At 41.3% G+C, this 72,089-nt stretch overlaps 2 protein-coding genes across 4 annotated transcripts in view; both read left to right on the top strand.

Moving 5' to 3' along the window:
• Positions 1 to 1,771, top strand: part of LOC127661608 (NEDD4-binding protein 1-like) — a 25,106-nt gene extending 23,335 nt beyond the window's left edge. The window contains exon 7 of the mRNA XM_052152377.1: positions 1 to 1,771. This exon is cut by the window's left edge and continues 1,620 nt beyond it. The gene's annotated coding sequence lies outside the window, so the exon portion shown is untranslated.
• A 27,259-nt stretch (positions 1,772 to 29,030) lies between these two features.
• On the top strand, positions 29,031 to 69,130 carry LOC127661617 (E3 ubiquitin-protein ligase Siah1). Of its 3 annotated transcripts, XM_052152405.1 has the most exons (4): positions 47,437 to 48,214; positions 50,350 to 50,452; positions 51,198 to 51,254; positions 67,037 to 69,129. In XM_052152405.1, exons 3-4 carry the CDS (start codon positions 51,245 to 51,247, stop codon positions 67,885 to 67,887), a joined length of 861 nt encoding a protein of 286 aa, XP_052008365.1. In that variant the 5' UTR covers positions 47,437 to 48,214; positions 50,350 to 50,452; positions 51,198 to 51,244; the 3' UTR covers positions 67,888 to 69,129. The 3 variants fall into 3 exon arrangements, with proteins under 3 accessions (XP_052008364.1, XP_052008365.1, XP_052008363.1); XM_052152404.1 differs by lacking the exons at positions 47,437 to 48,214; positions 50,350 to 50,452 and adding an exon at positions 29,031 to 29,183; XM_052152403.1 differs by lacking the exon at positions 50,350 to 50,452 and having other exon boundaries at positions 67,037 to 69,130.
• The last annotated feature ends 2,959 nt before the right edge of the window (positions 69,131 to 72,089 follow it).

Here is a 72,089-nt window from a genome sequence, read left to right as displayed (position 1 = left end):
CTGCGCATATTATCACGTGACTTGAGCGCGTTATCACAGAGACCTATTGCGTTTGGAGGCTTCACACTATTTTTCTAAGCATCCACGCACAACTCACCACATGCCCCACCAAGAGCGAGAACCACATTATAGCGATCACAATCAGGTTAATCCTACATGACTCTACCCACCCTAGCAACCAAGCCAATTGGTTGCTTAGGAAGCCTGACTGGAGTCATCAGATTGCATATATAATAGTCACCAAGTTTTGAAACACTCAGATTAAGGAAGCCATTTTTATTTAAAAAATGAAATGGGTAAAAAATGACCAAACAGCCTAGTAGGTTTAAACATGCACTCACTAACTACACTCTCTAAGCGCTTCCTCTTGGGGGAATCCCAGATGCCATTTTGGAAGTCCATTCCACTTAGTTAAAGGGATAGTTCACCCAAAATTGACTCCTCATTTACTCAGCTTCATACCATTCTATATGTGTATGAATTGGGGGGTTTTTTCTGCATTTTCTAAAAATCTTAATTTGAGTTCAGCAGAAGAAAGTCATAAATATCAGGTATGAGGTTGAATAAATGATGAGAGAATTTCTTTTTTGGGGGTGAACTATCCCTTTAAACGAAAATTCGGGTTCAATCAAAGTTAAACTCAATCTGGGGCATTTGTGTCATTATGTTGATTACCACAAAAATTCATTATGACCTTTTTTTTTTTTTTTTTTTACAAAGCAAAAATTCTGGGTTCCTGTGAGGCACATACAATGGAAGTGAATGGGGGCCAATCTGTAAATGTTAAAATACTCACCGTTTCAAAAGTATAGCCACAAGACATAAACAATATGCATTTTAACATGATTTTAGTGTGATAAAATCGCTTAAAACCTTTGTCAAGCCATGACTGTAATGTCAACAAACCCTAATAACAGCTGTAAAAATGACAATTTAAACAGCTTTAAAGCTAAACAAAAATGCATGATTTTTAACATAAGATTTAATATAAGTGCTTTTATAAAATTACCAGCTTCATATTTCTGCCTTTAAGACAACCAAAGATTGGCCTCATTCAGTCCCATTGTAAGTGCCTCACTGTAACATATCTTTTTAGATTTTTTCATTTTTGTGAAAATCTAAATTATGTCACAAATGCTGTCGATTAATTTTAATTTGTACTGAACCCGGAATATTCCTTTAAACCTTATTGCACAAGCGGGTTTACTCGCGCAGTGTAATTAATAAGTTAGTTCACTGAGAGAAGTGCATGTTTACTTTGTGACGTGAGAGACAATGGTAAGCTATTTTTAGGAAGCCATGGTGACCACCTATGTGTCCCAGGAAATTATGTATCAGTTCAGGTTAAATGGCTTCAAAAGTTTTCAGATTACTCAGCGACCTGAATCTACCATTACCTGTTGTGCAATCAACCTTTGTCCCAATTGTGACCATCAGAGGGCACTGTGGGTTTTTTGGCTCTCTAATGAACAGCATTATGAAATGAGGAAAGAATTACAGTGTACAGTTGAATAATGCCACGTCATTTTAAAACGACAAAAGCATTTTATAATATTGACACTACGGTGAAAATATAGTACAATACTTTTAACTGTCATTGTTGCCATGTCATCTTTTCGCTGTTTCTGAAATATGTGTAGTGTTGGGTTTTGTGAATTGGTATTCAATTTTGGGAATGAACCCATAGAAGCATCAAAGTCTCGGCAGACACTGTGGGTATCTCACAGTATGGCTGCTGAAAGCTTTGCTTTTTTTTTTTTTTTTTTAAGACATTGTTAATAAAGGTAATTTATGTGTTTATTACGACTTCTCAGTTCTTTTCTTGTTTTTTAACATACAAAAGTAGCGGGTTGTATTAGTATTCGCATTTTAATTGTGGCAGGACGCACTCTTTAAACTGGATTTCGTTGATTATTCTATTGAGAGTGGAAGTTTTACTGCATGTGAACGTCAATGACAGTAGGGGGCGACATCAGAGTTTTTTTAAAGGACTGAACTCACAGAAATCCAGTGTCCTTCCAAACCATGTACATTCAGATGCTTGTGAACTAAAGTTTCGTTTGTTACTAATCCTCAGAACTGATTAAGAATGGAAAAGAGTCTTAGGAAATAGTTTTGGCAGTGTGACAAGAGGGGTGTCCCTGTCTTCCTCTGTGATGTCACTTGTGGCTCAGGTTCTCTTAAAGGGGACCTATTATGCAAAATTCAATTTTGCATGGTGTTTGAACATAAATGTGTGTTGGCAGTGTGTGTACGCAATCACCCTATAATGATAAAAATCCACTCAGTCCTTTTTTTTTTCACATTAATCAAAAGCACTGTCTCAGAACAAGCTTTTTTTTATTTAAAATGTTTTTTTCTATTAATGCTCAAAACTGTAAATAAGTAATAACAGTCAACAACAAAACACATACCAAAAAAAGAGAATACAAAACTTACATAATATAAATTGGAACATACTGACAAATTATGAGAATTACATGACACTGAACAAATGAAAATAATTGCAAACAGATAATGTTTTAAATGATTTTTTGTTCTCAGACAATTTAATTGAAATTAGGTATTTTTCAAGTTCTTTCATAAAAACAAGAAAGAGAGGTTTAGCATTTAGATATTTAGATTTATGACTGGAACTTGGTGAGTAACAAGATCAGATTAATTACATAAACTACCTTTACATTAAAATGACATTTTTAGATTGATAATTTTCAACTAGTATCACATCCTTCCAATACAACACACATTCATTATCAATTTAATTCCTAATAAATCCTAAAACATCTTGCCAGAACATTTTAGTAAAGGGACAATGCCAAAAAAGATGAACTACAGTTTCTTCAGAGTTGACATAGAAAGAGCAACTGGAGGAAAGATCCTTTTTGAAAAATTTTAAGTAGTAGTTTGCAGGGTAGCATTTATTAATTATTTGTAAAAAAAAAAAAATCTTTGACTTTTTTGGTAAAATAAAAGTCTCAGAGTCTCAGAACAAGCCGTTCGCAGATTCTGTACAAAGTGACATCACTTTGTACAGGCCCTGCCCACAACTGTTGACTGTTGAATGGTTTCCATTTAAAGACACACACACAATAACAGCTCGTTTTTATTCCCACCAAAAATTTATCTGTAGGGTATTTTGAGCTGAAACTTCACAGACACATTCTGGGGACACCAAATATTTACATTACATCTTGTGAAAAGGGGCATAATAAGTGCCCTTTAAGTTACACAAGATGAGACTAACTCAATATGCAAATCCAGCATGTCTGTAGTTTGAACCAAGTTTTACTGGTCAACTGCATGCTGTTACAATGGTACAAGTTTGGAAACTATTTTCTCTATGCAAAAATAATGCTGCTTTCAGATATCATATGCTTTCAGATCTGTGTGAAAGCTTAAAACAAGGCCATTTTACAGTGTAAAGTTTTCTCAGGATCTGCATAGAAAATGAACTATCAATAATTCATTGAATCATACTAGTGATTATAAATTGTATATTTTCTTCCTAATTGTTCTAGTTTCATTTGTTAATTTATCACACTCTGTATCTTCTTGTAGCTGCAGATATATTGAGTAAAAATGTTACTTCATTTGAGCATATATGCTTAGGTCGTAATCAGTTAAGTATATGAGAATTATTCAAACATTTGTATTGTTAAGCCATGAGTGAAAAAAAAAGTCACTGAAAATGGGGGCTTTCGGACTGAGAAAGTATAAAGAAAATCTGAAATCATCAGTTCAGTCTCCCATCTGTTTCCACATCTGTCCCTTTTTCTGCCGAACATGGTGAGAGAAAACTTTCTTTGTTCGGTCATAGGTAGGCGGTTCAAATACCATCAGCATTCCAGAAAAGCTCAAAATTCTCAGAAACACAGAATTTCTCCTCCCACCAAATTTCCCCACTTGCTTGCTTCCCTAAACTTACTAATATTGCCACAGTCCTCCATCTCTCTCTCTCTCTCTCCCTCTAGTTGGACTAGCTTATATAACTAGTCAAAGTAATCCCTATACCAGCCCTTCCCCACCCTCCTGTACCCATCAGCTTAAACCCATCCAACAACACTCATATCTGCTGGGATAACCAGTAAGGAAGATATATATACCCTTTTCATCTTTAACCGTAAACATGCTAAAGGAAAGATATTTATTTTACACAAAGGAAGCAGGACTGACTGAACAGAAGCCCAGAATCAATGTAGCAAGTCATTCAAAATTCGCAAAAGTATGCATGGAAACATTTTGTTCCAGTAGACCTCATTGAATAGGGGCATTGTTAGCACAGATTAACATTAGCAGGGAGGCTGAAAAGATTTAGGGAATGTAGATAATATTAGTTCCAGAGGAAAACATCATAGTCCAGATAGTTTGTGGCGATGGACTCTGTCCAAAGTATGCAAATAGAAGCAGACCAACATCAAATGTTGATTGACTACAGAGGCAGGTTTCAGCTTTGGTATAGTCGATACTTGAGCATTGTTTTGATTGAAGAGTTGCAAAAACATATAAACATTTTCATTGTCCAGAGTAACTGAAAGGGATAGTTTACCAAAAAATGGAAACAATCGTAATTTACTCTTGTATATGTTGTTACAAACCCATGTGAATCTCTTTCTTCGGTGTAACACAAAAGCAGATGTGTGGCAAAATGTTTGGATGTCATAAATATTCAAATTCTTTGTATCTTTTTTCTATACACAAAAGGTGAAAGGTAAACGAGACTGAAAATTCTGCCTAACATCTCTTTTTAGGTTTCACGGAAGAAAAAAGTAATAAGGTTTTGGAACAACATAAGAATTATCTCACATGTATCTCATGTACGATCACAGAAATAAATGCAATAATTGTTCTATAATGTAAAGAAGAAATGGCTGCATTATGGAGTTTGCTGACAGGACAGTTTAAGGTTGCAGTCATGTAGACAGTGATGTAGTGAGATCTGGAGTATTTTAATACTCTGTTCTGCTCATAGGCAGAGAGAAAAATAGACTATGTATGACTTAAATGCTGTTTTTTATCCTTGTGTGGCACACTGGTTGCTCCAGTGTCTAAGGGAGGGGCCTCTCCCATTCCATCTGCTGCAGACCTGTAAACAATGATGTAATTTCCTCTCAGTGACCAATTTGGCAAATATGGAGGCTTAAAAGAACACAGGGCTAATGTACAATGAAAGTGTACTAAATTGATTACTGTTTGTGACGAAGAGGAGGGCGTGGCCGGGCCGTGAGGGTGCACGGCCGGCGCTGAGTCCCCTATTCAGTGTGTCTATGTGTTTTATGTTATGTTTCAGTTATTTTATGTCATTACAAATTTTTTGACTGTTCAGTTGGTTCTCGCTTTCTCCTTGCCCATCCTTACCCATTGCACTGTTCCATTTTGCTTTCTTTTTTAATTACTTTTGACTAATCAAAGTCTGTTAATATTTGTCCATGATGTGCTAGACAGAAAACGAAGATCTAACTAAATGGCCCATAATTAGTCATAATTCATATACAGCTATAGTTGTGGCTCATGTTTCATCCTTATTGACACACTTCCAGAGGTTTGTCTGGTCTACAGTCATACAAAATGATTTCACTTTGTAATTGGCAGCTCGTGCTAGCTAGTGCTATTTCTCTGAGACAAACAAGAGTATTGGCTATATTTGCCAGGATCTCACCGACACGTTTTAGACAATTAAGCTAAATATAGTTGTTACCACTTGCTGAGGCAGATGAGACTGCTAATGTGTTTAATGGTAATGTTATGTCGTGTTATGTTTTGTCATGGTATGTCTTGTCCCTGTTCTTTCTCTTTACTCTGTCGCCCTCTGCTGCCCTCTTTCGTTACCTCTCCTTTCCCTCTTCTCTCCTTCTCCAGCTGTTCCCTATCTTCCCTGAATACTCCGCTATTCTCTTCCCACCTGTTCCCGTTTTCCTCTGATTGTCTTCTCTACTTCTTTCTCTGTTTTCGCTGCTTCCTTTGTCGAATTCTCACTTGAGTTTCTCTCTCCTAGGAATACATGCTCTGTCCGGTTTGTCGCTGTCCAGTCCTGTCCTGTAGGCATCCGCCTCACATAACTACCTGTTCACTCCTAACACCCGTTATTTGTATTCTGTCCAGCTCGCCTGGCGCTGCGAGAGAAGCGGACTACCACTATTGCTTCCTCGACCCTTGTCAACCCTGGGGGAGACCTACAGCCAGTTGCCGCTCACTGCTACCCTCGGCTGCTACATTGTTTAGCCTCTCAGCGTATTAAGAAGTTTTCTGTTTTTGCATCGCCCACTCTGCGGGTTGTTTATGTTCACTTTTATTCTCTCAAGGAGAGATTTATGTTTTTCATTATTGGCAACTTGAACCTACATTAAAAGACTCCTTTTGTTAATTCGCTTTTGGGTCCTCACTTACCCACAACAGAAGAATTCGACCAAGATGGACCCAGCGACTCCTGATCCATTCCACTCGGCTGTCGAGTTCCAGGGAGCTATGTTGGGCAGACACGAAGAGGAGCTCTCTGCTGCGCGTCATGCCGTCGAAGCCCTGGCTGTTCAGGTCACCGATCTCACCAAGCAGATACACCTTCTTCGCCTCGACTCAGCCACCGTTTCACGACCCTCCGGCTCACCTGAACCCAGGATTAATAACCCCCCTTGCTTCGCTGGTGAGCCTACTGAATGCCGCGCGTTCCTCACTCAGTGTGACGTTGTGTTTTCTCTTCAGCCCTCTACTTACTCCCAGTGCAGAGCACGCATCGCCTATGTGATATCTCTCCTCTCCGGACGGGCTCGCGAGTGGGGAACAGCTATCTGGGAGGCGGAGGCTGAATGCACCAACCGTTATTCGGACTTTAAGGAGGAGATGATAAGGGTCTTCGACCGCTCTGTTTTCGGTGAGGAAGCTTCACGGGTCTTGTCTTCACTTCGTCAGGGTATGCGATCCGTCACCGATTACTCCATTGAGTTTCGCACCCTTGCTGTCTCCTGTGATTGGAACGAGCCGGCCTTATTCGCTCGTTTTTTGGAGGGACTCTGCGCAGAGGTTAAGGATGAGATTCTCTCCCGAGAGGTTCCCTCGAGTGTTGACTCTGTGATAGAGCTCGCCATCCGGATTGAGAGAAGGCTCGACCTGCTTCACCGGACTCGTGGAAAGGACTTCGCTTTTACCACTATTTCCCCCTTCTCAGTGCTACCATCCTCCTCCGGCACCGTGGCTTCCGAGCCCATGCAGCTGGGGGGCATCCGCATATCCGCTAAGGAGAGGGAGCGAAGAATTATCAAGCGCCTCTGTCTCTACTGCGGTTCTGCTGTCCACTTTGTTTCCTCTTGCCCGGTAAAAGCCAGTGCTCACCAGTAAAGGGAGAGCTACTGGTGAGCGCTACTACTATGGTCTCTCCTTACAGGTCTTGCACTACCCTACCTGTCCATCTCCGTTGGCCCGGCGCTTCTGCCTCCTGTAGCGCTTTGATTGACTCTGGGGCCGAGGGCTGCTTTATGGACGAGACTTGGGCACGAGAGTATGATATCCCTCTATAGAGGTTAGATGAGCCCACGGCCCTGTTTGCCTTAGACGGTAGTCCCCTTCCCAGGGTTCAGCGTGAAACGCTACCTTTAACTCTCACTGTTTCTGGTAATCATAACGAGACTATTTCTTTTTTTATTTTTCAGTCCCCTTTCACCCCTATAGTTTTAGGCCATCCCTGGCTAGTTCTGCATAACCCCACTATTAATTGGTCTAGAAATACCATCCTTTCTTGGAACGTGTCGTGTCATGTGAATTGTTTAATGTCTGCTGTTCCCCCCCTTTCCTCTGTCTCTTCTTCACAGGAGGATCCTGGTGATTTGACGGGAGTGCCGGGGGAGTATCACGATCTGCGGGCGGTGTTCTGTCGGTCCCGGACCACTTCTCTTCCGCCGCACCGTTCGTATGACTGTAAGATTGAGCTTTTTCCGGGTACCACTCCGCCTCGGGGTAGACTTTACTCGCTGTCGGCTCCTGAACATAAGGCCCTAGAGGATTATTTATCTGTTTCTCTCGCTGCCGGTACTATCGTTCCCTCCTCCTCGCCCGCCGGAGCAGGTTTTTTTTTTGTTCAGAAGAAGGACGGATCCTTGCGCCCCTGCGTTGATTATCGAGGGCTGAATGACATAACAGTTAAGAATCGTTATCCGCTTCCTCTTATGTCATCTGCCTTCGAGATCCTGCAGGGAGCCAAGTTTTTTACTAAGTTGGACCTTCGTAACGCTTACCATCTCGTTCGCGATTAGGGAGGGGACGAGTGGAAAGCGGCTTTTAACACTCCGCTAGGACACTTTGAATATCGGGTTCTCCCGTTCGGCCTCGTTAACGCCCCGGCTGTCTTTCAGGCGCTAATTAATGACATCCTGAGAGAAATGTTGAACATCTTTGTTTTCGTTTACCTCGACGATATCCTGATTTTTTCGCCGTCACTTCAAGTTCACGTCCAGCATGTTTGCCGCGTTCTTCAGCGCCTGTTAGAGAACCGCCTTTACGTGAAGACTGAGAAGTGTACTTTTCATGCCTCCTCTGTTACTTTTCTCGGCTCTATCATTTCTGAAGAGGGTATCAGAATGGACCCCGCTAAGGTCCAAGCGGTTATTAATTGGACCGTACCCAAATCACGCGTCGAGCTGCAGCGCTTTCTCGGTTTCGCTAATTTCTATTGACGTTTCATCCGTAATTTCAGTCAAGTGGCCTCCCCCCTGACTGCCCTTACGTCTGTCAAGACGCGTTTTGAATGGTCCGTTTCCGCCCAGAGGGCTTTTGATCTTCTCAAGAACCGTTTTACGTCCGCGCCCATCCTCGTTACTCCCGACGTCTCTAGACAGTTCATCGTCGAGGTTGATGCGTCCGAGGTAGGCGTGGGAGCCATCCTTTCTCAGCGCTCCTCCACTGACAACAGGGTCCACCCTTGCGCGTACTTTTCTCATCGCTTATCGCCGTCTGAAAGTAACTATGATGTGGGAGACCGCGAGCTGCTCGCCATCCGCTTAGCTCTAGGCGAGTGGCGCCAGTGGTTGGAGGGCGCTACCGTTCCGTTTGTCGTTTGGACCGACCATAGAAACCTTGAGTATATTCGTTCCGCCAAGCGTCTTAACGCCCGTCAGTCCCATTGGGCCCTGTTTTTCGCCCGTTTTGAATTTATTGTTTCTTACCGCCCTAGCTCCAAGAACACCAAGCCTGATGCGTTATTGCGCCTCTTTAATTCCTCAGAAGTCCCCGCGGATCCCGAGGGGATTCTCCCTGAGGGACGCATCCTCGGATCGGCTGTCTGGGGTATTGAGAGGCAGGTTAAACAAGCACTCGCCCGCGCCCCCGCGCCACACACCTGCCCCAAACACCTTCTTTTTGTCCCTGTCCCCACTCGCCTGGCCGTTCTTCAGTGGGCCCACTCAGCCAAGGTGGCTGGTCACCCTGGCGTTCAGGACACGCTTGCTTCCATTCGCCAGCGTTTTTGGTGGCCCTCTCGGGAATGTGACACGCGTCGTTTCGTGGCTGCTTGCTCCGTTTGCGCGCAGACTAAGTCTGGGAACTCTCCTCCTTCTGGACTTCTCAGACCGCTCCCCATCCCCTCTCGACCTTGGTCGCACATCGCCTTAGACTTTGTTACCGGGCTCCTTCGTCGGGCGGGTAAGACCGTTATTCTCACGGTCATTGACCGGTTTTCTAAAGCGGCTCATTTTATTCCCTCGCCAAACTTCCCTCTGCTAAGGAGACGAGCGCAAATCATCGTCGAGAATATTTTCAGAATTCATGGCCTCCCATCCGACATCGTCTCCGACAGAGGTCCGCAATTCACGTCTCAGTTTTGGAAGGAGTTTTGTCGTTTGATTGGTGCTTCCGTCAGTCTCTCGTCCGGCTTCCACCCTCAATCTAACGGTCAAGCCGAACGGGGCAATCAGACTGTTGGTCGCATTTTGCGCAGTCTTTCGTTCCGCAATCCCGCGTCCTGGGCCGAGAACCTCCCCTGGGCGGAGTACGCCCACAACTCGTTGCCTTCGTCCGCCACCGGTTTGTCTCCCTTTCAGTGTAGCCTCGGGTACCAACCCCCGCTCTTCTCGTCCCAACTCGCCGATTCCTGCGTTCCGTCCGCCCAAGCTTTTGTCCAACGTTGCGAGCGCACTTGGAGGGGTGTGCGGTCTGCCCTTTGCTGCTATAGAGATCAGACCGTGAGAGCTGCCAACAAGCGTAGAACTAAGAGCCCTCGATATTGCCGCGGCCAGAAGGTATGGCTCTCCACTCTCAACCTTCCCCTCAAATCCGCCTCATCGGTCCGTTCCGTATCTCTCAAATCATCAGCCACGTAGCGGTACGACTCCTCCTTCCCCGCCACCTCCGACGCATTCACCCGGTCTTCCATGTCTCTTGCATTAAACCCGCTATGCGTTCTTCCACTCGTCCTGTTTCCCCCCCTATTCTGGTTGAGGGCGCTCCAATCTACAGGGTCCGCAGGATCCTGGATATGCGTTCTCGGGGTCGTGGGCATCAGTATCTGGTTGACTGGGAGGGATACGGTCCCGAGGAGAGAAGTTGGGTTCCCTCTCGGGACGTGCTGGACCGCTCGCTCATCGATGATTTCCTCCGGAGCCGCCAGGGTTCTTCCTCGGGAGCACCTGGAGGCGCTCGTTGAGGGGGGGGTACTGTTATGTCGTGTTATGTTTTGTCATGGTATGTCTTGTCCCTGTTCTTTCTCTTTACTCTGTCGCCCTCTGCTGCCCTCTTTCGTTACCTCTCCTTTCCCTCTTCTCTCCTTCTCCAGCTGTTCCCTATCTTCCCTGAATACTCCGCTATTCTCTTCCCACCTGTTCCCGTTTTCCTCTGATTGTCTTCTCTACTTCTTTCTCTGTTTTCGCTGCTTCCTTTGTCGAATTCTCACTTGAGTTTCTCTCTCCTAGGAATACATGCTCTGTCCGGTTTGTCGCTGTCCTGTCCTGTAGGCATCCGCCTCACATAACTACCTGTTCACTCCTAACACCCGTTATTTGTATTCTGTCCAGCTCGCCTGGCGCATGCAGAGAAGCGGACTACCACTATTGCTTCCTCGACCCTTGTCAACCCTGGGGAGACCTACAGCCAGTTGCCGCTCACTGCTACCCTCGGCTGCTACATTGTTTCCGCCTCTCAGCGTATTAAGAAGTTTTCTGTTTTTTGCATCGCCCACTCTGCGGGTTGTTTATGTTCACTTTTATTTTCTCAAGGAGAGATTTATGTTTTTCATAATTGGCAACTTGAACCTACATTAAAAGACTCCTTTTGTTAATTCGCTTTTGGGTCCTCACTTACCCACACAACAGGTAATGTCTCACAGATGCATGGGAAAAAATATGTGTTGTTTTCCTATCGTCTGTAACTATGGAACAAACAGAATCTAAAGTTAGAGTTAATGTAAAGTTGTATGTACATATCCATGGTTGGGAGGGTCATTTTGAAGTGTATTACATTACAGATTACATGCTATAAAATGTAATTTGTAATGTATTCCGTTAGATTACTCAAGATCAGTAACGTATTCTAAATACTTTGGATTACTTCTTCAGCACTGTTAGATTTTTTTCACTTGTTTTGACTATAAAAACTCCATTCATATGCATACATATCTTATGCAGTGTTGTTTCTAAAACAAGGTAAATCAAACTGATTGTTTTTAAGGATTTTTTTATATTTTTACAGGAAAACAATACAAAAATTATTATCAAGAATAAAATTTTTGCCCTAATATCAAATGCCTTACTGAAAAAAAAACATTATGATCCAACGTGAATTTTCTTGATAAAAAACATGATCGTGCATGTGTAAAACGTGCATGTAAAATGGCTAGACAAAGCATTTTAGCTTAACGTAAAGCAGACAATTTACCCAAGGTTTATTTCTATTTCTTCTGCTCCAAATTTACTTCAGACTTACTTCTCTGTCTGCTCGTATGAATGTAACACATCATAAGAAAGTGTTTCACCACTGTCGCATCATTTATATGTATAAATGTTTTCCATATGAAAGGACTAAATATTAAATGAAACAAATATCAATAGAAAGCAAAGTAAACTCTTCAGTAATCAAAATACTTTTTGAATGTAACTGTATTACTATTGATTTAAATTGTAACTTTAGTGGAATACAGTATTTAATACAGTACAAAACATATTTTGTAATTTAAATACGTAATCCCTTTACATGTATTTAGTTACTCCCCAATCCTGGTTACAACATATACTAATACAGTTATACAATCAAAAGTTTTATTAGTTAACATGTATACACTATGAACTAACATGAAATAACAATGAACAATTGTATTTAGAACTAACATTATGATTAATAAATGCTATAAAAAATATATTGTTCGTTGTTTGTTCATGAAACCTAATGCATTAACTAATGTTAAAGAAATTAAACATTTTTATAAAGTATTACCATAATGACATTAAAATTATATTAATTGTGAATTGCTAACATTTCTTTATATTGAAAACAGTTATGAATAGTTCTGTTGTCAATATCAAAAGGTCAATGTGACATACTGGTAACCAGTAAAAATGACGCATTACATCACGTGTACTCAGATTTGTATTTCCATGTTTATTTGTCGATTTATATCTGTTAGCAGCCTCTTTTCTTTTTTTTTCTTTTTTTATTTCAACAAAGAAAATATACAAAGATTTGTACATGAATATACACTTCTTAACCAATAGAAGTTAACAAACATAAGAAAATGAAAAAAAAAAATAATAATAATAGGTTATGCCAGGGGTAAAATTACAATAATTTGTAGTAACACAAAGCTACATAGGTCTTTCTTGCTTTTTTGTTCTTAATTTGATCTAATGTATTACCATACTGTTTAATCTCTTTTATAAAGTGTTCAAAGCTTGGCTTAGCTTTAGTCCATTTTTTCACATGAATGTGATATTTTCCTAGTAAAATAAAAAGTTGTATAAGGAAGCACATCGTACTTTTGGAATCAACATTTTCCTGCACAAAAAAAAAAATACTACATCATACAGATTAATTTGTAAACATGTTTCAAACAACCTAGAAACGAAATTTGAAACATCCAACCAAAACATTTTTGAATATATACAATCAAAAAAAAGATGCGTTACAGATTCTTTGGCATTACCACAAAATTCACATACGTTTTCAATATTCAAATGAAATTAGCAGCCTCTTTATCCTCTCTTCCTGCTCACTGTGCAGCGAGTCAGAATAACTACCGTATTGACTCTAGAAAATCGGCAACTTCAATTCATACACGTGTAATTCTTACACATTTTAAAAAACAAAACAGAATATTCATGTAAATTACATCATGTCTGAATGTTTAAATTTATGAATGCTAAATAACCAAAATTCAATAATGCAAATAACCCTCCCATGATTAAAGGGCTGAGAAAGCACTGATTTATTAGAGTAGCAGTGTATGTGTCAGCCTTAATCTAGATCAGCCATAAATCTAGGCATGATCCGTTGATCGCTGATCACGGATTTAGACGAAGATCGGCCGATTTCGATTGGTAGCCGATCGATTGGTGCACCACTAGTCTTTACATTATTCTAAAGAATTTTGAAGCAATTCATGTACACAAGAGGGGCTATTTCAAAGTCTATTAAAAGTGCCATATTTCCTCTTGCCAGTTGGTGGCACTATGACCGTGACCCATAATAGCCGCAAAAATGTGATCAGCCACCATTACAAAATCATACAATGCACATAGAAGATATGAGGAAATTCCTGTTCGACATTTTTGCCCTTAATGTATTGCCTCGTCATGGCAACACCATTTAATATATCAAAAATCTGTTTAAGATTTAGCATCTTCAATTTCTTGACTTAAGTTTGCCTAAATTTGGTGACAGTCACGTGAATCTCCTAGGAGGAGTATTCAAAAGTTCAGGCCCCGCAATTGAAAAAAATTCACATTCAATCCAAAATCCGACTTCCTGTTGGATGGAGCAAATTAGTGTAATTTTGAAAGTTGTCCAGCTTGATATGAACAATATATGTAGCAAGTTTGGTGACTGTAGAAGAAACTGACCCCACCACTTGTCAAAAGGTGGCACTACAGAGCTCCCCAGCCATGCCATGTTAACTTTCTTTTTCCCATGCCTAATGGCCGACAACTCTGACGAGTGTGCAAAATATCATGAAAATGCAAGCATGCCAATTACCTCAAAATCTTGTAAATATACATAAAAAGGAATAATGGCATTTTTTGCAGTGCCATGACAACACTATTTAAAATATCAAGAATCCCCTCAGAATTCTAAATCTGCACTGTTTTGACATTATTCAAAAAAAATTAAGCAATTCAGGTAAACATAGGAGGGATATTTCAAAATCTGTTAAAAGTGTCACACATCCTTCTATCAGTTGGTGGCGCTATGACCGTGACCCACAATGTGTGATCAGTCCCAAAGGCCAAACATACAGCTCAATTTTGATGTAAATCACACGATGCATGCAGAAGACACTTATTTTATCACATTGCCATGGCAACACTGATCAATATATCACAAATCTGTTTGCAATTTAGCATCATCAATGTCTTGACGGGATGTCCCCTACAATTGGTACCTGTAATATGAAATCCCTAGGAGGAGGATTACAAATTCCAGAGCATGAATTTTTCAAACAATCTAAAATGGCTTATTTCCTGTTGGGCGAAGCTTATGACTGTCGGCGTGAAAGTTGTCCAGCTTGATGAGATCTATATGTGTACAAAGTAGAGATCGACCGATACCGATTATTGTTATGTTGAAACGTCCGATAACCGATATGTAGAATCATTTTATCAGATTTCTTTTGGTTAGTTTGGGGGTTCTCTTACGAGAGGTTCTCTCGTATTGCGTAAGCTAGCTTACGCTACGGGAAAGATTAATCTTTTCTGAGATATTGAAGCCAAAAAAATTATCCTTAATTTTTGTATCCATTGTCAACGCAGTGCAACAGCTGCAGACCTTGAGCGGGCTAGCTAGCGAGCTCATAGGTTGCTCTGTGGCAACTGCTGCAGCCTATAGACGAGCTTGGGCGAACTTGCATCCAATGAGAGGCGTCCGCGCACTCACTGCATCAAAGCCCGCAAAAATGGGCGTGACTAGAGTGCATATAAGCGTAGTTCGTAGGCTGGAACCCTGATTTTCATCTCTTCAGCGAAGCTCTTCGCATCGCTGACCTGGAAGCCGCGTCGCCGTTCGAGGGGCATCAAGCAAGCGTGGACAGCGCTAGAAGAAGCCGGCCGTCTCAGCCACCTTCAGCCATCCTGCGAGCTACGCCATCCGACGACGTATCCTTTTATTCAGCAAGCTAGTTCTCACTGAACTATTCACAAAAGAGTACTGGCGTCTTTTTCAAGATGCCTCGCTCCACTTGCGCCTCATGTCGCGCCCTTCTCAGCACAGGAGACCGCCACATCATCTGCGCTCTCTGCCTGGGACTGGGGCACGCAGAGCTCGCCCTCACTGAGGGCGGATGCGATTTCTGCGAGGAGCTACCGATGTCGACCCTGCGGGCTCGACTCGAAGAGCTCAAAGCAGAAACCGCCGCTCGCCTTACCTTCAGCCGCGCAGGAAGAAGCGCCGCTCACAAAGGCTGCCGGAAACTGTGGTTGAAGCGACTGCCTCGCCGAGCCTCTCCCTCGAGCATCGTTTTCACCCTCCCGCCCCGGGATGCGCAGTTGCCGCCGAGCGGCCGCACTGCTGCCATCTCGGATGACGAGGCGGAGGTTAAGGGCCGCTGTTCCATCATGGCTTCGGACAGCGAGGAGTGGTCAGGCTCCCAAGCCTCCTCCTCGGCCCAGGAATCCAGCAGGACCCGCGCCGAGTCGAGGGGAGTTAACACGCCTCCTCACACAGGCCGTCGACCGCCTCGGGCTCGAGTGGTCACCGCCCCCTGAGCAGGCACCCAACAGACTCGACGGCTGCTTTCTTCAAAGCCATCGCCGTTCTACACCCGCGGCCCGGGCCGCTCCCTTCCTGCCGGAATTACATACGGAGCTTGCAAAGTTGTGGAACGCTCCTTTTTCAGCCAGGACCCGTTCCCACGTCTCCACCTCTCTCGCGTCGGTGGACGGCGCCACTGAGAGAGGCTACTCCTCCATCCCCCCGGTCGAGGACTCGGTAGCAGCACACCTTTGTCCGCCCTCCGCGAGATGGCGTTCCAAGCCTGTGCTCCCGTCTAAGGCCTGCAGAGCGACTTCCGCCTATGTTGGCCGCGCCTATTCCGCCGCCGGCCAAGCCGCATCTGCTCTGCACTCAATGGCCGTTTTACAGATCCTACAAGCAGACCTTCTTCGGGAGTGGGATGAGAAAGGCAGGCACCCAGAGGCTGTTACTGATCTACTGGCGCGACAGACCTCGCCCTTCGCGCTACCAAAGCTGCAGCCCAAGCTCTAGGGAAGTGCATGGCCTCGCTGACTGTGACCGAGAGACACTTATGGCTAACACTAGCCGACATGTGAGAAGCAGAGCGCTCCACGTCTCTCAACGCACCGCTCTCTCCGACCGGTCTCTTCGGCTCCGCGGTGAGTGGCATTGTTGACCGCTTCTCAGAAGTCCAGAAAGCCACCCAAGCCATGAACCTCTTCCTGCCGCGTCGCGCTAGCTCCTCTGCAGGCCGCTCACGTGATCAGCCTCCTGCACGAGCCTCTTCACAGCGCCCAGTTCAACAAACTCAGACTTCTCAGCGTCGACAGGGCGGCCGCCCTCGATCAGCGCTCAGACAGCCGCCGCAGACCGCCGCCCCTGCAGGCCTCGATTTAAGGTAACGCTGAAACCAGAGCAACCGAAGTCTTCCTAACTTTGTTGAACAAACGACGGCTCAGTCCCGCCGCGGCGGACCACCGTCAAAGCTTTGCCCCTGTCAGTCCCCTTCTCTCAGGCTACTACAGTGGTGAATTTAGCAGCCAACAAGCCGGTAACACTGCCTGCTTGCCTGCACTCAAACGCCGTTTTCACGGCGACTCAAATAAATCTTGTAAAGAGCAAACATGTCTTATGTGTAGAAAAAGTGCCCACAACCCAGTGTTCAGCCCCTACACACGAGCATAACACATCCCGTGCCCCTATCAGAGCACGCTCTCATAAAGCGGTTACTGAACCGCTCGAGCGTCAGAGTCAATGAAGGCGCCCACAAATGCGTCATGCGCGCCCATTCTCTGCCCGCTCTGTCACACGACCAGCCCTATGTGTAGAAAATGTGCCCACAATCCAGTGTTCACTTCTGCACACAAGCACTGCATGTCTCGTGTCCCCACCAGAGCACGCTCACATAAAGCGATTCACGAACCGCTCGAGCGTCAGAGTCAATGAAGGCGCCCACAAATGCGTCGCGGCGCACCCATTCTCTGCCCGCTCTGTTACACGGCCAGCAACCATTCCTCTGTGTGTAAGTCCCGTGCCCATGACTATGCTTAGCATCACGTAACAGATGTGACTCTTTCCCCATTCATTCCAATCGGAAGTCACTCACAAAACAGCCTGTTCATGCTGTCTCGCGAGCAATCATGCATGAACACACTAAACGTGCTCACACATTTTGTTCAGCTCTGTGTGCGGCAATCAGAGCCGAATTGGCCATTCACCCTCTAGCGTTACGCTTCAAAGCGTGGGAAGCTATTCCAGGGATATCCAAGTGGGTGTTAAGCACAATACAACAGGGCTATTTGCTACAGTTCGATCGCCGCCCCTCGCTTCAGAGCGGCTCGAAACCACTGTGAACACGGAAGCAGCGTGCATGCTTCGTTCAGAAATAGCAAGCCTTCTGTGCAAAAGGGCCATAGAAAAATTGCCACCCTCTCTGAGCTGAGTCGGGCTTTACAGCCGTTATTTTCTTGTTCCCAAGAAAGACGGCGGCCTCAGACCCATATTAGATCTCAGGGTTTTGAACAAGGTGCTTGCAAAAAGACCGTTCAAAATGCTTACAATCAGGAAACTCCTCGTGCATGTGCGCCAGGGGACTGGTTTATTTCTCTCGATCTGAAAGATGCATACTTTCAGATTCAGATAAATCCCCGTCACAGGCCATTCTTGAGATTCGCCGTCGACGGCCAGGTTTATCAATACACCGTCCTTCCGTTCGGCCTGTCCTTAGTACCCGTACTTTCACGAAGTGCATGGATGCGGCGCTCGCACCCCTGCGGAGTCAGGGTTTGCGAATTCTGAACTATTTGGACGACTGGCTGATTATGGCTCAGTCACATATGGAGCTTCTGTCTCACAGAGCAGTTCTCCTCAGCCATCTGAACAGTTTGGGTCTTGCAGTCAATTGGACCAAGAGCTCACTACAGCCCAGTCAGACCATTTCCTTCCTGGGAATAGAACTAGACTCCGTGGCAATGACGGCTCGCTTATCTACACAGCGCGCACGCCGTGTTCAGCGACTAGCCGCATCTTTTCAGATGAACAGCCTCACGCCTCTGAAGAAATTCCAGAGAGTGCTAGGTTACATGGCCTCAGCCGCAGCAGTACTTCAGCTGGGTTTACTGCACATGCGCCCGCTTCAGCATTGGCTAAACACCCGGCGTCTCGCCGGGCTTGGGCCACGAGCCGCCAGCCCATCAAGGTGACTCAGACCTGCATATCAGCTCTGCAGCCCTGGACAGTGGCCAAATGGTATCAGCGGGGAGTGACAATGGGAGCTGTATCTCGCCGAAAAGTCATCTCGACAGACGCGTCCAACACGGGTTGGGGTGCGGTCTGCGAGGGCTCTCCGGTTTTCGGCCTATGGTCAGTTCAGGAAAAGCTCCTTCACATAAATTGTCTGGAAATGATAGTGGTCGAGTACGCGCTTGTGCGCTTTCTCCCGGTCATTCAGGGTCACCACGTCCTGGTCCGTTCGGACAACAGATCTGTGGTATCCTACCTAAACCGTCAGGGTGGTGTCAGATCCAGGAACCTCTTCCATCTGACAAAACGCATACTGAGTTGGTCCCAGTGCCACCTGAGCTCGCTGAGGGCGACACACGTGCCAGGCCACCTGAACGACGCCCGGACAGACTGTCCAGAGACAATATTCCCCCAGGGGAATGGTCCCTGCACGCTCAAACAGTCCAGACGTTATGGCACCTATTCGGCAGAGCAGAGATAGACCTCTTTGCGTCCAAAGAGAACTCTCACTGCCCAATATTTTTCTCAAAAAGCGAGGACGCGCTGGCCCAGGACTGGCCCAGACGCCCGCTTTACGCCTTCCCTCCCATCTCGCTATTGCCACAGGTAATGCAGAGGATCAGGGAAACGCGTCACTCGGTGCTCCTCATAGCCCCGCATTGGGAGAATCAGACATGGTTCCCGGAGCTTACGCAGCTGTCACTGACAGCGCCGTGGCCCATCCCAGTGAAAGCAGATCTCCTCTCTCAAGCTCGCGGCACAATCTGGCATCCCCACCCAGAGCGCTGGGCGCTGCATGTGTGGGTGATCAACGACTACTCATCGCTCTGCCAGAAGGAGTAATAAACACCATCATACACGCTAGAGCCCCTTCCACGAGAAGACTCTATGTGTCAAAATGGTCTGTGTTCTCAAAATGGTGCACCGACAGAGACCTGGACCCGCGGACATGTGGGGTGTCGTCGCTGCTCGTATTTCTACAAGAGCTGCTGGATAAGGGCAGATCCCCATCCACGCTCAAAGTGTATGTGGCGGCCGTTGCGGCGTTCGCTGAACCCCTGCACGGCCAGTCATGGGGTAAAACGAGCTGGTCATCCGGCTTCCTCAGGGGAGCTAGAAGGATGAACCCCCAGCGCCCCATCGGTTCCTATCTGGGATCTTTCTATAGTTCTCGAAACTATGAAAGCCCCCCTTTCGAACCACTTCAATCCATGGATTTGAAATACCTTTCACTCAAAACCATTTTTCTGACTGCCCTGTCATCAGTCAAACGTGTGGGAGACCTTCACGCGCTGTCTGTCAGCGCTGCGTGTCTTGAGTTTGGACCAAGTGACTCCAAGGTCATTTTAAAGCCTAGACACGGCTATGTTCCCAAGGTGATCGGTACTCCTTTCAGAGCACAGGTCATTTCCCTATCAGCGCTGCCAGCACCCGATAGCGAACGCGACGCCAATCTCCTTTGCCCGGTCAGAGCACTGAGATTGTATACTGCGCGCTCCGCTGCTTTCAGACGCTCCGAGCAGCTTTTCGTTTCGTTCGGAGGGCGCACCAAAGGTCTCGCCGCCTCGAAACAGACACTATGTAGATGGATAGTGGACACTATTGCTGCTGCATACGCGTCAAAAGACCTGCCATGCCCGTTGGGCATTAGGGCTCACTCCACTAGAGGCATGGCATCCTCGTGGGCATGGTCCAGCGGGATTTCCATTCACGACATATGTGTGGCAGCGGGATGGACTTCCCCCTCCACCTTTGTCAGATTTTACAATATGGAAGTGCCCGCTCTGCAGGCAAAACTACTAGCAGTTTAATACGCTACAGCTCCCCTGGTGAGCTGCACTGATGGGACACATTCCACACAGACCGGCACCGCCGCTCTGTCGTTCCCTTCCCACTATGTGCTTATGTATTACACAATCAATGACCCGCATTCTTGCCGGCCAAATATTAAGGGCAAACTCATAAGGGCTCCCCCGGGTCCCCCCTTAATTCCCTGGGGCTCATACAGTGGATGCTTGGCGCGCACGCCGTTGACAATGGGTTCCCGTAGCGTAAGCTAGCTTACGCAATACGAGAGAACCTCTCGTAAGAGAACGTATCGGTTACCTAGCGTAACCTCGGTTCTCTCTAGATGAGGGAACGAGTATTGCGTAGCCGGCCGTGCTTCAGCGCCACGGCGACATTTCAGCTTCAGTCAATGAAAACCAGGGTTCCAGCCTACGAACTACGCTTATATGCACTCTAGTCACGCCCATTTTGGCGGGCTTTGATGCAGTGAGCGCGGACGCCTCTCATTGGATGCAAGTTCGCCCAAGCTCGTCTATAGGCTGCAGCAGTTGCCACAGAGCAACCTATGAGCTCGCTAGCTAGCCCGCTCAAGGTCTGCAGCTGCCGCACTGCATTGACAATGGATACAAAAATTAAGGATAATTTTTTGGCTTCAATATCTCAGAAAAGATGAATCTTTCCCGTAGCGTAAGCTAGCTTACGCAATACTCGTTCCCTCATCTAGAGAGAACCGAGGTTACGTTAGGTAACCGATACGTTTTATTGACACAGTGATAACAAACAACATGGTGGACCTTAAACTACTTTATTAATAACACAGTTTAATTTTTTCACTCACTCCTCCTATACTATTAAATAAAACAACTTTTATTTCTAAAACAAATATTAACAAAGGGAGGAGTCTGAATTTCTGAAATAGTGCAAAATAATAAGAATAATTTATTATTATTATTAATATTATTAGTATTAATTTAACAAATAACAAAATGTATACAATTTCAACCATTTTAAAAAAGTTTTACATACAAGCATACATTTAATTGTCCTTTTTAAATTACAGTTTTAAAAGGTTTAGGGATTGTTATTAGGCTACAGCCAAATAGTTTGCTGGAATAAGTAGGCTTACATTCTTACATTCTGAGAAAAGAGAAAAATTGTGAATACATCAAAGCAATTACAGAGTCTATCTGAAATGCATCGGAATAAATAATAACGTTTCTGTCAGTCTAGTTAATATTGATAATGAAATACCTAACCTACTGACAGAGTGGTATTTACCATGTTATTACAATGAGCAGCATGTCTGCAACCTGTCTGGTAGCAAGTGATGTCCTTGCTTTGCAGGCCCTGCTGGTGTCTCGGAGGCCCAAGGCGGAGGCTTAAAGCTAGAAAGGGCCCTGCACACACCATACCATGGATGCTCAGTTACAATTATGCAAGCCATAGAAATCAACAGACTGTTCTAGATATTCAGAATATTCACTACACCAGGCTATTCATCTTCTTTCTTGCGGGGGCCAGATTATCCAGATGAAAACTTGGTGGGGGCCAAAAATGTTTCCCTATTTATCTTAGCTAACACTTTCATCACAAGTAACATGTTCACCCTTCAACAAAACACCCTTAATTCTGTCCATTTATTCATATTAAAATGGGTATACTGTATACTGAATTATAATTGTTTAAGGTCTGGCCATAAATTCCTTTATAAGATCTGGCTGAATAGCAAACATGACTTATACTCTTTACTAACAAATAATTTATTATCACCTTTACTTTGAAACAACTACAACAACAGCATAATAATCATTTTAACATTTTAGGGCTATGGTTTAAAAATTCACAAAAGTTTACAAAATTTAAACTGAGAAACATTTAGGCCTGCAAAAGCCCACTCACAATATCAACCCACATATGAAAACAATGGTCATATAAACTGCCATGTTACTTAGCGGCATCTTGCTAACAAAAGAAATTCGGAATTATGACATTTGCAAAATCAGTTTTCTATCGCTCATTTGCACGTCATGTCAATGATATCATGTCACCGTGTGGGACGGTGGGTCAATTAACCTTGTCGAAGCGGGCGCCCTGATGTTTTTTTTGTGAGCTAGGCAGGCAACTACCAGGGAAGTTCTCCCACTCAGAAGTACGAGATGGGGAGTGGGGTGGGGGTAGTTCAGGTCTAACCACTGGAAGCCCGAGGTAGGGGGAGTGGGGCATCTATCAAATAGCACACCTCTAACTTTGTACAGCACTAATGAAAATAAGTCACACTACAAAACGTTACAAAATAAAACCCAATTCATTCATAATACTGTGAATATTTCACAGACATATTGCTGCATTTTTTTCTGGTTTGTGTGAAATCGTTAAGAATAATATAAAATCGGACATTCTGCACACCCCCAAGGTGAATTGGTTTAGTCTTGATTGGTTGACAGTGGTTATTATTTATGCTCGAGAGCCAAATAAACACAAATGGATAAGAAAAGGTCTAAGCCATCAGGTGCCCAGTTTAGGAAAAATCGGGTTCGCTTCTTTATAAGAATACTGACGTGGAAGCGGCAGCGGAAATGGTAGCCCTTGTGTCAAGCCCTCCTCGTGTGAAGACCTACTTGGATAAAGACCAGCGAGTCTACCTGTGCGAGTCCACCGAGCAAGGACATGGAGACTGCCCTGCTGTCTGTCACAGAGTCGCTGAGACAGGTGAAAGCTGAATCCAAATCATCTGTTCTGATTCTGCTAGACCTTTCTGCAGCCTTTGACACAGTCAACCATCAGATCCTTCTCCCCACCCTCTCTACTCTGGGCATCAGAGGAACTGTGCTGGACTGGTTGACCTCCTATCTCTCAGGTAGGTCCTTCAAGGTAGCCTGGAGAGGGGAGGTATCCAAGCCACATCAGTTACTTACTGGGGTACCTCAGGGATCAGTGCTTGGGCCACTTCTCTTCTTCATATACACAACATCACAGGGACCCATCATTCAGTCACATGGTTTCTCTTACCACAACTACGCTGACGACACGCAACTCTACTTGTTTTTTCAGCCCAACGACACCACAGTGACAGCTTGAATCGCTGCCTGTCTGGCAGACATCTCGGCCTGGATGAAGGAACACCACCTGCATCTCAACCCATCCAAGACCGAACTCCTTGTCTTTCCAGCCAATCCTGCTGTTGAACACAACATCACCGTGCAGCTGGGTTCAACAACAGTATCGCCTTCCAAAACGGTCAGAAATCTAGGGATAACCATCGATAACAAGCTAAATTTCACAGACCACATCTCAAAGACTGCAAGATCATGTAGATTTACACTCTACAATATCAGGAAAATAAGACCTTTCCTCTCTGAACATGCCACACAACTGCTTGTTCAGTCACTTGTCATAACTAGACAGGACTACTGTAACGCTCTCATTGCAGGCCTTCCTGCATGTGCTATTAGACCTCTCCAAATGATCCAGAATGCAGCAGCACGTCTGGTCTTTAATGAACCTAAGAGAGCACATGTTACACCACTCTTTGTCTCTCTCCACTGGCTGCCGGTTGATACATGTATTAAATTCAAGGCTCTGATGCTGGCATACAAAACAGTCACTGGGTCTGCTCCAGCATCCCTAAAATCATTTATGCAGATCTACACTCCTGCCAGAAGCCTGCGGTCGGCTAAGGAACGTCGCCTTGTTGTACCAACACAAAGAGGCACCAAAACACTTTCCCGGACTCTCAGTTCATCATACCACGTTGATGGAATGATCTTCCAAACTCCATCCGTGAAGCTAACTCACTCTCTGTCTTCAAAAAATGGCTAAAATCACATCTTTTCCAAGAGCAATTATCCAGTCACTAAAAAAAATTATAATAATTCTTGTTGCACTTAAATCTGTTTTGAATGCTATTCTGCTGCTAGTAAAACTTTGTTGTATGGCACTTTTCGTACCACTGTCTCACTAAGATGATTCGCTTATGTTTTCCTCTTTTGTAAGTTGCTTTGGATAAAAGCGTCTGCCAAATGAATAAATGTAAATGTAAATAGGTGTGTAATTCTATTTGTGTCTTTGTGTGATAGATTTGTGCAATTTAGTTTTATTTGTGTTTTTTGTTAGCAATTGGGTAATAATTTGATTCTCTTTTTTATTTTTAGCTATTTGTCTTTGTTACTTCTTTTTGATATTTATTAGTCTTATTTTGTATATATTTCAATATGTATATAGTTGTAAATGTTTTGATAATTTGTGTTGTTCCAAATGTCTGAATAAAAATGAGTTAGTGCAGAATGGTACTTTTTCCGGGGTGGGGGGGCATACAAGCTAGATCCACCACTGATAGACAGTGTAGGAGCCACATTTTTGTGCTGGTTATCATTGGCAAAAGAAGAACAAACTGAGTTGGGGCTGTTCGTGATGGAGAGGGCTGACTCACAGATGTTTAGAACCTAATTTAATCAGGATATTTGCAGGTTCAGTGTCACATATCACTGTTTATACGAGCACTACCGACCCTGAACTTATGAGACACGATTGTTTGACACGATTGTTATAGTGAATAAAAGCAAACTATTCAGCACATTTTCTTAACAGATTTCTCTTTTGTTGCAAAATGGGCATATGTGCAGACAACATTTCTGTAACAACAGTGGTGATATTTTTTTACATCTGTAGATTTGACAACACTCCACACAACTAAGAAATTTTATATAAATACATATGGTTGAAAAATACGATATCAAATGCTCAACTAAACTGTGTGATCCATGTTTCGCAAAGTAGTGTAACTAAACAATCGCCAGAAAAGTTTAAACACGCGCTCCGGTCTGGGCTGTTGCATGCGCTGTTTAACGTTGTTAAACTCTACGCTGATTGCTGAGGCTCGCGCCTGCGAACGCTGAGTTTTGCACAGAGATCGCTCTGGATTTTCAAGTCAAGTGGTTTTTATTGTCGTTTCAACCATATACAGTTAGTACAGTACACAGCAAAACGAGACAACGTTCCTCCAGGACCATGGTGCTACATAAAAACAACAAAGGACCAACATAGGACCACATGAGACTACACAACGAAATAAAATACCTATATAAACTACCTATATATACCTATATAAAGTGCACGTGCAAACATGTGCAAAAAGTACAGGACAGTACAACAAATTACTGACAATGAACAGGACAATAGACAGTGCAGCGCCGACCAGTACTCAGTAGTGCAAAAAGATGACAGTTTCTAAAAATGTAAACATAACATACTATGAGATAGTGTTGTATGCACATAGCAGTTATTGAGGTAGCAGACAGTTATAAAGTGACAGTTATTAAAGTGCAACTCAGGACACGTGTGTGTGTCAAACCAGTCTCTGAGTATTGAGAAGTCTGATGGCTTGGGGGAAGAAGCTGTTACACAGTCTGGCCGTGAGGGCCCGAATGCTTCGGTACCTCTTGCCAGACGGGAGGAGGGTAAAGAGTTTGTGTGAGGGGTGTGTGGGGTCGTCCACAATGCTGGTTGCTTTATGGATACAGTGTTTTTTGAAAATGTCTTTGATGGAGGGAAGAGAGACCCCAATGATCATCTCAGCTGTCCTCACTATCCTCTGCAGGGCTTTGCGGTCCGAAACGGTGCAAGTCCCAAACCAGGCAGTGGTGCAGCTGCTCAGGATGCTCTCAATAGTCCCTCTATAGAATGTAGTGAGGATAGGGGTTGGGAGATGTGCTTTTCTCAGCCTTCGAAGAAAGTAGAGACGCTGCTGGGCTTTCTTGGTGATAGAGCTGGTGTTGAGGGACCAGGTGAGGTTCTCCGCCAGGTGAACACCAAGAAATGTGGTGCTCTTGACGATCTCCACAGAGGAGCCGTCGATGTTCAGCGGAGTGTGTTCACCTTGTGCTCTCCTAAAGTCAACAACCATCTCTTTTGTTTTGTCGACATTCAGGGACAGGTTGTTGGCTCTACACCAGTTCGTCAGCCGCTGCACCTCCTCTCTGTATGCTGACTCGTTGTTCTTGCTGATGAGACCCACCACGGTCGTGGTCATCGGCGAACTTGATGATGTGATTCGAGCTGTGCATTGCTGCACAGTCGTGAGTCAGCAGAGTGAACAGCAGTGGACTGAGCACACAGCCCTGGGGGCCCCAGTGCTCAGTGTGGTGGTGGTGGAGATGCTGTTCCCGATCCGGACTGACTGAGGTCTCCCAGTCAGGCAGTCCAGGATCCAGTTGCAGAGGGAGGTGTCCAGGCCCAGCAGGTTCAGCTTTCCAATCAGGTGCTGGGGAATGATTGTGTTGAATGCTGAGCTGAAATCTATGAACAGCATTCGAACGTATGAGTCCTTATTGTCTAGGTGGGTGAGGGCCAGATGGAGGGTTGTGGTGATGGCATCGTCCGTTGAACGGTTTGAACGATATGCAAACTGCAGTGGGTCTAGTGAGGGGGGCAGCTGGGTCTTAATCTGCCTCATGACGAGCCTCTCGAAGCACTTCATGATGATGGGTGTAAGTGCGACGGGACGGTAGTCGTTGAGGCAGGACACTGAAGACTTCTTTGGCATGGGGATGATGGTGGTGGCCTTGAAGCACGTTGGAACAACGGCGCTGCTCAGAGAGATGTTGAAGATGTCGGTAAGAACATCTGCTAGCTGGTCTGCACATCCTCTGAGCACTCTGCCAGGAATGTTGTCTGGTCCAGCAGCCTTCCGTGGGTTGACTCTACATAGAGTTTTCCTCACATCTGCCGTGGTAAGACAGAGCACCTGGTCGTTGGGAGGAGGGGTGGACTTCCTCGCCATCACGCCGTTCTGCACTTCAAACCGAGCGTAGAAGTCGTTCAGCGCATCTGGAAGGGAGGCATCTTTGTCACAGGCAACTGATGTTGTCCTGTAGTTGGTGATGGCCTGGATGCCCTGCCACATGCGCCGCGTGTCACCGCTGTCCTGGAAGTGACTGTGGATTCTCTGGGCGTAGCGCGCTTTGCCTCTCTGATTGCCCGTGACAGTTTGGCCCTAGCTGTTCTTAGGGCTGCCTTATCGCCTGCTCTGAAGGCGGAGTCTCGGGACCTCAGCAGCGTGCACACCTCCGCAGTCATCCACGGCTTCTGGTTGGAGTGTGTGGTGATGGTCTTGGAGAAAGTGACATCATCAATGCACTTGCTGATGTAGCTGGTCACTGATGCTGTGTATTCCTCCAAGTTGGTAGAATCGCCATATGTTGCAGCCTCCCTGAACATGTGCCAGTCAGTACACTCAAAACAGTCCTGAAGAGCAGAGATGGCTCCTGCTGGCCAGGTTTTCACCTGCTTCTGAAGCGGTTTTGTGCGTCTGACGAGCGGTCTGTATGCTGGAATTAACATAACAGAGATGTGGTCTGAGTAGCCGAGGTGGGGGCGGGGCTCCGCCCGTACGCGCCTGGGATGTTTGTGTAAACAAGATCAAGCGTGTTCAGCCCCTCTCGTTGCAAAGTCCACATACTGATGGAATTTAGGGAGCACTGTCTTGAGATTTGCATGGTTGAAATCTCCGGCGACAATAAACAGTCCGTCGGGGTGAGCGTTCTGCAGTTCGCTCATAGCCCCATACAGTTCACAGAGCGCTTCCTTAGCGTTAGCGCTGGGGAATGTAAACTCGGTTATGCAAACAGTGGTGAATTCCGTGGTAGATAAAAGGTCTGCATCTAACAGTCACAAGCTCCAACAGCGATGAACAGTAACTAGAGACTAGCATAGAGTTATTGCACCATTCCGTGTTGATGTAAACACACAAGCCACCACCGCGAGTCTTACCGCAGAGAGCTGTATTTCTGTCGGCACGAAACGAGGCGAGCCCGTCTAGCTGAATGGCGGCATCCGGAACTCTGTCGCTGAGCCACGTCTCCGTGAAAACAAAGACGCAGCAGTCTCTAAACTCACGCTGCGTAGCCCGCTGGAGTCGGATATAGTCCAGTTTATTGTCCAGGGAGCAAACATTTGAGAGCAGGATAGATGGGAGAGCCGGCCGGCTAGGGTTTGTTTTAGCCTAGCATGGACCCCGCCCTCTTTCCGCGCTTCCACTTTCTGCGACACCGCTTACGACGTCCTCTCCCCCGGCCACCGGCATCAGGCGACGCCGAGGGCTGGAGGCCTGGTCTCCACAGCAAGCCGAGTACGCGTAGCGCCTCCTGCAGGTCATCATGCAGCTTGGTTTTTGCATGAGTCTTATATTTGAGTAGTGTCTGGCGATGGTAGACACGAACACTGGTTGCTCCGATGTCCATGTGTTGCAAAAGTCGGGCTTTTTTAACAAAAATAGCACCATTGTGGATCCGGAGTGGCCGCTGCGTGCTACCGCGCCGCCATCTTGGATCAACCAACCATTTTCAGATTTCGAAACAATTTGATCAAAAATCCGTCGGAGGACCAGTCATAGATGATTGGCGGGCAGGATTTTGCCACCAGTTGACTAACCCTGTACTACACCATAAGCCATAATCTCCCCAATTTATGTTGCCTCCTCACAGTCAGAAGATCGTTACAAGAAGGTTGTTTCATTTTTGTCTGCTGACACAACGTTGGTCCCCTTCCCGCGTTCACGTGGCATAGGTTTCATGGAGGCGCGTTCACGTAGCCCCCACAGCGCCGCTCTCGTGCAAAAATAAATTTCGACAGCCTCAGTCAGCGCGCGACACCGAGACTGCCGGGCGACCGCAGCGTCTCCTTTTAAACGAAAGTGGAAACAAATATTCAAGCGATTAACGGACGTATAACTCAACGAGGACCGACGTGTGCTGGACTATTCTTTTGATTGTTCATTTTGGCCGCATTAGGATATTTCTCGAGAGGTAAGCGGTGGATTTAAATCCCCCATTCGAGGATAATGGCTCTGTTGTTGATTTTACTGGGCTAAGCGGACAGCGGTTAGCCGAACATGCTATCCAACCTTTTACTGTGTTTCTCATTAAAACACCTCTTATATGGACTTATTGTTCTACAAATACACTACAATTGCTGGTGTGATTCATATCAAGTCACGACGTGTTTATTAATTATCTTAAACGCTTAATTTTTTACATTTAGCCGTTATTAGCCTTGCTTTGCTAGCCCTCTCTGGGTGCTAACTGAGACTAATGGTAAACCAGCGTGGAGTTTGTGTGTAATGTGACTATAGTGGTATATTTCCCTCTTTATAATCGGGTGCATGCAGCATGCTGGTTGTGGGTTGTTTATATCTTGACTGTGAGGTTGCGGCCTCGTTAATTCACATTAAATCAAATGAGACAGTTTTAATCAGTACTGACCATATAGATGGCTGTGGATTGACATTATTCATCACTTGTGAGAAATTGCAGTGCAAAAGCAGTCAGACTCAATGTACACGTGCGAGACAGAAGGGGCTAGGTCAGCGTGTAATAGATTAACCTTTTTAATAACTGTTACTTTCAATATAAATCGTGATGATGATTGCACGTTGTGTAAATGAGTGGTTGTAAACATTACTTCCAAGTATTCAATAGTAAAGAAACCCTCGTATTTAAATATTAAAGCTGCACTACGTAACTTTGTGCTCTCTATCGACATATGTGTTTGAAACTAAAAATTGCAAGCAATTTGAAGAAGAATGCATTACGTAAGTCGTGTCTTCTGGTGGATCCTAATTTGAGATTATAGTCGAAGTCAGAAGTTTACACCTTAGCAAAGTACGTTTTTCACAATTCCTGACATTAACACATAGGAAACATTCACTGTCTTAGGTCAGTTAGGATCACTATATTTTAAGAACTACTCGCTTGACGCTGACTACCACCCCTGGAATCGTGAGTTCGAATCCAGGGTGTTCTGCGTGACTCCAGCCAGGTCTCCTAAGCAACCAAATTGGCCCGGTTGCTAGGGAGGGTATAGTCACATGGGGTAACCTCCTTGTGGTCGTGATTAGGGGTTCTCGCTTTCAATGGGGCACGTGGTAAGTTGTACGTGGATCGCGGAGAATAGCATGAACTTCCACATGCGGAGTGTCTGCGGTGTCATGCACAACGAGCCATGTGATAAGCTGCGCTGATTGACAGTCTCCAAAGCGGAGGAAAGTCTCAATTGCCTCCTCGTCTGAGACTGTCAATCAGCGCATCTTATCACATGGTTTGTTGTGCATGACACCGCAGAGACTCCGCATGTGGAGGATCGTGCTATTTAACACCCGGATCAGAAAAGGGGATAAAACATTTAGAAAAAAAAATTACATTGTCAGAATAATAGTAGAGAGAATTATTTAAGCTTTTACTACTTTCATCTTTACACTTTGTTAGTATTTGGTAGCATTGCCTTTAAATGGTTTAACAGGGGTCAAACCTCTTGGGTAGCCTTCTACAAGCTTCTCACAATAAGTTGCTGCAATTTTGACCCATCCCTCCAGACAGAACTGGTGTAACAAGAGTCAGATTTGTAGGCCTTCTTGCTCGCACACATGTTAAGTTCTGCCCACAAATTTTATATAATCATATTGAGGTCAGGGCTTTGTGATGGCCACTCCAATACCTTGACTTTGTTGTCTTTAAGCCATTTTGCCACAACTTTGGAGGTATGCTTGGGGTCATTGTCCATTTGGAAGACCCATTTGCGACCAAGCTTTAGCTTCCTGGCTGATGTCTTGAGATGTTGCTTCAAAATATCCACATAATTTTCCTTCCTCATGATGCCATCTATTTTGTGAAGTGCACCAGTCCTTCCTGCAGCAAAGCACACACACAACGAACATGATACTGCCATCCCCATGCTTCATGGTTGGGATTGTGTTCTTTTGGCTTGCAAGCCTCACCCTTTCTCCTCCAAACATAATGATGGTCATTATGGCCAAATAGTTACATTTTTGTTTCATTAGACCAGAGGACATTTCTCCAAAAAGTAAGCTCTTTGTTATGATAATGTAGGACTCATTTTACTGTGGATATAGATACTTGTTTACCTGTTTCGTCCGGCATATTCACAAGGTCTTTTGTAAGGCTGGGCAATATGGCCAAAATTGTTATCACGATAATCTTTTTCATATTGTTCGATATCGATATTTACAGGGCTTAAAGTATTCCGGCCGGGGGCCGGATTTCCGGCTTGAGGGCAGGTCCGGCCTCCGGCGCAGGTAAAATTTATTAATCAGGCTGCAAATTACAGTCGGACGCACTTTCGGCGCGGACGCGCTTGGAAAAAACGAGTGCTCCGCTTCCATTATGAGCGCGCATACCGCGCGGCTGCATTTGAAACTGGGAACTTGAATGCGGTTTAATATTTTCGAGTCAGTTGATTTCACCTACCAATCATATGAGAGGAGCGCAGCTCTAACTAACGTCACAAGCCTATCAGAAGCAGAGCAGGGCGGGTCCTGGCAACAGTGTGATTGAGATCCATACCTCATGTTAGCGTCGTCGGTGAAAGCATGGAGCGCAGAACTCCAGAAACAACATTAGGTGACTTAATGTCATCATGGATGAAAAGAAAGGAGATGTGAGTTGGTTGATTTCAGTAAATTAGCTCAGGTCAGCATAATCATATTTTCTGTCTACACCTTTTGATGTTAGCCTTACGTTGACTGAGCTAACATTAACATACACTGCTGCTAGGTAACTTCAGACTGTTAGTTAAATATTTAATGTAGAACATTCTGTGTAGCTTACTAAAAAAAACATTATGTGTAGGCCTACCATGAAAACGAGTCCACTTTAAACCGCTTTATTTTCTGTCAGCAATGTATGACAAGTAACGTTGCAGTGTGTACGCACCTTTAGTGCTGTCAACGTTAACGTATGCGATTTCTTTTTTTTTTTTTTTTGTCCAGCTTTAATGTTTTAAAATATTTAACACAATTAACGCTGCATCCGTTCTTTGTCATTCTTTAGCTCTTATTAGTTATTAGTTTGTCCACCAAATGCTTTAAACCATTAATGTGCGACAAGACAAAAGAGAACGCACTTCAGTAAATGTCCTCCTCACACACACACACACACACACACACACACACACACACACACACGAGGCACAAAAAGTCGCGAACCAGTATCGAATTCTCTTTCGGCTTGAACGAACAATAACACACACATTTATGCCAAAATGTCCGTTTTGTCGAGTATCCTCACAAGAATCAATCATTATTAACTTTAAATGAGTTAAATAAAATCTTAAATGGAAGTAAAGAGTAGTGAGAGAATGAGACGCGTGAGATCCTGTCACCAGCTGTAGATCTTAAAGTGACAGTAGCCACTAATTCTGTCTGTCAGTAAAGTTAACCAAAGAACAAAGGGAACAGAGAAAACTACTAACTACTCTTTGACTAAAGAACGCTTGTAGCTTTAATAAGGATTAATCAAATTTAATTTATAATTTATGCATTGCGGACTATTTTATAATCCTAAAATTTAGTATACTAAATAAAATATCAGTGATGCTGGCCTTCATTAATAAAAAGATGCCATTAAGATACAGCCGTAATACTTAAAAATAAATGGTTCCATTTGAAGATAAGTCCGTCTCTGCAAAACAACCCCCCCCCCCAAAAAAAGTTCAGGCTCAGCAATTTTTTTCACTTTAAGCCCTGTATTTATCACTATATACATTTACACATTGCACTTTCTTTTTTTTTTTTTTTTTATTTGATGGAGAAAAAGAAAAAATGTATTCTAAACGGTCATAATAGTGTCTACAAAACTGCACAGGGGGTCCAGAGATAGCCAAAGCAGTGGGGTCTGTGGGATCTTTTACCAAATTATAAAAAATATTTTAAATGTTTATCAATTGAAAATTAATGTTAAAAGATGTTAAAACATCCGTTTGTTCTGAAGCATAGTGACATCAGTCCAGTATTTGTTGGAATATTTGTACATTAAAATGAAATCTTTTTATATTTCTTTAGATTCAGATACCCAAATATGGGGCATAGAAGCCCTCGTGACTGTGGAATGATGCTGAATGTGGGTTCAGGGGTGTCCCGAGAGGAAAATTTAGAAAACGTTTTTAAAAAACATTTGTATATTTTCATTAAAGTGAGAGACTAATTTTAGTCTTTCCTTATCCATTCCAGACATCTAATTAATTTTTCACAAAATTAGAACTGAAATCGATTAGTTTATTATTAAAGGCTCTTAACATGCTGATTAATAAAGATACATTTAGAAGGAAAAAACATTATGTTCTAAAAGGTGCTTTGAAACCATGTTAACTCATGCAACGCTTCATGTCTATACGCATGCAGGGAAAAGAGGCAACACATGCGGAGCAGGACAGGGCAGACATTATGCATGTTTGGTGCTAGAGAACAGTATTCAAGATAACAGCGCAGAAAGATCAGAGCTGTTGTCCACATCACTGCTGTTCTGTCATGCTCTTCACTAGAGATGATGAGAGGGCGCAACCGTTGTCATGAAGTCTTGCGGATAGAATCAATCAATCACCGGTCCGATGTAGCCTAATCATTAGCAAGTTCATCCTGTCTGACCCTACATTACCACTGGTGCGTTGTGAGCAACGCTGAGGTTTTCAATTCATTACTATGAAAGCAGAGCGTCATGCTCGCAAGGTGGATCGTAGGATTGGCAGCGGTGCGGAGCAAGCTCTCTCCTAGCGCTATAAGCGCCTTTAAGAGGATTTCGTTTGCCCGAGTGGAAACGCAGCCTGAGAAAGCCGAACTGCTTGTGTTTTAGTGACATGCAGTAAATATTGAACTTTTAATTTTAGAATATTGAATTTGGTGTTGTGAATTTGTTCTTCATCTTGAAAACTTGAAGCCATATTTTTTTAAATGGGATATTTACGGTGTAAGAATTCAGAAACAAAAGTTTGCCGTTTGAAAATAAATATTTATAAAATTGTGCCACACATAGGCTCGTGCGCGAACACACACATTCACTTGCACTCTTGCACACACGTACACACATTTTTATTCCTATGCACGAAAAGCAGCACATCCTCCGTTGCTAGTTCTAACTTGACATTTTCAAATAAGCAATGAAGGCTTGAGCTGTATCAAAGTTCGTTACACTTGATCAATATAACAGTTTCTATATTATCTGAAATATTTTTGGGAAAAACCCTTGTGCTCTCCATCTCTCACACTCATGGACACACAGACATTATACACTTAGCGCGCACACTTAAGGCCCAAACATACTCATTATGTCAGCACACTCCTGCATCTCAGTGGGGATGAAAAATGTATTACGGTTTACAATGAGAATATGGCGACACGCATCTTAGTGATTTTGAAGCGATGTTATTTCTGACAAGAAAAAAGGTAATCTCAGATTCTGAATTTCTCTTTTTTGATCCCTCAAATACAAACTTGCGCACTAAAACACAAACACACTCTAACTTGTTACTCCAGTATGTCCTCGAGTGAAGCAGCGAAAGCCTCCATCGCTAGTTCTAACGTGAGGTTTTCGAATTGGCAAGGAAGAATTTAGCTGTATTAAAGACACTGAATCTGTGGCCGAAGAAATTAGTTCCCCTCATAAGAGCGTTTTAGGGACTAAACCCAGAACATTTCTGGAGATTAAACCCTGAGCAAGGTCTTCAGGTGTGGTAACTGTGGTATTCTCGAATAATTGCCTCGGGCCGTTAAATTGTTTAAAAATGATGCACACCCTGTGCGCAACGGTAACTCAGCATCGTGTCATGACTGCATTTCCCCTTCGGGTGTGCATTATTTTTTCAACAATTCAACGGTTCGTCGTCAATTATTCTTTACATAAGAGATAAAACATACATCGCAAACGTGTCATAGTATCTTCACTGGACAGTGTAGAGACGCGTGATCAGTTAACACACGAGTAATGTTTGATTCATAAAAGCATGGCAAGCTATATGAGCTTCAACAACCCTACCAGAAAACATATCCAAGACTTATAGCAGGTAAACAACTTCACCAAACGTAAAACGGATATACATCCATCTAGACTGCAACGATGCTGTCCTGAACTGAGTGTTACTGAGCTGTACAGCGTAGGTAGTTTCTCCAGCCAGAACATGAGACAGCCGGTGGTAATTTCCTGTGAGTGCGGATGAACGTCATGAGCCAGCGATTTCACTCCAAATCGGACCGGTTTGGAATCGTAAAAGACGTGAGGCTGACCGGCCGGTCACCGATCCGGCTGAGCATGCGGAAAATCGGCTAATTCCGGTCCCTGGCTGGTCGATCGGTGCATCTCTAATTTTTAGAGACTTACCGTAGTAAATCGTGGTAAGGTGAAGACATTGTTTTGAACACTGTTTATGTACTCTATCAATAATGACAATTTGTTCATTTTAAACAACAAAATCTTATATAGTGTAGCTTTAAGGAAAATGATCATAAAGCTAGCTATCAACCAACACTTCATGTGATATGAAATACATTATCAGATTTGCATATGGATGTGATTGCTTTGAAATCTAAAGATTAATGTCAAATGTCTGTGTCTTTGCTAGACACAGGATTTATTTTTAAGCTTACTTGCTTTCAGACGACTTTAACTTGTGTGATCATCACTCCGTTGTGTTTACAAAGCGGCTGCGATTTGAGACGGAGATGTTCGTGTCATCATTGTTGCAGGCTAGCTTGGGACTGGAATGTGCTGTAAGGTTTTTGTATCTTAAGATCTATTCGAACATCTCCCCTATCGTTTACAGTAATTGAGGTTAAGTTGCAATTGGTAGGGTAAAGTCTGTTCACTTCTGTAACTAATCTATTCCACATCTTTAGGGCATACATGATCATTCATGGTTGGAAGTGCTGCTATGTTGGGAAACTGAACATTGGACTAATAAAATGTGTGAATCTTGAGACCTCAGTCTTGCCTGCAGCCCAGATTTGTCAGTGATTTTGAGTAATTTTTTGTGTACGTTTTATTTTCTTGACTGGTCATCTATAGGGTTAGCTGCACGTACTTGGTCAGTCAAACTTTGTTGCCTCCCACAAAAATGACATCTGTCTTTTAAAGTTGGACTGTACAGCTCTGGGGTAATGGTGAGGTAACCTTATTCCGTTTACAGCAAGTGTGCCGCACAAGCCCTCAAAAGTGAAGCCAAAACGTCTCGATCGCCCCCGGTGACTGGTCCTAGTATAGGTCATAAACCTCCCCATGTTATTCAACGGGACATGAGACCAACTAAACAATTAAATTACACTTCACATATTTTTCCAAAGATTGTTTCTGTCATTTACTGTAGTTTCTATCACGTTGATGTAATTTCAAGTGTTTGTTTTCAAAATAAGTTTGTTTTTAGTTAGTTATTTGATGCTATAAAAACAGTGCTGTGACATCATGATTGACAGGTTCTCTGAGCGAAATAGTCACTGAAGCACCAACAGACTTTTTTCGGGATATTCGGAGGACTGAGGAGATTGGAGCTTTAAATTTAATATAAAAATTTCTATAATTATTTCACACCGTCAAAAGTGCAGGGGCGTGTGCTTGCGATTGATTCAGCGAGAGTGAGGGCGGGACCTTGATTTATTTATTTTTTTTTACTTCCTGTTCACTACTGCGCAAGTCTGGTCCCGAAATCGCAACTGCGCAGACTCAAGTCCCAAGATGTCAGCGCCATATCGGGACACTGGCGGCTTCAGTTCTCACCAATGGGAAAAGAGCGAAGGGGCGTCGTCCATCTTTTTTTTTACAGTCTATGGTTTACAATAGCTGAAACAGGAGTATTGAGCAGGGATAGAAACCATTTCACTCTCTAGCCCATTACATCCTGCTCCCTACCAATTTTTCTCACAAAAACACTGCTTTTCTCTCCACCTTCTTGTGCACCAGAATGTCTACTAGATAATCGCTACACAGTCATAATTCTGGTCGACCATCCGTCTCTGTGAAGCAGACAAGAAACCTTATTGTTTATATTGTGTGTAAGCTTGTGGGTGTATTTAGACTATACATTCCGTCCTTCAGTATTTTTCTCTGACAACGCTGCAGATATTTTTGCATTTCTAGATTAGCATGTTGTGGATTTAGATGTTGCAGTTGCTGCTTCTAATGGTCTAATTGTCATTTGTTAATATTGGGCTAACTTGTTTTTGCGGATTAGGCCTTTGCAATGTTCAAAAGGAATTTTGAACAATTCTTACAGAACTGCTTCAGATTACAAATATTTTTAGGATGTCTTGTGTGAACTGCTTCTTTTAATGTCATTTCACAGCATCTCTACTGAGATAAAGGCAGAGGACTGGAACCTGTGGCTCAGTGTTAAAAATCAAGTAGCTCGCCAAGTGTCTCGCCATTCACCAATGCATTATCGTTTAAAACTTTCTAGAGAGAATTTTCCAACAGAAAGTTTGGGTGCAATTGCAAAGCTTGAAGTCAACAACACTCCTTTCTCCTGAATTTGTCGTACAGCCTACTACTGGTGAACAAGGTTTGAAATGAACACCCTCCAAATGCAGATTTTTCATGCAGAGTACCAGTATTTTGCTGATGTACCAGCCACTGTGGAAGGCGATCAGTAAGACTTCTCTGAGTGATATATTACAAGAAATTAGACAAAGATATGTGTTTGACGAAACATGATTATATTTTGAAGAACAAATGAAAGAAAAGCAGCCGATGCACATCTGATTTGATATGGGTGCGCAGTGAGCCCTGCTTTTCAAGAGTGCAATTAAATTGCTTCTAGTCACACACATGCACAGATTTCTGGGCCTCATTTCCCAATAACTATTGATCTTCGCGGTTAAGACCATTTTCTACGAGCAATGTTATCCCTGTAGTAGACTCATGAACAGAGATGGTAGGGTTCTTTTTTTACCTCATTTAGCATTCTGTAGTTTGCCCTTTTTTGAGTCATCTTGGCTGGACAGCCACTTCTAGGGAGAGTACCCACAGTACCAAATTGTCTCCATTTATAGGCAATTTGTATAACTGTGGACAGATGAATATCTACGCTCTTCGAGATAACTTTGTATCCCTTTCTAGCTTTATGCAAAGCAAAAATTCTTGATCGTTGGACTTCTGAGATCAAATTTTTTGCAAAGCACAGTCCAAGTCAGCAAATACTCCTTGTGAATGGGTAACTCAATGTTTGAGTGCTTTTTATAAGTCAAAGTAGCTTTAACCCACACCCCCAATCTCAGTTCATTAATTGGAAGCCAGGTTTGCCAACTTCTGACTCTAATTAGCTTTTATCAACATCATTAGCCTAGGGATTCACATAGTGTTTGAACAAAACAATTTGTGCGTTATTAGTTTAAACCAGGGGTCGGTAACCTTTTTGACGTGCCTTTTTTTTATTTTCCTGGTCAATGAAAAAACATGCAAATGTATGCGATTTTCCGTAGTACGAGGCCACTTGTGAACACTTTTTTTTTATTATTATTTTTTTTTTTTTTTTTTTATTTAATCGTTTATTTTTCATTGCAAATTATATTATCAGTGTAACCATTTGAGTGCAAAACCTGATGATAATTCACCTGCAGGATCATGATTTTTTTCACAGATTTTCTTGTTAAAGTGCTTTAATGAAAGAACCTGTAATTTTGTACAAAATGAGTATATATTGTTTGACTTTTTTTGCACCTGTATTCCAATCTACATCTTCATGTAATCCTTACTCGTGATCACACAGCATGTTTTCATCAGCTGAATGGGAGGCTTAACATTATTAAAGTGTGACTACACTTGTGCTGCACATGCAGGCCAATCGGGCATCACAAGCTGATGAACTATTTAGCCCTTTCCGGTGAATTACACCAGCAAAATATTTTACCTCCCAGTATTTCCAGGTTTAATTTATATTTTGAATAGACCACACAATGTGGGTTTGTTTTCTTTTAATCGTTTAATGTAATTTTAGTTTGACTGGTTTAAGGAAGGTGTAACTTTATGCTGGGTTGGAAATCTCAAGTATTAATATTGGTGTTTTCCTTATTACATCACGTTTTGAAAGCAAAAAGAAACAAATAAAACACTGAATGTAGGCTGCCATCTGCACAGCATGACTGAAGCAAAGCAGGCACGTTTACATGATTAACTGAACGTGAAACGCTGCCGGCTCGTGATGTGCGAATGGCTTGCACACGCTTCACAGCGTATGATGCAGTCTCATCACATTTTAACTTTTTGTTTAGCCTCCCATTCAGCTCATGAAAACACGCTGCGTGATCATGAGGAAGGATTACATCAAGATGTAGATTGGATTGCAGGGGCAGAATTTATATATGTATATATATATATATATATATATATAACAAATAGTCTACTCCTCTCTTGCCGTTGCTGGCATGCCAGTGATTACCCCTCCGCGTGCCATAGAGCCCTGGTTTAAACATTGTTCAATATTATAACTTGGATGAAGATCAAACCAGATTTGTAGACAAATTTATACACCAATGCAGGTAAGTCCAAAGGGTTCACATGATTTTTCTTGCCACTGTTATAGCATTCTTGCAAAATAGACATCTCTCTTGGTAGACAGTTGTGGCTTGTGTATCTTTTCCTGTTTGTCACGCATCAGACCATGTGGGCGTTGTTTATGAGCACCTATACACTTTGACTGTGCATTTTGAAAATTCAAGAGCTTTTATGCACAAAGACTTCATGCCCTGTTGGCACTCCACATACATAAATAGAAAATCTCACACTAATTAAAAAAATGCCACGTTGTTATGATCATGTCTAGATCCATCCTGCTTACTGACAGCATATATCTGTTAATGGTTATTGCTGCAGGTTACCTTAGCAGCCCAGCCCAGTGCTCTCTGCATATAGAGTTGTGGTATAGAGCTCTAATGGACTGTCCATTTGAAAAGATGTCTTGGAGATGAGCAGGAGTTGAGGGGGCCTGGGTAGCTCAGCAGGTAAAGACGCTGACTACCACGAAAGGAGTCAAGTTCAAATCTAGCACGTGCTGAGTGACTCCAGTCAGGCTTCCTAAGCAACCAATTGGTTTGGTTGCTAGGGTGGGTAGTCACGTTGGGTTAACCTCTTCGTGTGGTTCTCGCTCTCAGTGGGGCGTGTGGTGAGTTGTGTGTCAATGCCTCAGAGAACACGCGCTATGTCTCCTCGGTAACGCACTCAAGCCACGTGATAAAATCATGGATTGACTGTCTCAGACGTGGAGGCAACTGAGATTCGTCCTCCGCCACCTGGATAAAAAAAAAGAGATGAGCAGGAGATAATGTATGGGAATAGAATTGCTAATGAAGATGGAAAAGCATCCGTTTCCCATTTGAAGTTATGCCTCCTACAAGTCGGACTTTCAAAGACGTCGGGTCCATGGTACTATTCATATTACACAACTGTCTGTCTTGTCATAGAAGTCGTAGTGTTTTCAAATTACACGAGGAATCGGCGACATGTGTGAACACATTACAAGACATTTCACTGTTGACGAGTCCCTGACAGCTCTGCCTGGACTCCAAATTACGTTGCCCAACAGGGTACACACGAGAAGCGATACGAGATACAAATGCATGATCGCATGTTATGCATTTCAGAATATGATGTGTACACTCACCTAAAGGATTATTAGGAACACCTGTTCAATTTCTCATTAATGCAATTATCTAATCAACCAGTCACATGGCAGTTGCTTCAATGCATTTAGGGGTGTGGTCCTGATCAAGACAATCTCCTGAACTCCAAACTGAATGTCAGAATGGGAAAGGAAGGTGATTTAAGCAATTTTGAGCGTGGCATGGTTGTTGGTGCCAGACGGGCCGGTCTGAGTATTTCACAATCTGCTCAGTTACTGGGATTTTCACGCACAACCATTTCTAGGGTTTACAAAGAATGGTGTGAAAAGGAAAATATCCAGTATGCGGCAAGTCCTGTGGGCGAAAATGCCTTGTTGATGCTAGAGGTCAGAGGAGAATGGGCCGACTGATTCAAGCTGATAGAAGAGCAACTTTGCCTGAAATAACCACTCGTTACAACCGAGATATGCAGCAAAGCATTTGTGAAGCCACAACACGCACAACCTTGAGGCGGATGGGCTACAACAGCAGAAGACCCCACCGGGTACCACTCATCTCCACTACAAATAGGAAAAAGAGGCTACAATTTGCAAGAGCTCACCAAAATTGGACAGTTGAAGACTGGAAAAATGTTGCCTGGTCTGATGAGTCTCGATTTCTGTTGAGACATTCAGATGGTAGAGTCAGAATGTGGCGTAAACAGAATGAGAACATGGATCCATCATGCCTTGTTACCACTGTGCAGGCTGGTGGTGGTGGTGTAATGGTGTGGGGGATGTTTTCTTGGCACACTTTAGGCCCCTTAGTGCCAATTGGGCATCGCTTAAATGCCACGGCCTACCTGAGCATTGTTTCTGACCATGTCCATCCCTTTATGGCCACCATGTACCCATCCTCTGATGGCTACTTCCAGCAGGATAATGCACCATGTCACAAAGCTCGAATCATTTCAAATTGGTTTCTTGAACATGACAATGAGTTCACTGTACTAAAATGGCCCCCACAGTCACCAGATCTCAACCCAATAGAGCATCTTTGGGATGTGGTGGAACAGGAGCTTCGTGCCCTGGATGTGCATCCCACAAATCTCCAACTGCAAGATGCTATCCTATCAATATGGGCCAACATTTCTAAAGAATGCTTTCAGCACCTTGTTGAATCAATGCCACGTAGAATTGAGGCAGTTCTGAAGGCGAAAGTGGGTCAAACACAGTATTAGTATGGTGTTCCTAATAATCCTTTAGGTGAGTGTACATAGAGGTTTACCTGACTGTCCAAGAGAATTGGCAATTTCTCCAACTCTTCTCTTTGTCCACCAAGTTGTGGTACAGTTCAAATGAATCATCAAATCTCCATTGCTTCGGTCCAATGTGACTCAATACCGCAGCCTGTTGCTGGTACATCAGGACTCGTACTGAAACTTCCCGTGCCCCGTTTCTTGCTCTCTCATTGACTGTAGGTCAACGCTGCAGTTGTATTTAGTCAAAACATATTTCACATTGCGTGATTTGGAACCACTGACAGGTCCAGATATTTAACATTCTAAATATCTCGCTGACATTGGCGACATGTCAGCGATCCTCTCAGATTGCATCTTTGATAATTCATACATTTCGATCGTCGTTCACGGGAGCAAGCTCCGCTTTGCCTATGACTTCATGCTTTTGTCGGCGATCACCACAAAACTGTCGGCAAGTGAAAATCGGGCTTAAAATCGTGTAGTGTAAACTCTGAACTAGAGGCTAAATTCAAGCCGATGATTGAAGCTGGTCATGCAGATGTTGTCGGTTTGGCAGTGTGTTGACTATGATGTGTAATTTTAATTATAATGCTTTTTTAAATGGGATTGTGAAGGATAAAACTTTTGAGAATACTGTCTGCCAGTGATGGATTAAATTCTCCCTGCTGTATTCCTTTTAGTTTGTTGATAGTGTTGGTATTCACAGCGAATTATAATTTCTTGAAATAACTTTAATGTGCATTGTATGTTATTTAAGGCTGCTATAGTCCTGGGCTGTCAGTGCATACGTTTTTAGTTCAAGATGTGTGCATATGCTTATGCTGCTTGTGGCGCTGCTACCAAGGTGTGTTCTCATGTGATGATCTTAGATTTCCATTGGAAACCTGTTTTGCATCGCTGCAATGGTGGAAAAGAGGTCTGCTGTTTACTCTACCCAGAACTCCATGACCAGCATGTAAATATTTTGCCTGGGCCCTCATTTAGAATGGAAATGCTGGGCAGGATCTCGACCCTGCCCTCATCCATCTAGTTTATGAGCGATTCCCTGCATTGATTGCAGCTTTGTACTAGTGCTGCATGATTTGGTCATATTGCGATTTTATTGCAATTGTGATTTGGACTGCGATTATGATAAACTAATAGGCCTAAATTATTCTTTTTAACCAAAATTTGGTAATGTTTTGCCCATGTCCTTTTCCACCGGCAAGGCTCAGCTGCACGTTGTGGCCACATTACCACCTCGGGTGAGCATTATTTATAAACAAATGTTTTGTCTTTACCCTTACGAAGCAGCTGGGATGAAATGTAATAAAATGTCAACAATGAAGCCACAACAATCAACAATAAATGATGTATTTGGCTGGGTAACAAAATACCCGATTGGTAGCCCATGATGGATAGAATGCACAGATGAAGTAGGTTATTTGCCAAAGAGATGTTGCCATTCACAACTGTTGAAATGCCCTTCACAACATTTTAAAAGCCATCTTTTAAAAAGTTGAACACCACATATTTTAATTGAAATTTTCAGTTTCATTAAAATTTTTAGTTAAAATAAAGTTCAAAGTTTGAAATCAATCTACCTTGTCATTGTGTAGACTATTGCTTAACGAAAAATACCCCATAGTGCCATTTAGCATCCAACCAGAGGTAATACCGGTGTGAGTCAGTTTGAATGTGAACACAGCACCGGTGTGAAAATTATGATATGATATGGCAAGTCTGGACTCCACATCACATTTGAGGTGCAAACACTCCATCCTGTGATAGCAGTGAAGCGCCAGTGTCAATACAGATGACAAGCATGAACATCAAGCTCCTTTAATACAGGTATTCCACTAAAATAATAGATAATTCTGCTTGACATGTTGCGTTTGTGCTTGGATTAAATTCCAACGGCATCTGGAAGAAACAGTGTGCCTTTGTTTTTGTTTCTCACTTTTGTTGTCTTTTCCGACTTAGCGTTACTGCATGATTTTTAAATCACACTGACATAGTGATTTGATGTATGTCATCATGAAATGGAGACCCTCCACTCCAAATCCCAACACAACTTGTCACATGAGATGCATTTAAATGACCAGGTGCAAATCAGCCTTGTGTCTCACCTAACCACATGTGATGATATCACCCGAAATGCATCTTAATACCAGGTGTAAACTGGGCCTGTATGTATGGAAGGACCCATTTTTTTTTTAAGTGTGAACCCTTGCATCTGCCCATTCTAATGATAATGTAGGAACACTAGAACAAAAGAGCAAATGGTCTTCAGTTCTGATATTTTCAAAGGATTTTGTGTATTTTGTAGTAGGGATGGGTATTGATACACATTTTTAGATTCTGATTTGCTTCTCGATTCAGATTTCGATTAAATATCTGTTCTTATGGGTATATTTCAGATATAATGTCCATTTTGCTTACATTTGTATGACCGTATCTCCCAACTAATGCTGTTAATTATACAGGGGATCTTTTTAACTTGGTACTTTTCAGGGCCTTTTTTAACTTTTAGGAGTACATGCGCTCCTAAATGAAACAATGTAGGAGCACACAAAAAAATTTAGGAGCACAGTGAAAATGTAATAGAGTTTATTAACAATTTATTACATACATATTTATACAGCGTGTATGAGTGTGTATGCATGTACTAAGGGACACACATCTGTGGAACAGCACATACCACCCAAATCACACATTGACCCATGCCTACTAGAATCAAAGTATATCAGTTGTCCAGCTGCTTTTGTATGTTGACTGTCTGGCATATTTGGAGGTCAGCCAGCGATCTCTCATTATGTCAGCAATTTGACAGATCATCTCCGCACATTGTTGTATGTGGGATTAATGTAAACTCCGTTTTTGTGGTGGAGTCTTATAAGTGGCCCAAATTTGACGAAAGGTGGTTCTTCTTTCACAATAAAGTATGCGCTGTTTATCTTTATTTTCAGCTGCTTCCACTTCTCCTCCTAAGACTGCAGCATTTGCCGCCTCAAGGCTGCTGACAACCGAGCTTGATGGTTTCTCCTGTCTCATCCAGAGCACTGGATATGCCGCCGTGAGATGTTATGTTTCGCTACACTATCTCTTTTCAGATTAGCGATGGGCATTCCGGCTCTTTTCATAATTGGTGTTAAAACAATTCTAATAAAAATTTTACATTAAATTATACTCTACCTTAACCAAAATGTATTTAAAAATGCATTAATTTATGAAAAATAATGCTATTAAACATTTGCATTTAAATTATAATGTATTGTGTATATTAACAAAGTGCATATAAAGCTAACCATTCAAAACAAATACAATCTGAACAGCATAATAGACAGGGCCACCGCTGGCCAAATTGATGCCTTACGCGTGATATGAGCGTGAAGCGATCGTCTGTGTTCCGCGACTGCTTTCAGGTAACAAAATAACATATAGCGAGCGAGTAAGGGCAGCCGGTGGACTTTCTGGTGCCATTCTAGGTAAGATGGTGCCCCCAGGGAGTTGATGCCCTACGCAAACTGCGTAGTATGCATGTAGGTAGCGGCAGTATCCTACTGATAATAGAATAATGCACCATATCAAAGAAAAATAAATAATTTGCAAAACTGCAGCTTCCCACAAATTGAAATAAATGTAAAAAAGGATGCTATTTCACGTGTGCATTTAAAATATAACTTTTCAATGTATATAAACAAAGTGCATATAAATGTAACAATTCAAATGCAATCTGAATTATAAATTGGCTCCGCCCTCCCTCACGCATATTTGGTTCATTGGTTGACGCTGCGTGTCTGACAGGAACAACAGGTGAGGCTTTTAGTGGAAGCGAACAGTCAGAACTAATGTGTGCGCTTGAGCATTGAGACCTATATTTAATTAGTTTTTTCGCTATTTTTAAAATCTTTTGATTATTCGTATCATAATTTGTTTTTAAATATTTGTATAAATAGATTCTGATATGCGAGCCGGTTCCCAACTTTTACCTACAAGAGCTGACTCGATCGTAAACAACCCATCACTATTTCAACAAACAAACAAAAAGGATTTTAAGACATTTCTTGACAAATGGATTGTGTGGATCTTGTCTTTGGACACTTTACAATGAACAAGTCAAAGCAAACCTTTACCCTCAATACGCAGTGAAATGATGACTGAAGTTCTTAGCCAATTTCCAGCCAGTGGCTAATCAGATATTTTAGTCAGTGCAAAATTTATCATCTATTCGAGTGATTTACATATCAAGTAAAAGATCAGTCTTGGGTTTTAAGAATTGATATCGAGATTGTTCAAATACCCAGTTTTATTTTGTAATATCAGGTTCTTTTTGTACTTAACAGCTCCAATTTTAACAGATGTTTTACATAAGGGAAAGACTGTTTTGGAAGATCAGATGATCTTGCAGATTAACACCTTTTACAATACAAACTCAAGGAGATGAGATGCAACGGTCAGGGTTTCAGTAAGAGGACCCACGAGCATAGCCTTGTGGAATTGCTTGTTTTGGTTATCACTAGTTGAATCTACAGGGCATGTTTTGATTGTCTTGTGACCTTTGGTCCTCTAACCCAATCAGAGCTTTGTAGTGACATGCTGAAAACAGCAGTGGTGTTTATCTTTCAGGCCTTAATGTCAGTTTCAAGAGCAGAAAGTTCAGGTTGTTTTTATCAGCCTCATTCTAAGCATGTGGGTGTGTGCTGAGGTATTTTGGATATAGTGAGCATGGTGAGTGCTCACTACAAGTGAGACTTGTAGTGGTAAACATCTGTGTTCCATGTGGCTTGTGATGTCTATGCTTTGAGCTTCTGTATAGCAAAACTGGTGATATTAAATTTATTGTAAGGTGCCACATTCTCCCCCTCAATTTTAATTTTTTACTCCAATGCATTAAACTGAAAATTATGTAATTTACTTAACCTCATATTCATTCAAACCTATACGAGTGTCTTCTAAGAAACAAAAATGGAGATGTTAAGCAGAAGAAACCTTTAAGTCACCATTAACTTTAATTTAATTTTTTATTTTTTTATTTTATTTATGAAAGTGAAAGGTGACCTAGCAAGCTCCTTTTGTGTAACGGATATTAGGCAGAATGTTATGTTTTGGAATGTTAGTTTCATACAATGAAAGTGAAGGTGTTGTGGAACAACATGAGCGTGAGTAAATGACAATTTTCATTTGTGGGTGAATTATCCCTGTAATGTGCCTATAAAGCTACATTAGGCTATTTTATTTATTTGGTCCCTATGAGTGCCTTGTCTAACTGTTTTAGAATGCCATGCTGTAAAGTCTCTTTGTTTGAAAGGCGTGAATGGAGGCAGAGACCGAAGGAGGAGGAGCTGTGCAATCTGACACGGCCAGGCCCATGAATGGGTCCCACTCCTCCTCCTCCTCATGGAGAGAAAAAGCTAGCGAGGGATCATGCTGACTTCAGTCTGACATTTGATTCCTCAACAGTGGTGACGGTGCAGCTGGGACTTTGCCTCGTTCGTCTCTCCCTTCCTTCTGCGGTTGTTCTGAGAGTTAAACGTTTTGTGCAACGGCGCGTTGCTTCCTTCTCTCTGGTATCTCTGGAGAGCTGATGAGATTTTTAAAAAGTCCAGGGAGTGGTCTCTCTCACACATGTCCTGGAATGTGCTTTTAAGAGAGGGGGAATATGAATCAACTCTGCTCACCCCTGTTTTCTGCCTTTTTCCTCTCTCCCCGGATTGCTTAAGTCTCCTGCCAGGAGCTGGGTGCTGGATCTACTTGTGTAACATTTCTGGATTACAGCAAATCATTGTATTTTTTTATTTGATTTTTTTTGTCTCTTTATCCACCAACTTTCAAGTTGGACACTTTTTTTAACACCATAAAACACAGATCTCCTGGTCTCCACTCTAAGAAATCAATTAGAGGGTTGCTAAAATTAGTTCCACAAGTGTGTAGGTATTGAGGAGAGACTCATCCCTTCCAGGTTGTGGGTGGAGATAACTTACTGTGGCCCTGGACAACCTGTTGGAGCTGTTTTTGCACCGTTTTAAAAGAAGACGAAAAGAAAAAGCGTGAAATGGGAAAGGAACCGCCCTTGCTTATGGGCTATTTTGTTTCTATGGAAAGAGCATTATGAAGAGTCAGTCTGCTCTCAATGTCTGCCACTGTTAAGCTGCAGCCTGTGTACTCATGGAAGGGCGTGCTAAAGCTCTTCTCTTGCATAGCGGCACGAACTGCTAGTAAACCTAAAGGTAACGGCAACATGCTCTCATTACATACATGCTCGCAACCACCAGCCACTCACCTGTGTGAAGCAGGCCATGTGGAATGGCTCTGTTTAATTCACCTCATATTTGCCACGTTAACCCCAGGCTTACCCCTTTTGTTTATATATGAAAGAAAACCGCCCATTCACACAGTTGTTTTTCTTGGGGCCTCCGGTTACATTCCTAGATTTTCTGCTGAGGACAAAGAAGGGATAGTTGTCTGTTTTGAGAGACAACTCGTGCTATTTTCTGTCCTCCCTTTGTTAAGATGCTGAGACCTCTCCCATCCTTTCTTTTTTTTTTTTATGTATTTGTGGAAAGTTTGAGTTTATGGTGTGGAAATGAGTTTCAATGGAGCTGTCATCAAATCTATGTGCATTGTACCAGGGTCTTGAACATTAAAGTGAGACAGTACATTTAGGGCAGGCTGGGACTCATCTGCTTGCTCCGGCAACGCTGACTCAGACTGTAGGCTCACATATGTTTCTGCAACCTGTTTGTAGTCATTTATCTCAGTTTGTGTCTGTTTCTCACCCCAAAGCTTTTGCTGATGGTTGAGTAACTGCATTTGATCATTTAGTAAATAGAAATGGTCCTGAGTTTTTAATTCATTCAGCGGTTTAACAGGTATAGTTAACCTTTCCTAATGGTGTCTGTCTCAGTGGAACAGTCAATAATTTTTTCGTAGTCTAATAGATTGTCAATCATTTTGTTTGACTGGTTGCTGTTCATTTCCTTTGGTGCTGTATTTGCAGGGTAACACTTTTCTTCATGTTTAAGGAAAGCAGCAGTTCCTCTCCTTTCTAGTCATTATAAAAATTAAAAACAAAACCGTTTAAGTTTTAATGAAAGGCAGTTTTACATGGTTCCTCTGTAGCAGCAGATTTTGGATCCGTTGAGAGAGGTTGCAGGCGGCTGAACAGATCGAGACAGCCCACACTTTTTACATTCTCTGTCTAGGGTAAAACTGTAATGTGTCAAACAGTGATTGCAATTGCGATAACTTGCATGAGGAAGAGACTGTTTTCTTGGCATGTTTTAGAAGACGAAAGACAAACCACAGTATTCGTCCAATCACTGTTATTGTAACCTTTGCAGCTACTCTCTCGTCTATGGGTTCTTCTCTTTTATTAAATTGTACATCCTCGTTCCATTTCCTTGCTAATTTTCTGTGGAATATCAACAATATTTTTATTATTTACTTTGAGCATTTTTGGGCAGAACCTTGTTATTTTCTTTTTGATTCTCTCATGAATAAAAAAAAATATCTCCGGATTATAAAAAGGTGGCATTTAAAACATTTCATTTTAACGTGTCGAGGCCTTTGTTTAAAATTTGATGCCCTGTTCAGTTTTTATTCATTTTAAATGCATCGACAGATTATTGATTTTTTTTATTTTTTTTTATATAGCCTACATATGAGCCATTAATATATTATAGTAGTATTGTGAAACACTGACATTCGTCCTGGAATTTAGACTCTTGGGCTATAATCTATGAGTGAGTTAGGCTACCTTTTGTAAATGTTCTAAAGTTGATATTTGATATATTTTGAGTAATTTTGTTTCTATATTTCGATTTTATTTTTAAGTTTACATTTAAGTACTCTGTAGTTGAAATTAGAGGTCAAACTTAAGAGTTTAACCCTTAGAATTAATTTATGAAATAGCGGTAGGCTAAATTTGCGCCTCATTAAAGAACATTACATTATTTCATGCCTTTTGTACTATTACACCATATCTATAGTTTTTGTGTGTGTTATTAGTGCTGTTATTTCTTGTTTTGTACTTTTGGTTAATACAAAAAAAAATGAGCAGCTATATGTAACTACCCACATGCTGTTTTAGGCATTCTAGGTGTTTTTATTTGTTCTATTGCTTTTTCTTTGTTTTATATTCAAATTGATGAATTTTACTCCGTAATGAAGACTCAAACAAAAAGAGGTATTGATAAAACATGCATCTAAGAGTGAAAAACACTGCTACATCAAACAAAGCACCACATCAATATTTTACTATTGACTTTTCCACTCAGATTTTGATGACTTTGAAGAAACAAATGATATAGTTGTGACGCTTATTTTTTTTTATTTTTTTTGCATGTCTGTTATCCTGTCGAAGGGCTGTGCTTTGTGTCTAAGAAACTCATCTGATTGGTGTATTGTGGAAATTACTCCAACCTTATTATACAGGGCGTTGAACAGCACACTCTCACAGTGAAATCGTAAGCATTGCAATTGTGAAATTTCTTTCTTTTTTTTTTTTTTTATAAGTTTATTTCATTTTTATAAAATAGAATGTAATTGTAATAGATGCATGTTAAAAGATCTAATATTACTTTAGAGTGATTTTAAGTGTCAACCAAGCCCCCCATATGGAAAATATGTGTACAAAAGAAGTGGCAAGAGCACAAGAAGGCGATGTAAAAGTGTCTTGAGCTGTAAAAATGCAATTTAATTCAACAATTACTGAAACTATTACCGATGAAAAGGGGTGTTTTATACCATTTCCTGTGGATTTATACAGCTTGTTGCAGCAATATGAACTTTGCATTAATGATGATGGTGGTGGTGGGTTGGGTTTGGTGCCCCCTCAAAAGATTAGGCGCATGATGCCCCTGTGTGCAACTTTTAATACTAAAATTTAAGGAATGTATATGTCACAGAACATAAAATTCAGTGACTTCAATTAAAGAGAACACAAACTGAAATTCAGAGAAAGTAAATCTAAGTTGTATTGATGAAATGTCAGTTACATTATAGCATTTAGAAATGTTATGCTTAATGTTTTGGAAATCTTTGAAGTAATTCTCTTCTCAGATGGATATTTGGTTGCGAAGAGGGGCTTGTAATACTTAAGCAGTTAAAAGTACTAGATCTAGAAATGTTATTGTCTATTAAAAATAAACATAACCAACCCCTTTTCTCTGTTTTCTCTCTCTCTCTCTCTCTCTCTCTCTCTCTTTACAGGGGTCTACACATTTCAAGGAAAGAAGAAAGACGTACTTGGGAATCATATGGACGAAGGCAAGTGTTAAATTTGAGAGTTCTGAGTTTTCTGCCAGTTTGCAGGCCTCTTGAAATCGAGTTGTTGAAGCTTGCAACAGTGCTAAGTTTTTCTTGGTCATGATAGTGCATCCGGAAAATATTCACAGCGCTTAACTTTTTCCACATTATATTACAGCCTTATTCCAAAATTGATTAAATTCATTATTTTCCTCAATTCTACAAATAATACCCCATAATGACAACGTGAAAGTAGTTTGTTTGAAATCATTGCAAATGTATTTAAAAAAAAAATCACATGTTCATAAGTTTTCACAGCCTTTGCCATGACACTCTCAGTTAACAGTGCATAAGGGCCTTAGCCAGGGAGGTGACCAAGAACCAGATGGCCACTCTGATAGAGCTCCAGCGTTTCTCTGTGGAGAGAGGAGAACTTTCCAGAAGAACAACAGTCTCTGCAGAACTCCACCAATCAGGCCTGTATGGGTGGAGTGGCCAGACGGAAGCCGCCACTCCGTAAAAGGCACGTGACAGCCGACCTGGAGTTTGCCAAAAGGCACCTCTTGGCAAACTCTTTGGCCTGAATTGTCGTCTGGTGAAAACCAGGCACCGCTCATCACCTGGCCAATACCATCCCTAAAGTGAAGCATGATGGTGGCAGCATCATTCTGTGGGGATGTTGTTCAGCGGCAGGAACTGGGAGACTAATCAGGATCGAGGGAAAGATGAACGCAGCAATGTACAGAGACATCCTTGATGAAACCTGCTCCAGAGCACTCTGGACCTCAGACTGGGGCAAAGGTTCATCTTTCAACAGGACAAGGACCCCAAGCACAGCCAAGATAACAAAGGAGTGGCTATGAGATAACTCTGAATGTCCTAGAGTGGCCCAGCCAGAGCCCAGACTTGAACCTGATTGAACATCTCTGGAGAGATCTGAAAATGGCTGTGCACCGACACTCCCCATCCAACCTGATGGAGCTTGAAAGGTCCTGCAAAGAAGAATGGGAGAAACTGCCCAGCTTGTAGCATCATACTCAAAAGACTTGAGGCTGTAATTGGTGCCAAAGGTGCTTCAACAAAGTATTGAGCAAAGGCTGTAAATACTTATGTACGTACATGTGATTTTTTTTTTTTTTTTTTTTATTTTTTTATAATTTTGATGAAGATTTCAAACAAGCTTCTTTCACGTTGTCATTATGGGGTATTGTTTGTAGAATTTTGAAGAAAATAATTAATTTAATCCATTTTGGAATAAGGCTGTAACATAACAAAATGTGGAAAAAGTGAAGCACTTTGAATACTTTCCGGATGCACTGTTCTTTAATTCATGTTTATGGGGATGTGGAAAACAAGTGCCTCCGGTAGAGAGAATAGGGTAATAAATGGGGAGAGATGGATAAAGAGTTTGTCCAGCATCCAAAAGTGTCAATCACACCGCAAAAATGGGTTACTAAACAATACTTCTATTAACAAAGTTAACAAAACATTAGTAGCAGAACTAATAACAGAAATATGCCATTGAGCAACACTTTAATTTAAATATATTATTTTTGAATTATAACAAAACTGTACAATGTATGCTTAAAGTATTTTTGAACACTTATATAAGATTTCCTTCAACTTTTGCAACTTTTACTTTAAGTTTTTACCAAGTTCTAAAATAAACAAGCATACAATAGAATGAATAAAAACAATATCCAAACTAATGTGCAAAGTGCTCTCTTATTAATAAAGCTGCATATTGCCATTTTTCTTCACGATAAGAAATGCACAGTGACATATATTATGATTAAATGAGACGCGAGCCATCGCGTTCTAATCTAGCTGCATTAAGTGTGCGCGCTTGAGGGATGAGCGTCCCCGAGGCAGAGTCTCTCTCAGCCGGGTGCAGTTTCAATCTCTCCCCCTTAGATCGGGACATTCGCGCAACTCATTGAAGAGGCACCGACCACACAGAGAAATGCCAGTTTCTGAGTTTAAAGTTATTAACATGAGCTGCTTCTGTATTATTTGAACTTTAATAAAAGCTATAACACATTAAATATAACTGCATTTGTAACGCCGGAATGTTTCCTTTAAGAGCACCGGCTCCGCTTATTCCAAAACGAGACAGCTGCTGAATTTACTTTTTTTTTTTTTTTTTTAATTATTCCCTAATTCTTTGGAATCTACATAAGAAGCTGTGAAAGTTTAGAGTGCATCTGGACTGTGATCTGTGTAATTATTCCTCTCCTCCATCAGGCGTGATCTGCAGTGCTGCTCTCGCACGTCATTTGATTAATATGGTTTCATTTTACGTTAAACGAGATCAAACGACTATTCGACAATGAATTTTTCTCGTCCTTTTTTTTTTATTTTTTATTTTCAACGTTGTCGATTAATGTCGACTAATCGTTTCAGCCCTAATGCAAATGATAACCTGCTTTGGTTGCTTGAATTAATCCGGGTGTCTGTCTTTCAGGTGCTTTATTAAGTTTGATGTGTTAACTCCTTTCGTCAGAAAATTGCGAAGCAGCATTTACAAATAGGTTTTTGCTGATCTATGATGTTTCCCTTTTCATCAGCCTCAAATACAAAGAATTTCCAAACCTGGCTTTTTCCACTTTTCTTTTCAACATGATTCAGTTGAGACTTTGCAGCTGCTTTGCTTGTTGCCATCTTTTGCTTGTTGTGAGCGTTCGAAAGTTCCCGACTCTGATTGGGAACCGGGTAGACTCTGTACCGGTACCTTCAGAAATTCTGGAATCGTGTACATTTTTGTTTCAGTACAACATAGTACCGGTATTTATGACAATACTATTGCAGACTACTAACAACATTGCAAAAGACTGTTGCAAGCACAACCCCAATGCTAACACTTACTGAGGGAAATATAGTTGACCACAAACATCTCCTTGGAATCTGGCAGCAGACCAAATTACTCAACCTGATAAAACACCAAGCCAGAGTACAATAATATTTCAATTTGCTAACTCATTAACAAACTCATTTTCTGTAATTATGCCATTAATTAGCAACACTAGCCTGATAACAAGCTCATAAATGGAACCAGGAGTGATAGAGCAGGGAGAGATCTACAATATTCAATGTTGTAAGTCCCATGGTAAAGGAGAGAGAAACTCTGCAGGGGTTGCTGTCAGAAAATTCATACCTGATCTGCGTCAGGCCAACTGTAGCTATTCTGAAGTTTGCAAGGCCCTAATGGCAGAGAAGATACCTATTTCTCTATCAGCTATTAAGAGAATAGGTCAACGCTTTGAAACAACATGTAATGTTGCCAGAAAGAAAGGATCTGGAAAGCCCAAAGCCTCTTCATGCAGGGGTGACTACCTTCAGGTTCTACGGTGTTCTTAAATACAGGAGAAAAACCTACAAAAACTGTCAGCAGAATTCTAGACCTCCGAAAACAAGACTCTTTCAAGAAGAACAATATGTAGGTTTTGTTTCTAGATGTGTTAAGCCATTGCTGTCTCAGAAAAAAATCATAGACAGAATTAAGTTAATGAATACTTTGGAGCACAGGAAAATATTGCAGAAAGTCTTGCTTTCCACAATTAAAAAGCTGTTTTCTAAAGAGGAACGATCGGATGCTATTTTTTTAACAAGACCGTGCTCCTGCCCACACTGCAAAGACTGCCAAGAAGTGGCTTGAGAACGATTTCATCAGGCTAATGTTTTGTACAGTGTTTTGAAGCCATTAACATTGAGTGAAATTACTCTTCTCACAAGGCTTTTAAACATTTAAAACTATTCCATACCAAGTTATTTTATCTATTCAACTCTTGCTAATTTCCTGACCAATGTTTTGTTGTTAACCCTCTGGGGTCTGAGGGTGTTTTGGGCCCTGGAGAAGTTTTAACATGCCTTGACATTTTGTTTGTTTTTTTCAGTTGCTTAAAAACACATTAATAGCTAAAGTCTGATAACACTGTATTCAGCACAAACTGGGCTACAATAATATGTGAGCAACATGTGTGTACATGTTTGTATTTTTGAGAAAATGACATTTTTGAAAAAACTAAAATGTTAAGTCATTTGAAATCAGGCCGTATAACACATACTAAATATTTGTCTACAAGACTTTTGTGAACTGGATCTTGTAGCCTAGAATTTTTGCTACAAAATGATGTAAAAACCATCCTGATCACTCATTCATACAAAACAATATAGTAATTGAGCTTTTGTAAGACACTTTTGGTGTTCGAAAACGCATATGCGAGGAGGCGTGAACTATCATGAATGTGGATTGTAATTCACACCTGAGGAGACAAAAGACCCTCCCCTGGGCCTATCAATGAGGAATGTGACACAGAGAATGAATGTGAGGAGACTGAGTTTTAATTAATCTGACTATACATTTTCTTTACATAAAGACTTTACTTAATTTTAGACCTACACTACCATTTAAAAGAAGTCTCTTCTGCTCACCAAGGCTGCATTTATTTGATCCAAAATACAGTAAAAACAGGGATATTTTGAACTATTTTTACAATTTAATAGTTCAGTTTTCTATTTGAATATATTGTAAAATGCAATTGTGATCAAAGCTGAATTTTCAGCATCATTGCTGCAGTCTTCAGTGTCACATGATCCTTCAGAAATCATTATAGGATGGTGATTTTCTAATATGGGCATATTTAAAGCACATTTTACTAATTTACACCTGAACCCATATTTGCCAGCACAAGCTTTGATGACAATGAGGCAGCATAAACACTAGATCAATTATAATCTAAACATTCATGTTATATTTATATCATACAACATACAATTTAAAAACCTGCTTTAGCCAAAACGGCATTTAAATCAGAGATGCACCGATCGACCGGCCAGGGACCGGAATTAGCCAATTTTCCGCATGCCTGGACCGGTAACCAGCCGGTCAGCCTCACGTATTTACGATTCCATGCCTGTCCATTTGGTTGCCAGCGGCGCAGGCAAAAACGTCACAGCTGCATGTAAACATGTCATTGGCGTGGAAGATCTTCACTGTGAGTGAAGAATATATAAAGTTCGAAATGTGTAATTAAACCATGGGGGAACCACCACAATAACTTTCGGAACAACAAACCTAATTGACATTTAAAACACCATCACCCAGCTGAAAATGCCCATTTTAAAAAAGAAGCTAAAAAGTAAAAGTGGCTAAAGCTAGACAGAGCTCAGAGCCAGTCACGAGTCAGCAGCCTCTCCTATCATCCTTTGGAATGAGCACCGAAAAGACCAAAGCAATTACGAGGAAAATTATGGAATTCATGGTCCTGGATGACCAGCTGTTCTCCATAGTTGAGGACAGAGGCTTCAGAAATCTGATAAATTTCCTCTACAGAGTAGGTGGTTATTTTCCGACATCACGTTGCCAGAGTTGTTTAATCTCGTGTCATGTCACACACGCAGCCTGTTATCTGTCAACATTTGGGTGCACAAATCCGGGAGAGGGGAAGTGGGGTGCTGGATGGCAGAGGCAGGCTAAATAACTATACAAATTGTGCCGTTGTGATTGAATGTGCTGAGTGACGTAATTTTTCCCACCGTGTCCGATATTCAAATCAGTGCAACACACATTGCAAAAGGCGTGGGCATTGTCGGTTAGAGTTTTTTTTTTTTTTTTTTTTTGGCATTTTTTAACAGCATCGGCCAATGTCCAAGTATATCAAGCCGATTATTAGGCAGGCACATCTGTGGGCAGCCTAGTGTTGTTGTGGAACACGTGTTCGAGGCACACTGCCCCTAGAGTCATTTTCCAGCAGAGTGAGCAGACCTCATCCACTGCCTAAGGAAGGAGCTAAGTTCCTTGGAGAAAACAGTAAGGATTAAATTTGTATAACTTCTTTATATTTAATTAAAAACTTTTGATATGTTACTGCCAACGGCTACTTTTGGATATTGATAGCGTAGTTGAAGTTGCATCATCACAGCAGAAGGGTTGCTATCATGTCACAATAAGTAAGCAATAATTTTGCAGTTGCAGACAGTGAATCGGAGACTTTTATTTGTTCTGTTTGTGTGTCTTATATTTGAGAGGGTTGTCACTCAATGCAGAGAAATAAGTAATAAAAAGATACCAACGCACTATAGGCTATTGAAGGACTGGCTTTGGTAAGCTCGGACGTTATCGGTTCTGCTGTCGGTACTGGAGAAATTAAGAAAATACATTCTTTATTGCTATAAAGAGAGAGTTATTTTATCTCGCCAGCCATTTCTACGTATAATAATTCTATGAAACCATTTGTCTGTGATGAGAGAGAGAGAGAGAGAGAGAGAGAGAGAGAGAGAGAGAGCAAGCGAGCTCTCATGTGGTGCCACAGCGAACACCACACGAGCCCTGCATAATGAGTGACAGAACTAAACATTCAAACGTAGCCTGGTTTAGATCTGTGATATTAGTCTGATTTTATTTTAGATTTCGCCTTAGATTTTCTGTCTAGCACAACTTCCTTCCCTTCACAGCGGTGCACTGACATTTCTCCCTAAAACTCAAACTTAACGTCAGAATCAGCACGATCGATGATTGTTTAAAATGCAGTCTAGCTACGTTTAATAATAAAAAGCGCGCGAGAGATACCGTTCCTAAGGAGGCGCGCGCGCTCCGATACAGACAGCAACGAGACAAGCAAAGAATAGGCTACTTTGGGTTTCATGTGCGCGTCTAAACGATCAACTAGACACAAAAATATGTCAAAACGACCGGAGATTCACTTAAACACAGTTTATGTCTTAAATGGACGTAGTTATGGAAATAGTGTGCCTCAGGAGCCTATTATATCTGAACTCTGTCTTAAAGGGGAAGCTGTCTAATGAACATGCTGACGATTGAGCCATTACTGCGAATCAAACAACAAATAATGATAAACTATGCAGTGTTATTTTACAATTGATTACTTTATTAGATTTCTTTTTAGACCACACCTGAACAGTAATGTTAGTAGACCTTCCTGAAATATAGGAAGGTCTACTAACCTATATAATGTTTATCTTTGTGTAATTGTTTATCTTTGTTTAATATATAATATATATATAACAAAAAGAACCATTAAGAATACCGTTGAAGTACCGGATCGATAAGCAGTATCGGTAAGAGTAGTAATACCATTAAAACCTTAACGATACCCATCCCTAGTTATGCCTGTGCTTCTCTTGGATGCTCTGAATATTGGATTATGTGTCTGGATTGCCCCTTAATTAAAGCTGCATTTGGATCTCAACCTTACGTGTCTCGGAGCAGTTCGTAACACCTGCTTTGTTTATTTAATATATTTGTTATACATTATTTATACAATATGTTTTTACATTATACGTTTTTAATTTAAGTGTACAAGTGCAGATTGGTCAAGTGTTCAATAAATGTATTTGTTGAGGAATTTTGTCTATCTTAAGTAATTATTTGTTACATTTTATCTTTCAAATAAAAGGTTCAAATAAGAGGTTAAAAACAAGCACATATCGGCCAAAATAAATCGTCAGCATTAATCGGCCATCGGCTGACCCGGATTTCAAAAGATCGGCATCGGCCTGAAAAAAAAAACAATATCGGTCGACCTGTATTGTCGGTATGGCTTCGGGATATGAAATTCAATTCTTCCATCCAGCTGTTGTTAAATTAACATGTATATTTTGTTTTTTTCACTGGAGCACCAGCTGAGTCTTTCTCTCCCATCTACCAGTGATGCTTGATTTAACATCCCGCGTCTACTACCTGCGCAGATATCAACAGCGCAAATGTGTTGTAGGTTACCAGATTGTGGTCATAAATGATTTGTAATTTGTATGATGTGTCGATTGTGTGAGTAGGATGCGTTTCATTCAAGATCTGGCAACTGGACCACCTTGGGCTATACAAATTACGGGAGTTTTTTTTGGGAGAAATAATTCGGGAGTGTTGACAGGTATGCAAGCCGTTCCCGAAGCAGTGCTCAGTTTTACAACTGATATTTGGACATCTAACGTAAGTTGAGCGTATTGAACAATTCAGTTTTTCAGATCTTTGGAATTGTTTTGTTAGACGAGTAATAAAGTGACATCTGTTATATAAAGCAACTCATTTGCAGTTAATTGTTATTTCTACCTCTTTCTAGTCACAGAGCACTTTATTTTGAGCGTTGTTTAAGTGAGAGAAGATCCTGTAACTTAGTGCAGTTTTGGGGAAATTGTAATGTTTAATAATTAATTTTATTATGAAAATAAAATTTAGCATTGCAGAAAGGTAGATTTTGTTTGTATATGTGGTCAATAATAGTTCTTAGAAAGAAAATCCGAATCGGAAAAAATCTGTATCTGCTGGTCACACTTGCAAAAAATCGGAAATCGAAATTGGCCAAGAAAATTGCAATCGGTGTATCTCTAATTTAAATGTAACTAAAACTTGCTTATTAGGACATATTTCAATACTCTGAATCCTGACTAGTAAGTCTGGAAACAGTCCCACTAGTAAAATATGTACATGTTTATATAAAATAGCATGTCAACTAATTAAAACTAAATTACTTTATGTCCAAAATTGTATTCTCGGCTGGATCAAGTCTCTTCAAAATACAAATGTTCCCGCTCTTCTTCTGAGGAAAATGTGAACTCTTTGTTTTCATACTTGTGTTTCGTGCTTTCTTTCAAACGCGCAGAAAAATGAAGGAACTTGTTGTTTTTAAGACCCAGTCGGGGGCGTGTTCCATTTGCATTGATCGCCTCGGCACATTAGCGTATGAATGGCGTGTTCTGCTGGTGGGTGTGATCACATTAGAGAAATTAGCTGAGCAAGGAAAACTGTACATTGCTTTGTTTCATACAGATTACATTGCAGGAGAATATTTTTAAATTTGAATTGTTTTATTTAAAAGTAGACATTTTAAGCTTTCTTTAGACATATGTTTCATGTTTGTGTGATAAGTATTCATGGAGTTTCAGTTCATTTTTGTTTCAGATATATGCTCTCACACCCAGAGACTGCTTACAGCTCACCCTTTTTATTTTCTTTATTTTACAAAAGCACAAGGTTTTGTTATTGTGAGTGTACACAAATAAAAGTAAACCCTTTATAGTCTCTAATGATGTCTTACACTTATCTGTATGCCCCAAAATTACGGAGAATTTTATGTTTCTGCTGTAATGACGAAAAAAATCCAGCAGAAATATCAAGACCATTAAAAGCTTGGTGTTTTGCCATTTTGGGCTTGGCCCATTTTTTTGTTTATTTTTTTATTCTCCCCAGGAGTGTAGATGTTTTGTAACCTTGGTTACTCAACTTTGTTCTGTATGAATTTACAGGCAGAACAGCTCCATTTCACACCTTGCATATGTTTTTTTCTGTCTGAAAATTGTTTCCACACCTGTGTCTATTTTGTCAGTGATATCAATGCCCTCTTACTTGAAACATTTTTAAGTATATTAAAAAATGCAGTCATCTTAAAGAGAATGCACTGTTCAGGAAGATTATTATTTGGTGACAACTAGTGCCCAACCGGTATTGTCGGCCGACATATCGGTTTTGGCGTATATGTTTACCGATTTGCGCAGACATGAAAACTTTATTTCAGAACATATAATGCAGAAAACAATGCTTTAGAATTGGTGTCATAATCTAGTTTGCCCAGCAGAGCATGCTCCACTGTTTACAGAGCTGACGGTGGCTCTGCAGACAGGGTGGAGTTAAGAGGTGCGGTGTTAAATGGTGTCTTTTCGGTAGGTTGCTAACTAGTAAGAGAAATACGTACTGGAAATTTAATAAACAATCACCCCCATCATTTTCCCTTTTCCATATAACTAATATAAAGATAACCCTGTCCCTGACAACCATATCAGATCTGTTTATGTTAGTCAGCTATAGTTTGTCAGTGCAGTCAGTAATGTAGCAGATTGAAAGGTGATGGTTTGTGTCTGAGTGTTGATTTCATGCTACGTCGTTACCTAGTAGGTGAGACGCAATGCTGGAAAGTAAATAAAGTCCATGTTTTGCTCTGACTGCAAGCTTATAGCTAACTAGCCAACCATGTAGCTACTTTCATCACTTGTCAGTTGAGTGGAAACTAAAGTGTAAACCTGTATTCACCAAAATGTTTTGTTCAGGATTCGCAGTTTGGTACCCCCTTCAACCGAACAATTCCAATCATTGCATTTATAAAATGTAATATTTAAAAGTCTGTGTAAAGCGATTAAGGGAAAGGAGGTGGCGAGAACCGGCTTGGCAATATAAATAATATTTTAATGAAAAATTTGAAACGACACACAACGGTCAGCTGCCCATAAACAATCTCTCTCTCTGTCGCACCACCATCCGCAGTCGGCCTTTATCCCTCTCGGATGCTTTATTGGACTGATAAGGAACCAGGTGTGCAGAATCACCGCCCCGCCCCGCCCTCTGCCCTGTCATAGTCTGGGTTTCCACCGTTGAAAGTTTCCCCTGAAATTGTATAGCAGAATACGGTGTAACACCGCTGAGGTATTAATATAGTCAGCATTTGACTAATACTGAACATTCAGTACTGATGTTTATTCAGCTATTTATTTTATTTGAATTTATTCTTTATTTTAATGGTCAGCATTTGACTGATACTAAACACAGTACTGATGTTTATTAAGCTATTTATTGTATGTGGCAGGGCGGAGGGCGGGGCCGGGTCGTGATCCTACACACCCGGTCCCGCCCTCCGCCCTGCCACATTGTATTTTTATTTCTTTATTTTCTCAGTCTTCATTTCTAGAATTTGGTGACAATGTATTATAACATTGTCAAATACTCTTTGATAAAAATATTTAAGAAAGCCACCTTCTGAGTACCTTTTGCATAGTGATATTGGTGCAAAATCTGTGAACAATCCACATAGAAAAGGTCTGTTTTCATTCCAGCTCAAATTAACTATATCGGCCACAATATCGGTAATCCGTTATCGGTCAGGCTCTAGTGGAAACCTGTGAGATGGTTTACACAGGAAAGACTTGCATTCCAAAAGCAGATGTGCATTGCCTATGAAAGCTGCATCATGCTTGAAATCCTGCCTATTTAAAAGTCGAATTAGCAGATACAGTTGAAGTCAGAAGTTTACATGCATCTTAGCCAAATACAAATGTTTTTTCCCAATTCCTGACATTTAATCATAGAAAACCTTCCCTGTCTTAGGCCAGTTAGGATCACTACATTTAAGACTGTGAAATGTCAGAATAGTAGAGAGAATTATTTATTTCAGCTTTTATTTATTACATCATATTCCCAGTGGGTCAGAAGTTTACACACACTTTGTTAATATTTGGTAGCATTGCCTTTTTAAATTTGTTAAACTTGGGTCAGATGTTTTTGGTAGCCTTCCACAAGCTTCTCACTATAAGCTGCTGGAATTTTGGCCCATTCTTCCAGACGCAATGGTGTAGAGTCAGGTTTTTTTAGGGGGGTGGGTGTGTGGTTTTGCTTTTTTTTGTTTATATACTCATGTGACCACAGGGTTTTTTGTTGTGGAGGGGTGGTTTTAGGGTTTAAATGTTGATTCCATGTATATGATTTGCTCTTCTTTATTTAATGTAGAATTAATAAAAATAAAAAAACGGCATTAGCTGAAATAAATTCTTTCAGCTAATGCTGTTATTAATTGTACAGCATTCTTACTATATGTGAGCAAAATGGACTTTATTACAGAAATGTACGCAAATAAATTTGAATTGAAATCTTGTGAATTTTAATAGAACAATGATATGATATATCGTATTGTGACATACGTAGAGCAATATATTGAATCGTGACATTGCAGTGTGCATCGTATCGTGAGGTGTCTGGCAATACCCAGCCCTAGTCACTTATTAAATGTCTGTGCAATTAAACCTAATGTTAGTTATTCAGGTAGCTAGCTATAAACATGTTGGCAGTTTAACTAACAATCTTTAACTATTGTGCTCAGCAAAAATCTATTCTGACAGTAGTTCACCTGAAAGAGAAAACTGACAATAGAAAACCACATACACTATATGTGCTATAATCTTAAACTATTGTGCTAAGCAAGATTCTGTAGTGGCCATTGTGGCAATGGTGAGAGTGCACATGCATTGCATTATGAATTGCATTCTGGGAATGTGAAACTGTTCTTGCGTAGAATGTGTTATAGGGTTTGAGCCCAGACTTGCTCAACAGAGCGCAACAATCTGCTTCCAGAAGTAAATATCCCATAGAAGAATTGATTTTTAATGATGACATATAAAACTTTAGAGACCTACCATGAGCTACGAGGTAGTTCATCAATAGTATAGGCTTCTGTTGAAGCCATCCGTCCGTGTTCTCAACTTCATTCTACCGTGAGCTACGAGGTTTTTAATTGATGGTATATGCCTCTGAGATAACGCGGATGGATGGCATCAACAACTTCATTGTTTAAAAAGTCATGTTTGATAGCTGAATTCATGGTAAACAACTATATTACCCATGGTACATCAGAAAAATATCCACTAATCAAAGAACCGCGGGCAACGAAAACCCACACGCTCCCATTACACTCTGTAAATGACGTAATTGAGTTGGTCTCCCTTCCCCCAAACTACTTATATATTTGTACACATCTGGATATTTTGCAATAAATGTAAAATATATTGTTTCAATACTTATAAACAACAACCTAAATTAAATAGTTTTATATATTTCTATAGTTTTATATTCAATTACATCATTCGCAAAGCTTTACGGGATTGTAGTTTGACAGACTTGTACCTTTTGGCTTTGTCTGATTTTGAAATAATATTTTTGTCTCACAACACAAGTTTTGATTTTGTTCACCTCAGAGCTGGTTGGTTGGGTTCTTTTATGAAGTATTTTATTAAAATTCTATGGAAGAATTAATGGGGAAAATACTTCAGAACCCAGACGGTTGAAAAAATGGGTGGTCACTGTTGTGCTCCATTGACTGTCACAACTCAGGACTAATTCTACCCTAATCTCTTGGCTCAGGCTCTATTAATCTTGTGTATTAAAGTTACCGGGCCTAATGTTGTTTAACAGTCTCCCTGAGACAGAAAAGCCTAACAGTTTTAGGCATTGCATTGTTTTTAAACCCAAGTCGGGCACCGTAGGCTTGCAGCTTTCTGTACTCTTAACTCCATTAGAGGGCCTGACAACGAGTTCTAACCACTTCATCTGGGGTTCCAGGATTTCCTGTTATATGTGATGGACTGCAAACTTTCCACTGACACAGCAGCTCAGCACTGCTGGAGAAAAGAGACCTGCCACAGTTCTTTTGATTCCCAGAGAGTGAAGAACCTTACCAAGAAAACCGGCAATGCTACAAGGACTGCTACTGCACACTTTCATATTTAAAAAAAATAATTACTTGTCAGGTTTTTTTTTTTTACTGTCAAGTCTATTTATGTGCTGTATAATTTCTCCAGAAAGAGTGCTTTTCAGGCTGTTCCAGACAAATATTGCTTTTACAAAAAATGTATAGGCAACTCACTTTTGGCACAGTGGACTAAAGCCAAATGGCACACAATCTAGATATACATATAGCTTGATTAAAAAAAAAACAATCTAGATTGTATTTTTTTTTTTTTTTTTTTTTTTTTGGTATTACATTTGATTGAAGTGCCTCTAACTCTTTCAAATTAGCCTATATTGTAGAGCATCTAAGAAAAGACAAAAAGATATTATGTTGGAACATGATACTCTGGAATTCTCTTTCCCACCCTTGTTAAACTGATTCCTGATAGATGGTTTTTTATCCTTGGGTGAAGTAGTCTATTTTGCTTGCCAGCAACAACTTATGAAAGTCAGTAACCATAAATAGTCCTTTCTCACTGTAAAGGCTGAATCTCTGAAACTTTAACTCTTAACTTGATAGGACCTGTGTTTTTTTGTTGTTGTTGTTGTTGTTTTTTGCCAATGATTGGTAGATAAGAATGATGTTCCAGGACAAGGATGATGATGATCCAGAATATGTTAATCACATTAACCAGGCATAAATAAAAATATAAATTATACCCTTGGCAACAAAAGGGTTCTCTCTCTCCCCTCTGAACCCTTGGTCTTTGACTAAAGGACTAGAAAGGCATGGAGGAAGTGGTGCTAGCAGCAGGCCTGTTGTGCTTGTGCTAATTTTGGCCTCCGCTGTTGTACCAGAGAGCTGCTCAGTGAGGGAGCTAAATATACTTGGGCTTTATCAGAGCAAATGTGTTTACTAGCAGATTCTATGCCACCTACACACGCGCCGCTCGCCATCCATCCCTGCCCCCTCTCTGGCACTGTCCTTATTCCTCCACAAGAGACGATTTACTGTACTCTGATTCAGCCACAGTTTCTTGTTTTTTTTTTTTTTTTTTTCTCTAGTCCCTTTATTCTACACTTAATTTGATGTCTGTGTTAAATCTGAAAACGGGCTTTCATTTGCTCTCTTACGCTGCGTACACACTGCCAGCGACTTTATCGCTGCAGGTCGCCAGTGGCTGGCGGTGAAGTCGCTAGTGGGTGTTCCCACTACTGGTTGCCTAGTAACGTTTATAAATGACATTCACGGATGTCATTCCATTGCTGTTGACAGCGAATCTCTTTTCTTGCCACTAAAAACAAACATTTTGGAGGGAAAAGTAAAATGCTTTATATCAAAGATGAATGAGAAACAAGTTGTGCTGTTTGCCAGAGTGGCTGTTTATCTGAGGCGAAAATGCAAATGTCGGTCTGTCTGGGTCCATAAAATCCCCGCGATCTCAGATACACCTTTCCACGCAGTGTTTTTCTTTAAAATGTCCTTGTACGTGGGAAGAGACATATCATAGAGCACTGTAAAATTTCTAACAGCAAGGAGAGAGAGAGATCACGTGAGCTCTCCCGTCGTCTCCTATTGGCTGTCGCTTCCGTTAGTCGCTCCAAAGTTGAACTTTTCTCAACTTTGTCGCGTCGCTGGACACGCCCACATCTAGCGCCAAGGTTCGCGACAGCTCGTGTCGCTGGAAGTCGCTGTGCTCGCATTGAAAATGAATGGTATTGAGTCGCTGTCGCGCGTGATGTCGCTGGCAGTGTGTACGCACCTTTGTGCTGTACTGATTTGGGTTTTGTGCTCCCTATTAAAAGATGTAGGTTGTATGGTGGTTGTTAGAGCTTGATCACACATTCTCTGTCATGCAGCAGGGAATAATTGAACCCTAGTCCCACCGTCATAGCCACAGGTTGTCCCATACACACTGCTCACTGCAGCTAGTTGCCATAGGAACCCTTCTGCAGTAGAAATGTGCTTTCGACATCTGAGTTAACTCTTCCTGTCTGTCTTTAAACACACATGAAGATCTGTGCAGTTTGCTCATGCCAGAAATAGCTGCCCCGAGCCTTACGCAGTCTTTCTTTATTGGTTGCACTAGACAGCTATATCTCTGAGCCAGGTGAGCATATCTAAAAGGCATTCCTTGGCTCATAGCACTGATGAGACCCTGTCATAGTTCTGTTTAGATGTAGTATCTAGATCTAAATAGATTTAGTGTGTATCAGCAGAAATGTGCACATTTTACCCTGATGCTCCAGTTTAAAATGTTTACTGTTTGTTAAAAAAATAAAGGTACTAAGGTTAGTGCCCTAACCCTAACCTGCACTGATTTTTGAGCTCCTGCCCCATGTGTTGCATTTAAGATGGTGTGTCAAGTTACAAATAGTCATGTTTTTATAATGTGTTTAGATCCCCCGATGTTCTGTTGCATTCCGTTGTTTTTGAACACCAGGACGTGTCTTATGTCATTACCCCTAAGAAAAATAAAATGTGTATTTTTGCACATTCCTAGAATGCATGCACTTAATTATTTTTGGGTTTCATCTGTATTAACCATTCCAACTCTCTTCATCTTTTCTCTCTCTGTAGAAATGAGTCGCCAGACTGCCACAGCGCTGCCCACGGGAACCTCGAAGTGTCCTCCTTCTCAACGCGTCCCAACCTTGTCGGGCACCACGGCATCCAATAGTGACCTCGCCAGTCTGTTCGAGTGCCCGGTCTGTTTCGACTATGTGTTGCCCCCCATCCTGCAGTGCCAGAGCGGCCACTTGGTCTGTAGCAACTGTCGGCCCAAACTCACCTGCTGCCCTACCTGCAGAGGCCCGCTTGGGTCAATCCGCAATTTGGCTATGGAAAAAGTAGCCAACTCAGTGCTGTTCCCCTGCAAGTATGCCTCATCAGGCTGCGAAGTCACCCTACCGCATACAGACAAAGCCGAGCATGAAGAGCTTTGTGAATTCCGGCCATACTCTTGCCCGTGTCCTGGCGCATCATGCAAGTGGCAGGGCTCGCTTGATGCTGTCATGCCTCACTTGCTGCACCAGCACAAGTCTATAACCACACTACAAGGTGAGGATATTGTCTTCCTGGCAACAGACATCAACCTCCCTGGGGCGGTGGACTGGGTCATGATGCAGTCATGCTTCGGTTTCCATTTTATGCTTGTGCTGGAGAAGCAGGAGAAATATGATGGTCACCAACAGTTCTTTGCCATTGTGCAGCTGATCGGCACACGGAAACAGGCGGAAAACTTTGCCTATAGGCTTGAGCTGAATGGCCACCGGCGGCGACTCACTTGGGAGGCCACGCCACGCTCCATCCACGAGGGCATTGCCACTGCCATAATGAACAGTGACTGTCTGGTGTTTGATACCTCCATCGCTCAGCTGTTTGCAGAGAATGGCAACCTGGGCATCAACGTCACTATATCCATGTGCTGAGGACTAACAGCTTTGCATACTTGAATACACGCATACATACATGCAGACAAACAACATTTCAAAACACTGCAGGATACCTTGAGTTGTGCATTGGGAACTGGGGCATAGCAAACCTAGGGAACTTTTTGCTGTTGTACGTTCCAAGTAATCATAAAAAAAAATATATTGTTTGGAGCTTGGCACGTCCAACCAGACTTTGCTCCTAAGTTCTCAGTTTTATGCTACAACATTATATAAGTTAATGTATTGTACATTATTGAGAGCAAAAGTCATTGCCCTTGAAGGTATAGGAAAGCCGCCTTTTGTGGCATGGACATTTGCAATTGTGGCATTTGGGACGACGCAACGGCACACCGAGCTCTACGGGGTTTGGGGAATGTTGATCAATTTTGGGGGTTGGTTTGCTCAAAAGGTGCGACACTTGGCGCAAGTTTTTGTTTCCGTTTTGTTTTTGTTTCCCAATAAGTTTTGCATTTCAGTTCAGATAAAACACTAACTTTTATTTCCAAAAATATTTTGTCATCCTTTTTTTTTTTTTTTTTTTCCCTCTGCTAACTTTACCTACCTTAAGTATGATACAAAAAGGTTCTGGTAATTGGTGCATGACCACTGGATAAGTTACAAGTCCAGATTTCATTTTAGAAGTCGTTTGTTTCTACCTGTCACTGCAGTGTGTCTCCTGTTTGTTTTGAAGGGATGGTTACAGTCAGAACTTACAGAATCAAGCCATGTTACAAAAATTCTTAAGCAACTAAATTCTTTAAAGATGATGGACACATTTTAAACTTGTTAACAGCTGGGTTAAAGTTGTACAGCATGGGCGAGACCACACACATTTTATATGGAACCCCTCCATTACAAACTGGAGTAAACACAGCATTGAATATCAGTATAGGAACAAGGGCAATTACTACAGTTATTATAATGAAATTGTCATAATTATCTTTTTTAATGACATAAGAAATTGAAATTAAAAGGCTGTTGTAACCTTGTGGCTAATCTTCAGTGTTTGTAGATAGTGTTGTTCTTCAGATGTCTTTCTCTTTTTGTAAGTCAATATTTTTGTTGCTGTTGTTCTTTGTATGTCTGTATTTCTGTATTTGCAAGGATAGGGTGAAGCAAAGCCAAACATCTCTGTGGATACATTGTACTGTTGCTAGTCCTGATTTCTAATTTTATTTAGTTTTATTGTTTGTTTTTGTTCTATTTTGCCAGTAAATAAATCTATCTTTTTCATACCTTGAGTTTTCTCACTATTCTAATGCACACTTGATGCTACCTCCAGTGTCTAATGCTGGCTTTATCTGGGGGGGTTTTTCCATGTCATCCTCAAAGAATATGACAAAAGCAAACAAATTGTAGAATCTAGATACTTAACAATTCATTCATTACTTTTCTTTTTATTCTTACCTTGTGCAATTAGACATATTCTTGATGTCTGCATTATCGGTTTCCCTGTGTCTAGGCTAGTGGTTCTCAAATGATTTTGCTTCAGGATCCAAATCATTGGACATCAAGTGGCAACCCAAAATATTTGACAACCTGTCTAGGTTGGTATCTGCTTAATTTGTCTGGCTTTTAGATTTTGTGCCAAAATTCTTTACAGCTTCATTGGACATGGCATATGATGTCAACAATTGTTTTTTTTTTATGTGTTCTCCCTTTTTAAAAGATGATCCTATTTATTTAGCTATCCAAACTATGCATGAATATGTGGTTAGTTCCATTTTATTTACATTTAGCATTATTTGTTTCTCTGCAATCTGCTACTTTATTAGACTACACATGCGAACCACTAATTGAAGCACTGATTTAGCCTTTCTAATTGCCATCCTCTCATGCATCTGCTGTGTTAATGTGTTTGCTAGAATGCAAATGACTTTCCTATGTCACTACTATAATCAAACCAATTTAACGGAGTTGTTTTATATTGCTTTAGGTTATTCAAACAGGTACTTAAACACGTGGCATCTAGAGCAATTTTACAAAATACTAAAAATCTTTACCCTCCATGTGGAACTGACAATCATGTGTTAAACTGGCTAACCTACATCTTAAGATATTTCCAAACAAGCATTACATAATTAGGGCAAAGCTGTCATTCAAGAACTAAGAACGCCTTCATTGTTCTTATTACCCAAAATGTCGAATGTAAACTGTTGGTAGTTTAAAACATCTAATTAAAGTGTTCATGAAAACTACAAACTGAAGCAAAATATGTGGATTAGATGCCATGGTAAGTTACTTTTACAGCATTTTGGGTGTCCAAATAGAAAACTGCATTGCATGTAATGTATATCCATTTAGAATAATGCTACATAGAAAGCATAATTTCCATTATTTGAACCCTGTACATGAACTTAAATGGAAATTATAAGATCTTGAACTACATGTATCAAATTTGATAGATCATAACCAAATCTATATGCTAATGTGAAATTTTCTACATGCTTAACACAATACATTAAAATTTATATAAACATGAAATAATTGTATTACTTTAACACTAATGAATGATAAAAATATAGACCATAAGAACACTGACATGGTTATATTACACCTATTAAGAATCCCAATTAATATCCTATGCAATATTCTAAAAATAAGAGCAGTTACTTATCTACAGTATAAACTGCTCATTGTCAGCTTTGCCAACATCAGCTTATATTGGCAGTTCAACAGGAATATAGTTGCATTATACTGTTACAAAAGATAGATTATCTTTGATTAAAAATGTTAGAAGAAAAAGAATAAGGGATTTAAATCTAATTAATTGGCAAAAAGCTATTCACTGCAGATGATACATTAAATGCTAGTTTGTTTAAAATCCTCTTTGAGAACAAAATGGCTTGCATCTTTGTGTGTGTTAGTTTGTCTATCAACTTGTGGATGATTGACAGCCAAAGGGAAGCCCCCTTCAAATGCTGCATTCAGGACATAGTCCAGAGTGTTGGCTAAAACAAAATCCAGGTCATCTCGCACATTAGCAGATATTTCCTCCCAAGTCTTTCTCGCTTGGGGATGATGATTTAATTCAGGTTGGCCTGGTGAGCTGCCAAGACTTTATCCTTTATGCCACCTACCTGTAGAGAGACATCTTATGAGTTGACAATGTATATCAATGACTTCCTAATGTTACAATCTTTAAATACATTGGCAAGAAAAAGTATGAGAACCCTTTGGAATTACCTGCATTTATGTATAAATTTGTCTTAAAATCTGGTCTGATCTTAAGTTACAATAGTAAACACACAATTGACTTTAACTAAAAACACAAAACATTGTATTTTTCTTGTACATATTGAGTAGATCATTCAAAGATTCACAGTATAGGTTGGAAAAATAATGTGAACCCCTAGGCGAATTACATCAACAAAAGATGATTAGAGTCAGAAGTTGGCAAACCTGGCATCCAATTAATGAAACGACATTGGATGTGTGGGGTAGAGCTACAATAATCCCTTTAAGCACAAACGGGCCAGCCAGCGAGAAAAACATAATCATCAAAATATTGACCAACACAAAATTGGAATCGTTTTAAAGCTTAGATGCTTATTTTCCAATGCATGCATTATGACCAAAACTGAACAAGTGCTTTGAAATTGGCAGACAAATCAGAAGTGTCCCATTTTGATAATTTATAAAAAAAATTTAAAAAATGCACTGCATATTATTGCAATCAGTAAAAACATAAAACTAATAAAAAATATTAGTTTTTCTTACAGACAATAATATAGTGTTTAAAAGTTAAGTCATAAGTGAAAACGTGGCATATAAGCAACATAATTGTTAAAGACACCTAAACAATCATGTTGGTGTTGCTTATATGCCACGTTTCCACTTATGACTTTACAAAAACTAAACAGAACATAAATTGTCACATACAGTTGACATGATTGAAAACAAAACAAAAGCAGTTTTTCGGAGCCACTTCACATTCAGAAATGTACTGTATAATGTCAAGAAAAGAAAAATACGAAAAAAAGTTAGCTTTTGGCAAATGTATTATTTGTTTTAGTGGTGGTGATTTTTCAGCAGTTTCTTAGGCTGAGAGTCTCAGAATGTATAATAATCTATATCAGGGCTACTCGACTTCAGAAACAAGAAAGTGAATCTAAACAGGTGCCACATGTGACTTACAGATGTGAAAGTGGAGATTTTATATGTTTATAGAAAAAAATCAATTTTGAACTGTTTCTCAC

The sequence above is a fragment of the Xyrauchen texanus genome, chromosome 21 (genome assembly GCF_025860055.1).
Source record: "Xyrauchen texanus isolate HMW12.3.18 chromosome 21, RBS_HiC_50CHRs, whole genome shotgun sequence".
Classification (NCBI taxonomy): domain Eukaryota; kingdom Metazoa; phylum Chordata; class Actinopteri; order Cypriniformes; family Catostomidae; genus Xyrauchen; species Xyrauchen texanus.
Note: the sequence above shows the minus strand (reverse complement) of the source record. Positions and strands in the feature narration are given on the sequence as shown.

Excerpts from the sequence above, each read along its gene's own strand:
- LOC127661617 (XM_052152403.1), top strand. The coding sequence starts at position 48,118 with ATGTCTGCCACTGTTAAGCTGCAGCCTGTGTACTCATGGAAGGGCGTG. Across the intron at positions 48,215-51,197 it reads AACTGCTAGTAAACCTAAAG|GGGTCTACACATTTCAAGGA; the intron begins GTAACGGCAACA and ends CTCTCTTTACAG. Across the intron at positions 51,255-67,036 it reads TGGGAATCATATGGACGAAG|AAATGAGTCGCCAGACTGCC; the intron begins GCAAGTGTTAAA and ends CTCTCTCTGTAG.